This window comes from Tachysurus vachellii, chromosome 7 (assembly GCF_030014155.1).
Source record: "Tachysurus vachellii isolate PV-2020 chromosome 7, HZAU_Pvac_v1, whole genome shotgun sequence".
Taxonomy (NCBI): domain Eukaryota; kingdom Metazoa; phylum Chordata; class Actinopteri; order Siluriformes; family Bagridae; genus Tachysurus; species Tachysurus vachellii.
This window is the reverse complement of record NC_083466.1, coordinates 4,070,633-4,131,580: the sequence shown is the minus strand read 5'-3', so window position 1 is coordinate 4,131,580 and position 60,948 is coordinate 4,070,633. Positions and strand designations below refer to the sequence as shown.

Genomic DNA, 60,948 nt, shown 5'->3' with positions numbered 1-60,948 from the left:
TGCCACCCTACATCTTCCCCTCAGCCCACATTGTTCTGAAACCCCACACCAACCATTCATCCCACCTTATCCTGCCACCCTTCACTTACCCCTCACCCCTCCTTGTTCTTCCACCCTACATGTTCCCCTCAGCCCATTGTTCTGCCACCCCACACCAACCATTCATCCAACCTTGTTCTGCCACCCCACACCAACCATTCATCCAACCTTGTTCTGCCACCCCACACCAACCATTCATCCCATCTTTACCTGCCGCCCGCACTTAACCCCTCATTCTAATTTTTACTGCCATCTTATCATAACCCCTCGTCCCACCTCATCTTGTGTTCCCACATCTACACCCCCCTCCCTCAGTGATGCTTCACACCTGTCTCTGCTTCAGATCTTCTGTCTCTGCCATTCCTGATACATCCCAGGATATTAGTCAGGGTTTGAAACCCTTTCTTAACATCACAGACCAGAGAAGACACGTGTTTGTGTCCATATATGGACATGTGGGTACTGTACATCTCTGGATGTTAACTGTCTTGCTGTTTATAAAGAACCTGGACTATCTCCTGTGTAAGGAGCTCAAGCAGTTCAAAGGTCAAAAACAAATAATCATTACATTCAATTTCTTTCCTAATAACCTGTGTTCACTTACTCTTGTGTACTCCATCACTTTAAAACCAACGTACACAACTATTATGTGCATGTGCTTATTATTTGCTTTCTTTTTCTCCTCGCCTGGAATTGTGATGACGGAGAACAGCCATCCATCACCGCTATCTATCTGATGGTATATCAGTAATGTGTTAAGTGTCACATTCTCTTTGCAACTGGTGGAAATAAGTATAACGTCGCTTATTTACTCACTCATTTTCTACCGCTTATCCGAACTACCTCGGGTCACGGGGAGCCTGTGCCCATCTCAGGCGTCATCGGGCATCAAGGCAGGATACACCCTGGATGGAGTGCCAACCCATCGCAGGGCACACACACACACACACTCTCATTCACTCATGCAATCACACACTAGGGACAATTTTCCAGAGATGCCAATCAACCTACCATGCATGTCTTTGGACCGGGGGAGGAAACCGGAGTACCCGGAGGAAACCCCCGAGGCACGGGGAGAACATGCAAACTCCACACACACAAGGCGGAGGCGGGAATCGAACCCCCAGTCGCTTATTTAGTTTTGTTATATACACTATACAGCATATGGGCTGAAATATATTTGGGCACTTCCTTGAGTGCAGTACCAAGCAATTACCTACGTGTGGGGAAACAAAAAGTGTTGACTTGCTAGATTTTAGGGTTTAGCAGCCCGGTGAACTGCATTAAAGTGTGTGTCAAAACAGATCTGGTACTCTGTGCTAAATATCCTTTAGAATTCAGTGTTAGATTGCTACTTAGATACATGTTTTCATTCAGCTCAAGGACTCTAGCAGAAAAAGGTAAGGGCCCAAGCACGGTGCAAAACTCAGCTCAAGCAGCCTTTATTAACCATTGTCTTTATTAAACAATATTTTATAGCACTTTCCATCTGGAGAATTTCCTTTGACTCATTTATGCAATTACCTGTAATCTGCATCTGATAATTACCTTTAGAGCACTGTAAAGGAAAAAAAACCTTCATCATCCACAGCTTGAGATGTTTGCTCAGGCAGAGTCTAACAGCGTGGGTGAGTCGGCTCATCAAATGGAACGATGTAATTCACAGATAAAGATTAAATGGACGTGTTACTGGAACCCTTTTAATTATATTTAACTTAACTTTTAATTGAATTTAAAATCAACTTAAGTTGATAAATGTACTTCGACAAAGCCACACACTCAAACAGCAGTTTCGATTTCTTAACCGATATTTAATATTCGTTTGTGATTTACGGATTAAATACAAGACAACGCATTTCATGGTTAAATGACGATGACTTTGCTTTTAAGTTTTGTTTCAGGAATGAATACCACTTACACAAACACTTCATATTTTGATAAATTAACAAATTACAGTAAATAAAAATAATTAAGGTAATTTGTCAAATCACAGCATCACAATGTAAGTACATTGATGTGTGGATTTCTGAAATAATCTTTCTGCTATTCCCACAATGTAAACTAGACTTTTCTTTCCTTAACACACAACATAGATCATGCGACAACATTAAACATGGTGCAGAAATGGTATGAATGTAAATCCCTCTTCTAGTATCCTCCATATCCACCTCTGTTGAACCCACGACCTCCCCTGTAACCACCTCCATTCCCTCCGAATCCACCACCTCGATACCCTCCTGACCCCCGGTATCCGCCTCCACCCCTGTAACCTCCGGATCCCCTGTACCCTCCTCCGGTCCCCCTGTACCCTCCACCACCACCACCTCCGTATCCTCCACCACCACCCCCGTATCCTCCACCACCTCGATATCCTCCCCGACCATGGAACCCCCCAGTGCCGCCATCCATCCTGGACATCTTCGGAGGTCGTGGACCATCTCCAAACCTGGTATAACAGATAGATAGGTAGGGAATGGGTAGGATAAGTGGTGTAGAAAATAACAGGTACATTATCTCACAAATGTGCCACCTATGGGAACCTCACCGAGGGTTGCTGGTCATGAGGTTGAGTCCAGCAGACGAGGGTCTGGAGAGGAACCGAATGACATTCAATAGCCGTTCGTTGGTGGGATCAATACTTCTGATGTACTCTGGGTTTTTGGTCACCTCCACCACTAAAGCCTCCATGGCAGCTCTTAGTCCGGCAATGCCGCCAGCTAGTTCATGCTCAATACGCAGGTTGATCCTGCAAACGGTAAAAACGGTTCAAGGAAAGGCAGCAGAGAGACGTTTGTATCCCTTGAGAGAAATGATTTATTCGTTGTCTAAACTTACCAGTCATCAAGTACGACCACCTCCCCGTTAGATGTGATTTTCTTGGCGGCAAACAAAATGAGCTGGAGAGGGCTAACCATGGTCATCCCTTTGGCTGAAATGGCTCGGGTCCGAATCTACGATAAGGACCAGCAACAGCTGACGTTAACAACGGCAAGCAAATTAGAAGTCATTGTTCATTCTACAGCCAAAGAAAAACAACTGCGCTGACCTTTTCCCCAAAGACAAAGAAAGGTGACGGATAACTGGGGTCTTGACTGGAGAAGGGGCAGTTAACAGAAGACTTGTGAATGAGTGCATTTCGACCTTCGGTGGTCAAGATTTTCCTCTTTTCTTTGTGGTAACAGACGTTGGGGTAAGAGCCGTAGGTCAGCAATGAGATCACCACGTCCAGGTTGTTGTCTGGCCCCACATTGTTGAACACCTGATTCATTAAGCATTCTGCATAAAAGAAGAAACATTCACACACTTCTGAACTGAGGAGAATAAAGATGTCATAACCTGCTGTTAATACTAGGATGTACAGGTATCATGGTTTAGTGGAGAATGTTAACACACCTTCAGGAAAACCAGAGTTGATCAGGATCTCCTTTAGCTGCACTTTGGCCTCCCAGGTCATCCTTAAAGTGGACATATGCAAACGCTTGTGCTCACAGAACCTGACTTCTGCCTCTTCTCCACTGATCCTAAAGACAAGATGAACACGCCGTTACTTTAAGACCCATTTAAGTAATCGAGTTCCTAAAAATACACGACTAGGTCCTACCTGACTTCATCCCAGGCTTGAAAGACAGAAAGTAGGGCCACGTGGTCAGAGAATCGTGTGCCTGCAAAGTTCCTGTGAACAAATCCTAAACGCTTTCCTTCGCTGATGAACGGCTCGGAAAAGCACGAGGCGGCGGAAATGGTGCACACGGCATCTCCTACACTGGAAAGGCAAAGGCAGAAATTGATACGTGGAAAAAAAAAAAAAAAAAGGAGATGACTTTTAGGAATAATTGTATGACAAGCAAGTTAGGAACTTTTAATATGCCTGGTTTTGTGAAAGAAAGAAAGAAGGAAACAAAGAAAGAAAGGAAGGAAGGGAATACAAAAAGAGCGAAAGGAAGGAAGGAAGGACACAAAGAAATTCAGGAAAACAAAGAAGGAAACAAAGAAAGAAAGGACACAAAGAAATTCAGGAAAACAGAAATAAAGAAGGAAACAAAGAAAGAAAGGAAGGAAGGGAATATAAAAAGAGCGAAAGGAAGGAAGGACACAAAGAAATTCAGGAAAACAGAAATAAGGAAGGAAACAAAGAAAGAAAGGAAGGAAGGGAATATAAAAAGAGCGAAAGGAAGGAAGGACACAAAGAAATTCAGGAAAACAAATAAAGAAGGAAACAAAGAAAGAAAGGAAGGAAGGGAATACAAAAAGAGCGAAAGGAAGGAAGGAAGGACACAAAGAAATTCAGGAAAACAAAGAAGGAAACAAAGAAAGAAAGGAAGGGAATATTAAAAGAGTGAAAGGAAGGAAGGACACAAAGAAATTCAGGAAAACAGAAATAAAGAAGGAAACAAAGAAAGAAAGGAAGGAAGGGAATATAAAAAGAGCGAAAGGAAGGAAGGACACAAAGAAATTCAGGAAAACAGAAATAAGGAAGGAAACAAAGAAAGAAAGGAAGGAAGGGAATATAAAAAGAGCGAAAGGAAGGAAGGACACAAAGAAATTCAGGAAAACAAATAAAGAAGGAAACAAAGAAAGAAAGGAAGGAAGGGAATACAAAAAGAGCGAAAGGAAGGAAGGAAGGACACAAAGAAATTCAGGAAAACAAAGAAGGAAACAAAGAAAGAAAGGAAGGGAATATTAAAAGAGTGAAAGGAAGGAAGGAAGGACACAAAAAAATTCAGGAAAACAGAAATAAAGAAGGAAACAAAGAAGGAAAGGAAGGAAGGGAATATAAAAAGAGCGAAAGGAAGGAAGGACAAAGAAATTCAGGAAAACAGAAATAAAGAAGGAAAAAGAAAGAAAGGAAGGGAATATAAAAAGAGTGAAAGGAAGGAAGGACACAAAGAAATTCAGGAAAACAGAAATAAAGAAGGAAACAAAGAAAGGAAGGAAGGGAATACAAAAAGAGCGAAAGGAAGGAAGGAAGGAAGGACACAAAGAAATTCAGGAAAACAGAAATAAAGAAGGAAACAAAGAAAGAAAGGAAGGGAATAAAAATTGTGGAAGGAAGGAAGGAAGGAAGGAAGAAAGAATAAAAAAAGAAAGTTAGTTAGTTACTTTAGGATGCAGCCCATTATCATCATCTTTCCCAGACGAGGCTCAATAGGCAGCCGGGCCAGGATGCGTCCCAGCGGGGTCAGTTCGTCGTTAGTGTCGAGCGCGTCTAGCTCTGAAAAATTAATCCCCATGTAGTTAAAAAAGTTTTACTTTTTAAAACAAACAAACAAACAAACAAGTAAATCATTTATTTTTGCAAGGCCACGCATGGTGAGATGATCGCTGTACCTCGGAGAGTGTGTTCAGCTTCAATAACAGCGTCCAGTGGAGGAGGCTCGATGGCTTTTGCCAGAAAATGGCCAATAGCACCGAGCCTGAGCAGTTTAATGCTTAGTGCCACCTCATGCAGCGGTGTGCGGAAGATCTCTGGGGTCATGTGGGTCTCCAATCTATACAGCGGTAATCACATTAGACAACAGAAATTAGACAATGGAGTGCTTGTTTTAAAACACAAACGTTTAAAAATAAAATAGAAAATAAAAAAAAAAGAAAAAACGGCGTGCTCACTTCTCAAAGCGTGCTTTGCTGCACAAGTGGAAGCAGAAGCCTGGCCTGACGCGTCCAGCTCTGCCTTTTCTCTGCTCCAGGTTGGTCTTGGATGCCCACACGGTGGCGTAGTTGGTCATATTGTTATGGGCAGTGAATAGCTTCACCTTCTGCCTGTGAGGGTTTGAATCACAGTAATTAATAATTCGTTACATCCCTACTTTTAAAAGCTCATGTCTGATATTTAGACAGATAACGTACTTGCAGGAGTCGATGACATAGACCACGTCGTTGATGGTGATGCTGGTCTCGGCAATGTTTGTTGATAGAATAACCTGCAAACACAAAGACAAGTTACAAGTCTGAATGTACCAGTCAGGGAAATGAGGGGGGAAGAAAAAAAATCAAACATTGTAATATAACCCTTTTCTGTTGCTGGCAAACTTAAAGGTGGGGTCTCTGATGTTTGAAAGCCAATATTGACATCTGAAATCACTAAAACAAACACGCCCCTAACCCAAATGGGTCCCACCCCTGTATTGATAGCTCCGCCCACACATACATACGCAACCCAGGCAACTAATGGTAAGAAATGTGTCTTTATCATAGCTGAAGTGAAGAACAATACGATTGCAGATAAACAAACAAGCAAAAATGACACACAAGTATAATCATGTAAAGGACAAAGACATATATTAGTTCTGTGTAACAAAACAAAACCAACGTTACTCACCTATCGAGAAGGAAAAAAGCGCCTCGGCGTCTTAAGTAAAGTTGGTCACATATTCACAGATTGGAGTTTCCCGAGTCAATAACTCCTGAGCTAAACACTGTTACTACACAAAACACGGTTGTAGCTGCGTCTCTACATTACTACGATAGAAAAGAGGTGTTATTTGTGTAGTAACAGTGTTTAGCTCAGGAGTTATTGACTCAGGAAACTCCAATCTGTGAATATGTGACCAACTTCCTGCTCCTTCAGTTCTCTCCAGCGCTGGAAAGCTGATCCTATATTAACACGTCCTACTTCTTACCTTATCGTAAGTCTTTCTTCTCTTTCTTTCTTTGTTTTTATCCTCCGTGTCAATGTTAAAACCGCTTTCTGCTAATGTCACACATGCGCACTGAACACTCTCTCCACCCATATTGACAAGACACGCCCCTTTCTGCTCATTGGCTACACGTTTGTTTTGATTTTTGTTTAGTTTGTCGTCCCGACTCGGTTTTCTGAAGCATTTCTCAAACAACGGAAACTCTTCCTTTAATACTTTATGAATTTTGCATATATAATTCTTTTCCTTCTTGTCGTTTATTACTTAAATGGTGTCAAATCAAAAAGTATCAGTAGAGCAAACACACCCACCTTGGTCACGCCTTCAGGTACGGGGTCAAACACCAGCCGTTGCTCTTCTCTGGGGATCTGAGAATGAAGAGGCAGGATCCTGTACTGATGGCTACCTAATACACACAACGAGCACGGATGAATTCACTCCGTCGGCAGCTTAAGCGTCTTCCACGGTATATGAATACGATACACGGTTTTGGCTGCGTTACCGTAGTGCCGAAGTTTAACTGACCGAAATGCACGTTCATCTCCAAGTGTTTCTGCATGGAATAGATGAGATTCCAGCCAGGCAGGAAGATCAGCACGGCTCCGGCCACCTGCAACGTTTCGATGTACTTCAACAGGGCCTCGATCAGTTCAAACGGCGTTTCCTTCTCGTTCATTTGGGCCATGGAGCGTTTGGTCTCGGGACCGTACTCGGGGCCGCACAACAGGTTACAGTTTACCTGCGGAAGACAAGGACATCTTGTACTAAGAAGAGCTTTTCGCTCTACGCTCTCATTTGTCCGAGACGACAAACCACAAAGCCCTGTGACGCTGAGAAGCATTTTAACACATTCTTTACGTGTACAGTACCTCCTCCTCGCCACCTTCCTCATCTTTGTCTTTTCTCTTCTTATCTGACGGAGGCGGAACAAACTGCGTCATCTGAATGCAATCTTCCAGGAAATACTCTGTAAGCATAAGTGGGAACATAATAATTGTTTTTTTTAATGACAAAACCGACTTTATTTGTTTTTTTTAGGCTTTTTTTATTACATACGCTGCACGGGGTACGTGCGTCCGAACACTTCTATGATCGGAGAGTTGAAGAAGTAATCTCTGAACATGGTCGTGTCAATGGTGGCGGACATGAGGACCACGCGGACGTCGGGGAAAGCGAGGATCACGTCTCTTAACACCACCATCAGGAAATCGGTCTAGAGGTGACATGTAAATGTGAAATCCGAAAACTTCTGATCACACAAACTAGGAAGTTAAAAATCAGATTGCATTATTTATTTAAAAAAAAAACAAAAAAAAAAAAACAACTTACATTAATGTCTCGCTCGTGGATTTCGTCCACGATCACATGGCTGATTCCTCGAATTCCAGCTTCCAGCTTCCTCAGGAGAACCCCTTACATAAAGAAACCAAAAGAGGCCATGTACACTAACGTCAACACTACTTCTTGATCGAGTTGATGCTTTATTGTAGCATTTTATCTATTGTTGTTATGGCTACAGGCCACATCAAATAAACTCACCGACGGTGCAGAACAAGATGCTGGCATGCGGTCTGGGCAGGATGGACTCGAAGCGTACGCTGTAGCCGCAGCTCTTCCCCACGTCCTCACCTCTCTCGTACGCCACGCGCTCGGCCACCGACACCGCGCTGATCCGCCGAGGCTACACACGAGCATGTTTGGGTTTGTGTGAACAGCTTTGTGTGTCGTTTCATTTTCCCCTAACAACATACATCAAACTCTGCAAACACGGTCCGGTTTAGTGCCTCACCTGAGTGACGACGACGTTGCACTCTGAGGCTCGTCCTCCTTTGACGTACTGATCCAGTATGTACTGCGGCACCTGGGTGGTCTTTCCGCAGCCCGTGGCCCCGCGGATGATCACCACCGGATTGCTGTTGATGGTGTTCATGATCTCCTCCTCAAACTTTTTAACAGGAAGCTGCTCTCGCTCATGCAGTCTCTGCCACAGAACAAAATAAATAAATAAACAAATAAATAAATAAATCAGCTGCTGAGCACAAAGCCAATTTCTAACTGATAATAACTACACTAAACAAAGGGATGTTTTTTTTTTTTGTTTTTTTTTTGGGGGGGTGGTCAGTGTAGACCCTCGCCACACCTCCTGCAAGTTGGTGTCGTGTTCTAGCTGGTAGTTGAGTTCGCCTTCCAGGTCTGCACTGATCTGCTCCGGCGTACACTGTCAACAAAAAGTGAACAAGAAAATGTGGTCATTATATTTTGAATACGGAGGGAAAAAAAAAAAAAAAAAAAAAAAAAGATCGCTCACTGCTAAAAAATAAATAAATAAATAAATAAATAAAAACTTCAGCCAACAAAACAGCAAACTTACAAAAGCCAGAGGTCCCTCGTCGATGTTGCTACTGGTCCAAGGGTTCCAGTTGACCTGAGGAGGAGACCACTGCACCACACCTCCTGTATTCTGCTTCTGTGATGGCTCAAAGTGGGCCAACTTGCCCTGAATCAGAGACGTCGGACCGCTGGGATCCTGGAGCAAAAAACGACGGACGTTTTAATACAACTTGACACGCCACTTGATAGCCAATTTATTAGGAAAACCTGTACATGTGTATATCGTCGCTGTCAGGCGGAAACCTCGTATGTCCAAATTTGGTCAATTTCATATTTTTTCACATATCGATGCTATTGGTCAGTCCCCACGTGGGTCTGTTATTTTTACAAGTTATTAACCAATCTAAAGTCTTGAAAATAGCTTGAGCGCAAATCTCATAACTCCATTGGACACTTCAACTGTCCACCTCTTCCTCACTCCGCGGGAGAGCTTCGCGGCATATTTCTCCTCAAGAAGAGTCGCAACGAATCAACACGTCTTCTGAGGTAAATGTCTTCAAAACACTGGGCTCAAAGAAAAAAAAATCTTGACCCCCGCTAGTTCTGGTGCTCGTCTGAGGACAGGAATTTAGCGCAAGACGATCCACTGCAACGCGGACTAAACCCTGTGCACTGCAGATAAGGTACGGCGTTTTTTTAATTTCCTGAAAAATAACGGTTTTGGAGATACGAGGATTCCGTCTGACAGCGACGATACGTTTTTCCATCTTGAGCCATGTATGTGATTAAATGTCAGGAGAAACTGTAATGAGCACTTACAACTGGAGGAATCTGGATGCCAAGCTCTTGGATGACACTCTGTAGCTGATGCTTCAGCTCGTCGCTCACGTTCACGTTATAAACCTCCAACTAGAAAAGAAACCGCAAATGTTACCGACCTAAATCTAAACGCCACGCCGGCTGACACGAGGTACCGGACTCACCGTCTCTCCGTCTTTCTTCTTGGTCAGTCCTGTAAAAGCCTCGATGACACCCAGGTGATACAACTGACGGACCAAGGAGAGCGCGCACGACTGGGCCGCCAGCTTTTTATTGGAGCCGTGCTCCCGAGCAAAGATATCTGTACAATGTAGAGGGAATTATAAAAGAGAGGGAAAAGTAATAATAATAATAATAATAATAATAATAATAATAACGCATTCACGTTATTGTAGAAAACCCAAAGCAGAAATGACTGCCAGAACCTCTCATGACATGAAATAAAAAAGATTCTTACTTCGACGTAGCTCTTTCACAAAGATAGTCATTTCAGCAATGAAGCTCCTAAAAGCATGAGATGACCTGAATTAAAAAGCAGTTACACTCCACGGTGAAACATTTCATTACATACGAGGACACGCGTTGAAACAGTTCCGTTAAAAGAACTGACCTCTGCCTATCAACTGTACAAATCCACATGTCTTGAGTAGGTATGTTTTTCTGCCAGACTCCCAACCATCAACCAGAACACGTCCATCTCAGCCCCAGGAGCCACCGTTCCTGATGAAGGAGCGACACCAAAAATCACAACCAGCCAGTACCATCCCCAACACTCCAGCATCCATTCATCCAATCAAACTCCATGTGGCACCTTAGTGCAGCCTAAGTGATGTCACATGGATTAGCACAGATATAAAAGGTTGTGATTTTTGGTATCTTTTTTTTTTTTTTTTTTTTTTTAAAAACCTTCCAAGGCTCGTTTCCTTCGGCTTTATGAAGGTATTTTTTTTTTGGCGAGATCCCTTTGGGGTTCAATGTACACCAAGGAGTTCTCTCATTCCATGACAAGTCCAACAGAAAAACATACACTCAAACGGATCAATGCTATACAAGCCAAAAGTGTGAAAGCAAAATATTGTTCTTCCAAATTTTATTTATTTTTTTATGGGGACAGTCTCTGTCAGTGCGCTATCGTGATACCTACAGTATATTGATTCAACCGACATCAGTGCGTACAAACACGTGGGTTAGATGTATGTGCCCTGCCTTTTGTTGCTACCTGGAAGTGAAATGGACTGAAACGTTTTATATAATTATAATAATAAAAAGCACGACTCTACACAAAATATCTACATGCTTCTGACCCCTAAGCATGTCTGGATGGCAACCCAATATTGCTCATCAGCAGTGCTACAGTGAAGCACGGTGGTGGTCGCACAATGTTGTTAGGGGATCAGGGAATGAGACGTTGATCAGCTGAAACCAAATACAGGGCTGTTCCAGTCTGTAAGAGACTGCAGTGGAGTTGCCAAAGCTACACCGGAGTGATCAAGAGTGCCATGAAAGTCGTAGCTCTGTGGTTAGGATGTTGGACTTCTGCTAAGAAGGACATGTTTTCATTTCCCACCACCGTAAAGCCGCTATCACTCGGCCGTAACCCTCCGCTTTGTTTTAAAATGGACAAAAAAAACTGTAATTAAGTACATTTCAATTCCAGCTTGTAACAACACCAAATATGGAAACTTTCAAAGGGACGGGCAGTTACTTCCACCCTTTAATTCCACAGAGAAACAACTCTCTCGACAACCCGTACAAAGTTACTGCTGCTTACAAACCTCTCTGATGTAGTGGAACTAAAATTGAGTTTCCTATACAAAGTATTTCTTTCATTTGTGGCACCCAAACCTGTTGTGGTCTGGCCCCACTTGGTTGTATTTGTAGTCTGTTTGGATTTTCTCTTTCTGAAAGAACTGGTTTAGACGAGCCTTGGCGTTGTCCAGAGTCCAGTTTCCGTGCAGACCGGCATTTAAATCTACTTCTTCAGACTCCAGGGTCTGATGAGGGGAAGGGAAGCATTAAGGTGGTTAAGAACAACTCTAGCACATTTGTATGTTATTACTCATCTGTAAAGTGCAGATTTTTTTTAATACATACAGCTTTTGCATCCTGTTCCTCTTTCCTCGAGTAGTAGTCCTGAAGGTTAGCGCCTCGTTCCCACTGTGGATTATTCAAGCCCGTGTAGCCGAGTCCAGTTACTCCAGGAACAGGAAGAGAGCTTGGCTCAGTGTCTGAGAACCACAAGACGATTTAGAGTCTCTTTTACAACACTGGAGCATGTAACACTAAAATCGCAAGTTTAATTTTATCCTACCCATCTCTTGTTTGACAAGTAAATGTGGAGGCAAAGGACCACTGCCTGGCAGCATCCCAAACCCACTTCCTTCACCACCACCACCACCACTATCGGGTACACATGGAGCATTGGCCTTAAAGCAGAAGGACACAGAGCTTGTGTGTGATGTGTTAGCATTCATATGGTTGTCTTCTTTGGGTACATGGCACATGATATCTGTGCTCAGACTATTCTAAATATTTACAGTGATGATACTTACACCTAAAGCAGGTACTTCAGAAGCACTCATCTGTCCCACGCGAACCAGATAATTTACAAAGTCTCTTGCTGCATTGGCCTGGGCATCTTTCTTATTGGTGGAGTTTCCCATTCCGATGTAACTGAAACCATCAACTCTCACCTAAGGAAAGGCATCTTCTGAATGAATACCCAGAATACACACATTCATTCATTCATTTTCTACCGCTTATCCGAACTACCTCGGGTCACGGGGAGCCTGTGCCTATCTCAGGCGTCATCGGGCATCAAGGCAGGATACACCCTGGACGGAGTGCCAACCCACCACAGGGCACACACACACACACACACACTGTCATTCACTCACGCAATCACACACTAGGGACAATTTTCCAGAGATGCCAATCAACCTACCATGCATGTCTTTGGACCGGGGGAGGAAACCAGAGTACCCGGAGGAAACCTGCAAACTCCACACACACAAGGTGGAGGCGGGAATCGAACCCCGACCCTGGAGGTGTGAGGTGAACGTGCTAACCACTAAGCCACCGTGCCCCCCCCAGAATACACACATTTACTACGTAATTTACTACGTAATTCTTCACACTTAACTTACCTCGCACATAAATTTCTGCCTGTTCTTGTTTCCAGCTGCACGAATGTCATAGTTAGGGGTCAATTTCTTTTTTCCGCACCAGGCGTACAGAAAATTTTTTATGTCCCCCATGGTCAAAGGTTCACCTGTGGAAAAAAAAAGAGACAAAGGTTAACGATTATATTTATTATCTCATTCAGCCTAGCTGCAAAAAAATTAAAGATAGCTAACAATCTAACTGCCTAGACACACAGATATAAACCAAGTCATGACGTCACTGATTTATTTGCATATATCAGATTATTTATTTGCATATAATTAAATCGGTTCCATATCAAAATAAGGAATTCAACGTTTTCAAGACACTTAATCCCGAGTTTTATTAGCGATAACAACTTAGCTCACGGTCATGGCATCATGAAGTATTTTTTTGCGTATTAAAATAAATAAAGAAATAAATAAATAGATGAATAAATAAAAATAAGGGCGGGACAAACAATGGTGAAAGGTGATTGGCAGTTGGGAAAACTGGCGATCACTGATTGGTCGGCGGACAATAGCGTTATGCTAATCAAAAATATAAAATGATAACGTCTCTTTTGATAGTTTTCAATTAAAACAAATTTGAGAATTGCATTTTTTTATTATTATTTTTTTTACCGTCCTACTAGCAAGCTTTCCTAGCAAACAAATATCTAGCTAACATGTAGCGGAAGCTATATATCTTAAAAAAAATACTTGTGAATGTTTCAAAATCAATCATTATAAAAAATTATGATATTTGTGATTGTTTATATTTATTATGTAATATTTATTACTCACAATGCAGACGCAAACGCAAAAAAAAAAAACTCAGTATGAAGCAGGTAAATAAATGTATTAGCTGCTCTGCTACATGGCGCAGAACAACGCCGTCTTCTTCTTCGGATTAAAAAAAAATATCACTACCGCCACCTAACGGTATGGAGGTATATGACAAAAAAAGTACCAGGTCGCCTCATACAAACTAGTGATGGGAAGTTCGGTTCTTTTCCGCGAACCGATTCTTTCGGACAGTTCGATTTAATGAACCAGTTCAAAAATCCGGTTCACCGGTTCTTTTACGTCCTGACGTCATTCACAATGACGTAATGACGCAAATTCCATCATCCCGCTGCAGATATTCATTCATTCATTCATCTTCTACCGCTTATCCGAACTACCTCGGGTCACGGGGAGCCTGTGCCTATCTCAGGCGTCATCGGGCATCAAGGCAGGATACACCCTGGACGGAGTGCCAACCCATCGCAGGGCACACACACACACTCATTCACTCACACAATCACACACTAGGGACAATTTTCCAGAGATGCCAATCAACCTACCATGCATGTCTTTGGACCGGGGGAGGAAACCGGAGTACCCGGAGGAAACCCCCGAGGCACGAGGAGAACATGCAAACTCCACACACACAAGGTGGAGGCGGGAATCGAACCCCGACCCTGGAGGTGTGAGGCGAACGTGCTAACCACTAAGCCACCGTGCCCCCGCTGCAGATATTAATACCATCAATTTAACACATTCGAAAAGTTCTTTGTAATCATAACTTTAGTTGAATACGTTTCTTACATTTAAGTTTTACAACTAAAACACCGAGTACAGGCATTGATGTGCAAACCTGGATGTTTTACGTGTCTTAAAGATATAAAGTTAATAAACTAATCATCAATTTACAAAAAGCGGCATATAAAAATACAGACTAACCTGCACAACAGTCAATAGTAAAATTAACTGACACATATTGAGTGAACAGTTGTATGATTTTTTTTTTATAAAAATGTTTAATAGCCTATGACTAGTTACTATACATTTCCCAATATGTATAATTTGCTCTGAAGGTTCACGCATGCGCAGTATCAACAGCTAATCGGTTCTCAGTATGTCGGACGCGTCCGAAAGAAACAGTTCTCAGTTCAGTGTACTGATGATTCGCTGTATCGGTTCAGTGATTCAAGCATGCGCAGTATTCAACAGCTCATCGGTTCTCGGACGCGTCCAAAAGAACCGGTGCTCAGTTCAGTGTACTGATGATTCGCTGTATCAGTTCATCGGTTCTCGGACGCGTCCGAAACAAGCAGTTCTCAGTTCTGTACTGATGATTCGCTGTATCGGTTCAGTAATTCACGCATGCGCAGTATCAACAGCTCGAGCTCACAGTTCTCTCAGCACAACATGTCTCAGTTCAGTGTACAGGAGTTACATATACTGTACTCCGGGATATTAGTTTATTTAGAGTCGTACCGACTGTCAGGCATGACCGAAAGTGAGTAACTTTAGTAACTTGTGGATCAGCGCTGACTCAAGACGCGAACTGTTTAGAACGAATCAGTCCGATTTGGTGAACTGGTTCATCCAGTTCACTAAAAAGAACTGGTTCAAAAGAACGATTCGTTCACGAACTGGCCATCACTAATACAAACCTGTATGTTTGTTGCCACCAAGTTAGAAGCACATACTGGAGGTGTGAAAATGTTTTAGCACTACGGTTTCCCTTCAATGAAACTAAGACGCTTGACAATGCTTCTGTACGTGGCCTAATGGTTAGAGAGTTTGACCCCTAACCCTAAGGTTGTGGGTTCGAGTCTCGGGCCGGCAATACTACGACTGAGGTGCCCTTAGGCAAGGCACCAAACCCCCCCAACTGCTCCTCTTGCGCCGCAGCATAAATGGCTGCCCACTGCTCCGGGTGTGTGTGTGTGTGTTCACTGCTGTGTGTGCACTTTGAATGGGTTAAATGCAGAGAACGAATTCTGAGTATGGGTCACCGTACTTAGCTGTATGTCACTTTCACTTTCATAGATGAAGTTGATGAAGATGGAAAAACTAATCCTCATCTGATATCAGTGACCAGCTTACGCTGCCTTTGGTTCTATTGGAAATCCTTCTTAGGAAAGCGTATATCATTATATTACAGTAGTTATGGTTAGGTTTGAACAAATGTCTGGCCAAAGCCAGGATCTTTGGTGCCTGATCCTTCCTTTCTTGGAAGACCCAAGAGTCTGATATTTTATCTTTAGAAGCCTCTGGAGCCTCCTGTTTGTTTTTATTTTCACAAAAAAGACCTCGTGTGATCGATTTTCTTTTCTTTACTTCTCTGAGGGTTTTCTAGATTTGTGGATCTTGAAGAATCTGATATTATCTCTGCCTGTTACAGGAGCTCGAATCTTCTCTCTTTGACACATTTAAAAAATCTATATATTTTAGTACCTAATGAAAGTACCTAATGAAAAAGAATGAATTGTGATACGACCAACATAATTACTGCCATCTTGTGAACAACACACATTTTTTGTTTTTTTTCTTGACAGATTTATAGGCTGAATATTCTGAAGTCCTAAAGTCAGACCTTAGATGAGTCATTGCTTATTTAAACTGATTTTCTTTTTTCTATTGTGACAATCTGAACAACACTTAAAGTGCCGATATGAGTACTTGATGAGTACTTGGTCTTTTCCTATACAAGACAATGTATATCATCATAAACTTAAATTAGCAGAGATGGGGGACTCGAGTCATATGACTTGACTCGTCAGACTTAAGTCGCAAATTTGAGACTTGAGACTTGCTTGACAAATATTAAAAAAGACTCGACTTGACTTTGACTTGACATTCATGACTTGAGACTTACTTGTGACTTGCACGTGTGTGACTTACACCCACCTCTGCAAATTAGTGAATTAAAAGCATGATCATGTTCACACATTATGACCTCATGACCCTTATTAATGTTGCCTGACTGTATCTAACATGTAGTAACAGAGGTGGGTGCTCCTTAAAAATGAGAAGTGTGTTATTACTGACGAGAGCAAAATTATCACTGCTAAAAAACCTCTTTCACTGGACAAACACTGAAGGCGTTCCAGAGCTCATTGGAGAAACCAGGAAAAACCTGGGCAAACATTAACCATCATTAGCTCTTCACAAGTCCAAGTCTGGGCTCGATGGGAAAGCAAACCGTTCAAAGCCACTTAGGCTTTCATTCATTCATCTTCTACCGCTTATCTGAACTACCTCGGGTCATGGGGAGCCTGTTCCTATCTCAGGCGTCATCGGGCATCAAGGCAGGATACACCCTGGACGGAGTGACAACCCATCACAGGGCACACACACACTCTCATTCACTCACGCAATCACACACTAGGGACAATTTTCCAGAGATGCCAATCAACCTACCATGCATGTCTTTGGACCGGGGGAGGAAACCGGAGTACCCGGAGGAAACCCCCGAGGCACGGGGAGAACATGCAAACTCCACACACACAAGCCGGAGGCGGGAATCGAACCCCCAACCCTGGAGGTGTGAGGCAAACGTGCTAACCACTAAGCCACCGTGCCCCCTTAGGCTTTCATATGTTCTCGAAATTCATTAAAGGTCTAGAAACTGTTTCATAAATTCCCTTAAGAAACTTAATTGGCCTTCAGAAATTCAGAATAATAATTTCAAAAGGTAAATTTCAAAATGTTCCTTTTTATAACACTGCAAACGTATATATCAAGAGAAAACACCACATTTGTTTCACATCTTTCACAAACAGTCTTTGACCTGCACAAGTGCACTTGAGCTGAAATAACAGATTTCAACTATAACAGATATCAAATAACGGGAAAACCACTAATATAACTTCGGTTATGATTTACAGGTGTCTCGCTGATACATCAAGTCGTATTTAGAGACCTGACCACTATATATTCCATGGTTGTGGGGACTGAAATGTTGCCCCAGGTAACAAGTGGAACTGGAACATGTTTGGAGTTACATGGTCTGACCTAAAGACATAAAAATAACAGCAAATTCTTTATATTGGACTTCATACTGTAGAATGCTTATGAATGTGGTTTAATTATATACAGTATAACATACCTCAGTGGTGTAGTAACAGAGGTGGGTGTTCCTTAAAATGAGAAGAGTGAGTTATTACTCCCGAGGGCAATAGTATTACTGCTAATACTGTGCATTCACACCTCTGCGCTGAATTCCTCACATATTCCATTTGATGCATGGCAACTGAGTAAAACTTGATTATTTTAGGCACAGGTTAAAGAAACCTGTTCTTAGAGCAGTTATGTAGACGTGACCTTAGGACTTACTAAATCCGTGTTCGTTCAGCGAACTCAGCGGAGATACAGGGGAGGAAGTATCCAGCGGAGACTTTCGCATAAAAACATATAAAAGAAAAAAAAAAATGATAAACAAGGAAGCGATATGTGGAGATAAACACGATTACTCTGTAAAAAAAAGAAGGATTAAAAACACACTGCCAGTCTGGGTCTGAGGTGTCGAAACCTCTCCATGGTATCGCTGGAACCTGGGACACTATCGAAAGTGAACAAATATACACTTTTTTCAATTCCAGATAAAAATATCAATATAACAATATAAAAACGAATAAAATAGTTTATATTAATGTTATCTACCTGACAGTCCTGGAGCGCGGAGTGACTTTGCAAAAGGAAATGGGAAAGAAAGCCGTAATAGAGTGGTACAGTATGTCTCCTTCACCCAAACATATTTATTTAAAACAAGGCACGTGTTTTTTTTTTTTTTACCTCAGTAAAGAATTCAATCTCATCTCACTCTCAGATTTTAATCTCACAGCGTGATTTTTTTTTTTTTTTTTTTTTTTTTTAATTCAACAACCTTAATGGCCCTTTTACATTAACATTAACATTACAACTGGAGCATTACATCATATTTGTTCCCTAAAGTACATTATAGGCTTTTGCAGGTTCAAGGTGTGTATAGAAATGGTTGATAAAATCCCAGAGTTTTTAAATTTAACAGCTTAACATTATGCCTAATACAACATTACGATTGCTAGAAGGTCGAAGTAGCTGAAAGAACCCGTAAAGGAACTTCACCGGTCTGTTACCTGATTCAATTCCAGCCAGGTATTAAAAATAAAAAAACAAATAATTAAATAAATAAATAAACCCTGTTAGGTCATTCAGTCACTAAATACCTGGCGATGTGACAGCCACAGGTAATGTCATCCTTGGAATGTTTCTGTGAGAAAAACAGGATTATTATTTAAAGCTTCATTATTGCTATATAACTATATGCTATACATGAATAGCAATTTGAAGTGAACAAACAAGGATAATACCCGTTTGTCTTAAACGTCCCAGGCGATACCTGTGCATGAGGAGAGAGACATCTAGTATTTTCTAGTGTTAACCAAATCCAGTATACACACAAATCAAGTCTGTTTGTCTCACCCTTCTCTGGGAAAGAGGCTTCTTAAGTTCAGCATTCTCCTTCCTGAGCTCGGACACCTGTCTAAGCAGAAAGACAAGCACGGAAAACTTGTAAAGGAACGCCTTACTGGTGCAAAATTTGAGCCTAGAGCGTACTGTTGCTTCATAATAAACTTGAATGTTTACTCCAGTTTACACACCTTTGGCACTGTTCACTGACTTCCTTTAGTCTTCTTTCCATCTCTACAAATTGGTGTTTGTGGAAGACCATGACTCTCTCTTTCTGTTTCCTCTGGAACGTTGCAATCTGAAAAAGAAAAAAAAAGAAAAAAACCTTTTAGAATGAAACCATACTGTATAAGGTGCAGGCAGCTTCAGGTAATGTTCATGTCAACCATCAGAATGGGGAATAAAATGTGATCATGATTTTGAGAAGTGCTTGCTGATCTCCTGGGATTTTCATGAACCGACCAAGTAAATGGACAGACTGGTTTTTAGCTGACAAAAAGTCTACCGTAACTCAGAGAACCGCTCTTTGCGATTGTGGTAAGCTGAAAATCAACTCAGAACGATCATTGTGTCAATCCTTGAGGTGGTGCAGCTAGAACAGCAGTAGACCACATCAAGCTCCACTTCTTTCATCCAAGAATAGAAAGCTGGACTCATGTAGCATGAAGTGATAACTCATGGATGATTTCTATTGAGACACATAGATGGTAGGGTCAGAATTTAGCAGTAAATGTATAAATCCATGGACCCAATTATAAATCCAGGGATCCAGTGGAAAACCACTTTAGCATTAAATATATTCTGACAGGATATTCTGAGTGCCCTGCGATGGGTTGGCACTCCGTCCAGGGTGTATCCTGCCTTGATGCCCGATGACGCCTGAGATAGGCACAGGCTCCCCGTGACCCGAGGTAGTTCAGATAAGCAGTAGAAGATGAATGAATGAAAGCCTAAGTGGCTTTGAACGGTTTGCTTTCCCATCGAGCCCAGACTTGTCACAGGCTCCCCGTGACCCGAGGTAGTTCGGATAAGCGGTAGAAAATGAGAGAGAGAGAGAGAGAGAGAGAGAGAGAGAGAGAGGATATTCTGACTCAGATATGCTCTTCAGTAGGCAGTTCCAGAAATCTCTGATGTTTCAAGTCTCTTTTTGTGGCTGACGTTTGTTTGGTCTCAGTAACAAGCCTGCAGTAGTGGATTGTGGTTCGGTTGTAGAAGTTGAAAGCGCTGCTCTACAGTGTTGCAAAGACTAAAAGATGTAATTCTGTAAAAAGAGAATAATAATCCTTAGACAACCAGGAAAATTCTAGCTCCTGGTTCAAGAGAGGAGATCCTGTCCAACGGCTGAGCCTTCCCTGGTTCTGTCAAGGGTATGGAACAATGGACCTGCTATTTAAGTTTGTACAGCTTTGTGGGGGTTTACTTGAGTATGATAATCCAGTGGAAATGATTTTAATGAGTTTCGAGAAGGCCTATGATTGTGTGATTGAGTGTTGCATGAATAAAGGGTATACTACATGCAATATAGTCTTTGTAGAAGTGCGAGATCTGTTTACGGTGTTTAAGGTCTTGTTTGTTGTTTTCATCGACAGGTCACAACCATGGCTGGAGAGGTGTCTACATTTACATTTACAGCATTTAGCAGACGCCCTTATCCAGAGCGACTTACATTTTACACATTTTATCAGCATTTAGCTTGGTGGACGTAGGAATCGAACTCACAACCTTCCAATTGGTAGCCCAACACCTTAACCACTAGGCTACCACATTCCTCGCACAACGATCTGTCTAGTATGAGTGGAGAGAGATAGGTAATGAGGTATCCTCCACAGGGTGACTGGCCTGGTCTCTGGTCCACTGTTCCTCTGAGCTGAATAGAACCAAACTGAGGTGGTTTTAGCATCCTACAAGAATGCCCCCCTGGTCAGTTCAATCTAGACCCACTGTAAGGAAACCACATAACAGACCCTCGACCCAATGGAGAAATTATATGTAACACTTGCTTGGAAAGTGGAACTGGAATCTGTGGCTTGGGACAAAGAAGTCTCGACTTCTCGGTCTGTCTCCCCCACAACCCCAATCGGTAAAAGTGGAAGGAAAATGAACAGACAAATCTTTTCTACATATAACAAATAATGGCATCTCATTCATTCATTTCATACAGCAGTAGCAACAACAAAACCCTGTCAGAGGAGGTTTATTACAGATGTTACAATATAGACCTTTGCAATATGCTCCAGTCGGGTATGAAGGATGTTTATTGGGTCTTTGAAGAACATCTGCTCCTGAGGTTTCATCTGCAGCAAGCTCAACAAAGATGATGGAGTAAACACATAAAGAGAAACAACATGTAACAAGCAAAAAGTCATTACTCAAATTGTCCTTATAGGGCCCAAAATCATTCAAACACTAAAACTAATTCTCTGAATGAATCATAATGAAATTTTCTAAGGGAAGGAGTGACTTTAAAGAACTTTAAAATTACAGACCTGCAAGCAAAAAAGTCCAATCCCAATGAATGGCAGCACCAGATACATTGAATATAAAAAAGTCAACACACCCCTGTTAAAATTACAAGATAAATAGCATAATATATTTTCCAACATTAATGTGATATAGCATCCAACTATAATGTGACACAGCAAGCATAAGTGTGCACACACATTTATCACATTTAAACTCATAACGTGTCATTCTTGACAAACGTCTTTGTTTCATTCAGTTGTTGAAGCCATGGTCAGTTATACTGGTCACTTCCTGCATCTGTCATATTCATCATGTCTGGGCTATGGGGACGAGTGACTAGACAAAAGCTAAAAAACATCCAATCCTCCGTAATGGTTGCCAAACATGTGGCAAAATGTCCTATGATCGTATGAAACCAAGGTAGAATTTTTGTGTATTATCCTGAAAGATATATTTGGTGAAAAAAAAATAAAAATAAAAAAGCTAATCACCTAAAGAAGACGTGAAGCATGGTGGTGGCAACATCATGCCAGGGAATGCTTGTCTTCAGCTGGGACTGGGGTCGTAGTCAAGATAAAGGGAATTGTGTAAAGTTCACAGTTTCATTCCAGTATGATTATGACCACACATGGTACAAATCAAAGTCAAGTCAATCCTATCAAAAAACTCTTGAATGGCTTTGAAAAGCAACTGTGAACAGGAAATGGCCATCGAAAGATGTGCTACGTCTCGAACTACGATGGTTGCTATACCATAATAAAGGTGGGAGTCAGGTCTGATAAACACATAACCCTGCCGTTTTAACAGGGGTGTGTAGAGTTTTTCTATTCTCTGTACAAATCCAATACCGCCATAGTTTTAATAACCAGATCTGATCTCTGCAAAGTTGCTAAGTGAAACATCAAAACCATTATCCATTTTCTAAATCAAAATCAGTCCAATCCATCTCTTCAGGATAGTTTCCAATGAAATACTGATATTCAGTATTAAATCTGTGCATCAGATAATCATTCATTCATCATTCATTCATTTTCTACCGCTTATCCGAACTACCTCGGGTCACGGGAAGCCTGTGCCTATCTCAGGCGTCATGGAGCATCAAGGCAGGATACACCCTGGACGGAGTGCCAACCCATCACAGGGCACACACACACACTCTCATTCACTCACGCAATCACACACTAGGGACAATTTTCCAGAGATGCCAATCAACCTACCATGCATGTCTTTGGACCGGGGGAGGAAACCGGAGTACCCGGAGGAAACCCCCGAGGCACGGGGAGAACATGCAAACTCCACACACACAAGGTGGAGGCGGGAATCGAACCCCCAACCCTGGAGGTGTGAGGCGAACGTGCTAACTACTAAGCCACTGTGCCCCCTATCAGAAAATCAATGGACTAAAAATAAATGAAATAATGAAATAGTAATTGCTTCTATCCCAACAAGAGATGTTTGTGTATGTCTTTGTGTTTGTGTATGTATATATAATAACATAAATCTTATGTATAAGATGATGTAATTTATGGCTATTGTATTTTGGCGTCTACGCTTACAGTCGCCTATCACACAAACCTGGTCAGATATAGGCAGGTAGCTGCAGCTAGATTGACACACACAGCAGCGATCTGAGAAAGACGAGAAAAACAATCTATTAGATGCCAAAAAAAAAGCTAATTTACAGCTTCACAGATTAGAAATAAACAGTTTATTGCGGTTTATTTTTTTTTTTTTAGAAAACTGAGAGGCTACTGATCTGTTTACAGCTGCTATAGTGCAAGTGATAACAAGAATTGACTTGTTATTCTACAAGATTAAACGTAACTATAGACTCTTGAAATTAAGCGTCACAATGTTGTGTCACGCTTTAATACATTTTAAAGGCAATTGTTGCACAATTTGTGTCATAAGCGGAATAAAACAATGACGTTGCTTTACAAGGCTTTATGTTTATGTCTCACTTGGTTTTATGCAGCTCTCACAAAGTACGTGACCACAGCTGGACACTAAAAAGTTATTCCCTCGCCTCAAAAAACAACTGTTGCAGTGAAACCAATCCATCCTACCTGTGGAAAGAGATATTAAAGATTTATACTTGCTCTCAAAGCCTACTTTAGAAGGAAATAAAGCAAAAGATAAAGCATAAAGAAGGAAAGCAGGTTGCTAGTTAACTAGCTACCCATTTAGACAAAAATATGCTAGCTGGGAAAAAAAAAAACAATTAGCATAACTATTTAGTTAAAGATTTTGTATTGACTACTTTGACAACACAAGTTTAGATACTTTGTAAGTGTATTCGTAAAACGAAGCTCTTTATCTAATTAGCTTGACACGAATTTCTAGACCAAAAAAAAAAAAAAAAAACGTGTGCTAATATTACAGGGTTTACGGTAGTATGTTATACATCACGGCATTAACTGCAGCTGTAAAATTTGGAAATGGATTCAAACACTTTAAACGTGAAGCATTATAAATCCGTGTTAAAACCTTAAGCAAAGATTTAGTCCAAGATACAGATGTATACAGGAAATTTGTACACAGGAATCTTTTTTTAAAACGGTTTAAAACAGTATAACGCCGTTCAATGTACTACTGTAAAACAGGTAATATTCACGCACTGTAGAAATTAGGGCTGATAGCTTGAACTCTAATATTTACCGTACAGCTGACTAAAAACAGAAATGAGACAATCCCTGATGTGAATATCAGAAGGAAACCTGACAACCTAAATCTAAATATATAAGATTTAATAGTTTCGTGTATTTGCAGTCTGATAAGTTAGACCTGTTGAGCTAAACCTGTACACTGTAGAAATGAAGGTCTCGAGCGAATCGTTCTTACGAACCGATTCTTTTATTTTAGTGAACCGATCTACTAATTACTTTAAGTATAGGATCGTGTGAGAGCTTAAAATATATAATAAGAAACGACCAATTTAGGGACGTGTTGAAATAAGTGGAGGAGATAAAATTACATCACATGCAACAAAAATTAATTTTAAAAAAATTATATATCTTTTTTTTTGCCAGAGGCTGCTTCAGATTACAAGAAAAACAATATATGAAATTATATATATATATATATATATATATATATATATATATATATATATATATATATATATATATATATATATATATATATATATATATATATATACACACACACACACATATACACACACAAAATGTATACAAAAGTGCAAAAAAAATGCATTAAATGTGCAAAATATGAATGCACATTTTAATTATTGTGAAATTTGAATAGTGCATATAATGACAGTGATACGGTCAGCTCTGTTTCGTACTAAATGGGTAGGAGTCAAAGAGTTTGATGTCCACTAGTAGGAAAGACCTGGTCAGATATGGTGGTCTCGGTCTATACGGCTCTATGTGCTCCGGAAGGACTGCAGTATCACAAAGGAATACTTAAGAAAACTTAAAGCTACTGTGGACTTTGACATTTACAGTATAGAGGGAGCCTCAAGGATAACGGTCAGGAAGAGTAAATTGACCAACACATGAACAGGAACAGACTGGACTTTAAACTGGTTTTTCAGTGTCATGGCAACCGGTGTTTGCCGTATTTCTTTCTCTTGACGTTGACCAGAGACACTGATGAGGGATGAATTCAGTTGCAAGGCAAAGCGACTCAAAACAAAGGAGTTAAAGAGACTCAAACAACTTAGCACAATAGCTAATTATTTTTATTTGTCCAAGTTTCCAGGCAATGGAAATATATGGCTGAATAGCCTGCTTTGAAGTTCACATTATGTAACCATGAGAGCCCTGGAAAAACAAACATTTCAAAAGGTTTAAAATGGAATGGTCTGTGGTTTTATAAAACAACCCATCAGCACACACCCATCGGACACAGACCTGCAGTAACAAGTCTGTTAATACAAATATGAAGAACATTCAACAGCTGACAAGAACTCAACCGGTTTGTAAGCATCAAGGCTTTATTGAAATAATTCATCTCCTTCTGTAAAAAGCAGTGGTCCTACAACAGAACTTTGAGCTTGTCCTTTGGGTCCTAAGATCGAAAACCAAAAGATAACACGTTAAAAATAAATAAATAATAAATATACAAACCACACTGACAGACGAAGATTAAACGTATTGCAAACCTGGGTGTGAAGTCTTATAAACACAGTCATAATCACAGCAATTGCAGAGATCACTTTGGAAAGGATCATCTAAAAGCTCCCACCTGCCAAAGAAATTCTGAAGCTGGAGCAATTATTGTTGTTGAAGGTCAGGATTAAATCGTGGACCTTCAAATTAAGGCAGTCGTACTTACTTTCCAGTAGCTTTGTTGTAATTGCAAGCCTTGTTTTCTTCACTGAAGTCTTCTGGGTCCCATACTGCTAGTTTGCAATGGATGTACACCTGGGTAGAAACAAAAACTGAATTAGAAGCAGAACAATAACCAAACGACCGCAGTTTTATGATTCACATCAACTGCAGGGATTCTGGTTTAAAAACATTTTGGTTTTGACAAAGACAACAAGACCAGTCTAACCCAAGCATCTTCAGTGATTGTGTTCTCCTTGAGCTTTTACTGGGTATGCTAAGGATGAGGAAGAACTAGAACTTGAAAGGGCTGGTGTGGATGTGAGGTTTTATTCCATCCCATCCAAGCAGAAGCCACCAGAAGCCATCAGAGGCTATTGAAAAGTCAGGATCAGATGATTAAACGAGTGGAATCAAGCGTGAAACCTAGTACCAACACCAACCCTTTGTGAAGAAGACTTGACAATCCTAGACAATAGCCATTATGTTGAGGATCCAGAAGAAAGGCACACAAGAGGACATTTAAAAAAAAAAAAAAAAAAAAAAAAAAAAAAAAAAAAAAAAAAAAAAAAAACCCTTTCAGACTAATCCACCTTGTCCGAATTCATACATAAACCTGAATTCCTGATTAAATTCTTTCCAAAAACAACTCCAAATGTGGATCCATTTACTTCTTGTTCTGCACCAAATTTGAATGCTTGAAGCCGAAGCACAAGTGACGACGACTGGTTTCTTGGCAAGAACCTAGAGGCCCCAAACTTCCCATCCACAATACAACTGTGGGAGGGAAAGGATAGAAAAACAGAGGAAAAAAAAGGGATCAAATACAAGGATACAAAAAAGGTGCAATATTTTAAAACATTTCCACCACCTACCCTTTGTTAGTAATTACAGGATATGCCCATGATTGTGGTTCAAGTGCTAAGGTGTTTGACGCAACACACTCTTCCATATACAAGATTAGGGTTTGATGAGCTTGCTGTTCTACTGAAGCCCAGATGTTAATAAAGGATCCAAGAGGAAAGGAGTTGGATACAGCCGGGCCACTTAAATCGTCTGTTTTGGAGAATTTAAAAGAAAAGGCATGTTTATTACAGAAAGACTCGAGTTTGCTGCTGCAGCCACTTGACATACTCACCATTCAAAATTCCCAAGTGAAAAGTCAACTCCCCCTGACCTTCTAAAACACCAAAAGCAGGCTTCACAACTGGAAAAGGCCTGAAAGTTACAAACAACACTAAGCATTTAAAAGATGTGTTAGCAGAAATTTGGGGAGTTTGATGGTTGAATGATTTTTTTTACCCATCCTCACAAAGCTCCACCTCCAGAATCTTAGGGTGTTTTCACACCTAGTTCGTTTGAGCCCTACACACGCTCTCGGAGCAGTTCAGTGTGTACATGTGAACAAACCATGTGATCTCAGACCCCTTAAAAGGACCCAGAAGCGAACCGTACTGGTGGTCTGAGTACGGTTCGTTTGTGGTTCGATTTGTGTGTGACATGAGAAAGCAATGAGGTCCCGGTCCGCTTTGCGTTTCGTTTCGCCAAATGTCCCTGGAGGCTTGCCATACCTGCAGCCATGTTCCTTCACTGTGACTGCTGAAAACACAAAACTTTTTGCCATGGCAGGTCGCGGAGTCGTGTGGTCTTATGAAGAAAGCTGCGCACTTATTGATATTTGATTGTAAATGTACAATATACTTAAAAATGTACCACAGCCATGTGATGACAACTTGTAGAGAGGCCATTTTGAATACCCAAAATCCATTGCTGCACAGAATTCTGGGTTCTGAGTTCTTATGAAGTTGAGGTGTGAACACGAAAGGGTCTGAGATCACTTCAATACTAAAGAGGACCAAAAAGAGAACTGGGTTCTCTTTTGAGTCCACTATATTGTGAACACCAAACGGACTGAGGTCACATTCGGCTAGTTCCTTTTCTGGTTCACTTTAAGTGAACTGGGTTTGGTTCTTTTAAAATGAACTATATGTGAAAACACCCTTAGTGTCTACAAAACAACTGACTGGATATTCAAACACACAAAACAGTACTCAAGACCAGAAGCGTTAAAATTCTTTTCGGCAAAAATCAACAGTAAGCCTACCTTTTAGAAACACATCTAATAGGGTAGACAAGCTGTCCAGTATTCGACTTTATTAACGGCCTAAAGGTCAGTTCATTTTCGTAGATCAGCTCATCGGGTGTTTTCTAGTGAGGCAGGAGGAAGGTTTACTTTACACTAAATAGTTTATATAAATAAATAAATAAATAAACCCAACTTGTATACCTTTTCTCTGAAACGACAGTCAGAGAAACGATAGCAGAAAACTGCTTCCCCTCCTCCATCAGCTGTAGGTGAAAACTTTGACGGAAAGCAATCACCCAGTAAAAGTTTGAAGGGTGTATCAGCTAGGCTTTCAGTAACCTTCCATCTGACTGTGAGGGAGTCTTCTCCACATTTTATATCAATATCTGTAATTCAGACAATACAGTGTCAAACAACAAGCATAAGAAAATATTCAGTTAAACAATACACATACTGTAATACTTTCCATAATCTTGTGCTTTAATACATGCACATCATCTAGTTCTTGCTAATATTATGAACAGCAGCTATGCCAATTCCTCTCCGCTGCTTCTCTATTTCTACCGATCCCGAGGCATCCAGAAATTGTACCAGCTCCGATTGTCTTCCGTGAAATTAAGATTTTAGACCTTCACTGAGATGAGGCCAACCGTGTGAGGATCCCTAGGCATCCAGGGATGTACCAACTCCAGTTGGACTCCGCTTCATGAAGTATTCGGACATTCTAAGAGGAGATGCCGACTACTAATATGGTCTTTGAGGACAGAATGTCAGACTGTATATTTTCACACCCTCCAGTGTCACCCAAATGAGGATGGGTTCCCCCTTGAGTCTCATTCCTCTCAAGGTTTCTTCCTTTACCATCCAAGGGAGTTTTTCCTCACCGCAGTCACCTTAGTCACCTCAGACTTGCTCATTGGGGATAAATATAAATTCATTTAAATATCTAATATCCAATATCTTGAATTTTTGTATTATATTCATCTTTATATTCACCTTTTGTTTTATGTTTATGTTCTGTAAAGCTGCTTTGAGACAATGTCCATTGTTAAAAGCGCTATACAAATAAATATGAATGAAAAATAAAGCTTAAAATAAAAAATTGTCTCGTTGTCAAAAATGTATCTGTTCAGTTTTGAGTATAACTAGTTTCTTACCTTCTTGGGACAAGAACACATTTGCAGTTGCTAAAACAAAATAAACCAGCCAAATGAAGTACATGATTGATTGGGAAACCTGTTCTAATTAGCAGTGTCCTTCTTAACACATGCCAAACCTGGCCTCACTGAAACCAGCCATATTTATTAGGCTTCTCCAATCAGCTTTCTGAAACAATTAACCTTTTTAAAAGGGCAGGGCTTCAACTCTTTGAGAAGACCACCAGGTAGCACAGATGTTCTGTTCTCAATTAAGCATGTCTCTGGTACTACCTTATATTTTTACCACTTTCTACACAATTGATTAATTTTTTTAAGGTACTCCAAGGAATACACCTTTTTTAAAAAGTCTTTAAAATTAGCTGGTGAAAAAAATAAAATAAAAATTCGAACGGTTTCCATTACAAATACCATTACAAACCGTTACCACACACCACACACCACACACACTCTTCAACCTCCTGCCATCTGGAAAAAGGTACCGAAGCATTCGGGCCCTCACGACCAGACCGTGTAACAGTTTCTTTCCACAAGCCATCAGAATCCTTAATAACTGAACAGAACTGTACTGAGCACAACACACACACGCACATCAACTGTATGGACTGCACAGACCTACACTAATACACACACTTCCAATATACATCCATCAATCTGTTTACATGCTGTTTTTACACACTGTTTTTGCTCTTTGCACATGCTGTCTCACATTTCAATCGTTTGCTGTTTTGCACAATACTTTACAATATCTCATGTAATTGCTGCTATAATACTGTGTTCATCCCAGTGTTTCTGCACACGCAATATTGTTTGAACATACAGTATTTACACTGGCCGGCGCTGTTTCTGTGCACTGTCTTTTGTCCTGCACTGTCTTATTTGTCTTGTCCTGCACTGTTTTTACCAGGTTGCACAGATGCACTTTCTGTCTAGGACTAACTTACCCTAGCTATGTCTTTGTTTTATGTTTTTATGTAGCACCATGATCCTGTAGAAACGTCGTCTCATTTCACTGTGTACTGCAACAGCTATATATGGTTGAAATGACAATAAAAGCTTCTTGACTTGACTTGACTTACCAGGTGTTACCCAATAAATCCATTACTTAGTGTAAATCATTATCATCAGACCAGAGAAGCAATTGTAGAAACCTACTGGAATTGTAATGGCTTTTATTGGTATCCAGTAGATATTAGCATGTGATCTACAAGTTGTTCTATTCCTTAATGGTACCTCATAACAGAAGGCAACATATTACCAGTAGGGTAAATACAGTTAGCATTAAAGCAGTAGAATTCCCCATTATAACCATTAAACCCTTTTGTATTATTGTTGTTGTTGTTGTTTTTAGCATGCAGCAAAGCTGTTTAAATGTAAATAAACACATTTTTTAACATGAACTGGTTAATAATGACACTGGAAAAATCAACAAGAAAACCCTGCAGTCTTGCAGTTCATGTTCAATTTCAATAATATGACAGTTAGCTATGGGCTAAATGTAAATGAATAAATTTGTATTTATTATTCACTATAAACATGAGACCTTTTCTAGAAGTGTGCTACAAAGTCATTAGGTATTAATACACCGTTATTTGGTGTTACGAATTGCCTTCCTTTATTAAAAAGAAAAGTAAACGTTATTGTTTTGTTAGCCTGCAGTAGATTACAATCTGCACTTCATCCATTTGACCACCAGATGTCTCCAGTGTGCACTGCGCTCTGGTAAAAGCTTTGGAGTAATGAAATCTTTTCAAAACCAGTAGAAGGAAAGCTTAATTTTGTCCTATTCAATGTATTTGATAATTAATGCATAAAGGACATTTACTAGTGCTGTGCAGTTTGGTGCCGTAACATGTGAGAACATATAGTTGTGCCGCCTCATCACTCCAGGATTCTCGGTTTGATCCTGAGCTCTGGTTCGTGTTGAGAATGTTCTGCATTTTCCCTTCCAAAAAAATAAAAATACCACTAGGTGTGAAAGAGAGTGTGAATTTGTATGTGTTGAGCCCTGTGATGGGCTTTTGTCTCATCCAGAGTGCCAGTATCCATAACAAGCCTGTGATGGCTATAGCCTTGAATTCCTGGTCTTGATTGACAGGAGTGGAACCTGGTATATTCCATGCACAAATTCATCCTTTTCTGCTCACAACAGCTGTAAAAAGTAGTACTTTCATCACATCTTTAATGAAATCCATATTATAATTCATTAACATTTGCTGGGTAATAATAATAATACTAATAATAATACTAAAATACCCAAAAATAAAATAAAAACCAAGACAGGAAAGTTTTTTCTTTATTTTTAAAATGAAATGAATGAATTCAATGTACATGGACCAATAACCTGAACATGTAGATCTGGATTCAGGATCTGGATTCAGTCAAGATGTTTACACACCCAGAGACCCATCCCTTAGCTAGCTGTTACCGGTATAGGTCGGAGTTTAATTGTATGTATATACGTGTTACGAAGAAACTAATTACAGTGTTTAAAAAAAATAAAAAAATAAAATAAAATAATCACTAGAGTTTTCATAGATTCCAATGCGAATGAACCGTTGGTAGTGACTGTGTTGGTGAAAATAATTTACATTTTTAAGCGATTACATTTTCATCTTAGGGTAGAAGAGAATCGGGAGGTTTATTAGCCAAAATGATCACCCAAGAACAACCGTAAAACGTTAAACTAAACACTGGCTCGGATTTCCATCTAGCCATTCGTTTTCATATGAACAGCTTTTATTATTATTATTATTGTTATTATATTATTTTTAATCTTTAAAAAAGGAACAAAAAAACCCCACAAACATTTGTTTACTAAATGTACATTGATTTTATCCACTGGTTATTGGTGGATTTTGAGACGGAGCCTGAATAAAATCTGCGACTGCACTTGCCAGGGAATAAGAACATACAACAGATATCCATCAGAGATACAGTGGCGTTCTTGGTACGTCAATAACAATGACATTCCCTTTAAGATCTGATAGCGTATCAGACCCAGGGCAAATGCCACAGTCAGTTCGAAGCAGGGCTTGGAAAGGAGTCGATCTGTATTGTTTCCTGACAGACCGTGCCCTGGATGGAGTAAGACACCCGTACTCGCATCTTTAGGTTCGCCTAAAAGCAGAGACAAAAAAAACGGTGACAGAAAACATCAAACAGGCTTACGGTTGGTACGGCAACGGAATCGGACTGGATAACAACTGACCTTGCTGGTACTGTTGAGTAAAACAGTCTGAGTGATTGTACCACAGTTTTGTGCTGGAATCACTTCTCCACTTGGAGCTTTCATTTGAAGCTGTACACTCTAATATGTATATAAAAAAAAAAAAAAAAAATTTAAATAAAACCCCACACATTAGGACAGAGCCCATAACATACTGAAGTATGTTGCAAAGCTATTACCATAAACAAATAAGTTTTCTAGCATCTGCAATTGTATATTATTTTCTCATAGTTCATCACGCACACACTGTCGCAAATCAAACGAAACTAGGTTTAAAAGTCTAATAAATAAATAAATAAAAATCCACAACCTTAGGTACCGCTGCTTGGAGGGTAAAGTTGGTGACGTCACTCAGCGTGGAGTTAAAAGCCGTGAAAGTGACCGTGATGCCGTTTTCTGTCTGTTTGTCACACTGAAGTTTGAGGCTCACTCCTCCTTTATCATACATAGTGACACTAGGAGCTAAGATGCACGTTAAAAAAAAAAAAAAAAATATTAAACATTAATATAAATTTAAATTATAATATAATCCTTAAAAGAAGTTCTTTATTTTTACGATATAATTTCAAAATCTTTAAAAAAAAAAAAAAAAAAAAAAAAGATTCCCTATTGGCCTGAAGTACAAGCTGGGGTTTTATATATATATATATATATATATATATATATATATATATATATATATATATATATATATATAAAAAATAATAAAATATTCATACTACCAGAAGTGGCCTGTAGACCTTCTAGCAAATCTAGCAGGTTCCCGCTTGAACTCGAACTCGAACTAGTGGAGTTGTGCGTCGTGTTGACGTTGACGTTGCTTTCCTGGAGAGGTGCATCAGTGTCACCCAGCAAGTCCAAAAGGTCACACACCTAAAACCCAGAGCCCATTTCAGACCTGTGGTCTACCAAAAGGTTGCTCCAAATCAGCCAGTTAAAAGATGATACCTGATTCGCCGGTTCTGGGGGCAACACCGACACCGCAGCGAGTGGCTTCTGGTCTTTAGTGGACTCTTTGATTGCGTCTCTGTTGGCCGAACCGGTCAAGTTCTTATCGGCTACAGGCATCCTTTCCAACACAGCAGCCCTGTAGAGATGATAGACAAATAACACGCGTTATGTACCGTTACGCTACACGATGTGTCTTACAACACCGTACTGGCAGACATGCAATGCATGCTGTGGTCAATGAATGTTGATCATACAGTATAAGACCTTATGTGGTCATATTTTTTGAAGAGGGCGTTGTATTCCACTGCTCTCTGCTGAAGCTCCAGATCAATGCAGCTGCCGTAGATACTAACTATACTCCTGATCCGGCTTTTGTCGTGGGAGAGAGAGACAGAGACAGAGAGAGAGAGAGAGAGAGAGAGAGAGAGAACGCCTTAGTACGTTATAACAAGTATAATTAACACTGCTTTCCTTACTCAGCTCTCTGATCTTCTTAATTAATTATGAATCTGTCTAAAACAGCAGTAAGCTGAGACTTACTCCACGTTGGCTGTTATGCGGGTGCTCAGCTTCATGATGGCAGTTAGGGCAAATCCCCTGGTTGCGGAAGAGGACATGTGCGACTGCAAGACCGTTTCCAAGGCGTCGAGGACATCATCCTCCGTTACCTTGTGCCAAAGAATAAAACGTTGACACCAAAGATGCAAATAATAATAAGACCTCTGACAAAGACGCGTAATTGCTTTACCTGCATAGGTTCTATGTCATCGCAGTCTCCTTTCAGCAGCAAGTCACCGTACTCCCCTATACACCAGCAGGCTACTTGAACCAGAGATTGCTGACAGATAACAAGTGCAGAATGTCACACACACACACACACACACACAAAACAGTATGCGTAGTTTTTGGACACTGCTAGATTTTATTTAAAAAGGTAGGGCTGGGCGATACGGTTGAAAACTGTATCACGATATCACTGTTTCATATCGGTCGATATCGATAATTATTGATATTTTTTATGACCCATTTAAAATAAGGACCAGGAGAAAAATAAACCTTAACCTTCCTCTGATCGTAATCCCTTCAGTTATTACGACAGAAATGTCAACAAGCAGGAAAACTCACATAATTATAATGTAAACATAAGTCTAAAGTCACAATGAACACTTAACTATTATCTCTTAACATTTAAGGTGCAAAATAAAAGAAAATGTAATACATGCTTAATAAAGTGTAATAAAGTAGTGCAAAGTGTTAAATATAAACATAGAGAAACCTGAGAATTTAGTCTTGGATATTTAGTTGGTGTGACTACGGTCAGACTTATAATATCCAATAAACTGCCGTACTGGCGAGCTGACGTTTCCTCTTTTATTTACAGTTTCCTCGCTCGCTGCGGCTCATTTTCTGCTCATCAGTCGGCGGTTACTGAAGAGGAATCCAGCAGACCAGAATGAGACGACGATATGGCACAACCAAACATGATACCGTTACATTATTGGCTGTTAGGGTCTCACTCCCTACGTTGCTAGGTTACCAGCGAGCGAGCGGCTTTTTTTTTTTAATGCACAAAAACTCGCTTCGCAACCTCTGTTTTCTTCCATAAAAAATATCGGACGTCTTATCGAACACATTTTTTATTGATATCGATCACGTATCTATCGCGATACATATCGTTATCGTTGTATCGCCCAGCCCTAGTTAAAAGGTAAAGTTCATTTCATTTCAGTCATAAATCATGAATTACATAAGATGGGAAGAACAGGGCGAGGCTTCTGTATAAAGCGTAAGTTTCGTATAAGAGTTCAGAAACACCTACACGGTGGTCACTGGTGCACAGATTTGTGTCTCTGTGATTGACAGCGGAGAGAAGTCACACTTACCTGTGAAATATCAGTGATTAGTGCTCTGTATAGTTTATGAACTGTGTAGCAGTGAAGCTTGGATGCTGTAGCGATGAGCTGAACTAGGTTAGGCACGGTCTCATCTCTCACATCACTCCCTGCCTGAGGGAACAAACAGAACACGTGACGAGACGTTATATATGGTGTGCGTCGGATCGCTTCGTGGTCTGTTGTTATTTGGAGAAGAAAGAGAGAAAGAGAGAGAGAGAGAGAGAGAGAGAGAGAGAGAGAGAGAGAGAGAGAGAGAGAAAAAAGGTTAACGGAACAGGATTGTAAGGAGATTTACCGTGATGAGGACATGCAGGATGGTGTCGATGTGCCAGCGTTGAGATGGTGCATACCTGACAGGGACACAGAGAGATACCTAGTGTTGTCCAGTGTTTGTGTTCTGTCTGAGAGCGTGTGTGTGTGTGTGTGTGTGTGAGGGAGGACAGTACCGGTCAGCTGTGTTGAATATACCGGACGCCGTGTTTGCACGTAGCTCTGGCGGACAGGTGGACAGAAAAGCCAGGAGCTCTTTCATCATGGAGCGGATGTTCGCCGCGGTTACTAAAGCCAGTGAAAGCACTAAAGCACGACTGGGAACGAGGAGACAAACCATTACTTCAAACCAATACTGGGACAGAGGAATATCTAAACTATGCCACTGTGGATACTACCGTTTAACTGAAGCATCCTGGTCCTTCAGGCAGTCCACAATAGTACCTCTGTGTCGTTGTACTGCATTGTGGTCGGTCTGGACGATCTTCTGGAGCGACGTCATGGATATATAGCTGTGGGATCGTGTGATTAGTAAACAGAGAGGGATTAAAAACTTAATTATTTAGTACCTGTCAACCTTCTGCGGACTAGGAATGATAAAAAGGTGATAAAAGCAGACAATCCTGTTAGACCCGTTAGATTGTTCGTGCAGAATTGCTAGGATTAGCCCACAGTGAAGTGTAATCAGATCTTTGTGTGAAGATAAGAGCTGTTTCAGTTTTAATATCCACACGTGATCGGTGCATGGGGGAAAAAAGTGAAAGCAGCCTAAAAACTGAGAAGACACTCACCGGATATTCCTGTCGTTATTTAAAAGAAACCGTCCGAGAATATTCACAGCCAGAACCTGTGAAGAAAACACAGAAGCATGCGTCGATGCCGTGTTTTTTTTTTTCCCCAATTAATTTAACCTAGTTTCTCCTCAGGCTATAAGGCTTGTTCTTTTCTTTGGGTTGTTATTGGCTGACAGTCACAAATATTACGCCGGGTAAGCACTGTTATTGGGGTTGTATCCGGTTAGCAGTACCAGTGCATCCCATACTTAAGACGTCACGACGTACCCGGAGACCGCTTTCTGATTTGATGTCCATGACAGTGAGCACTGTTTCGTACAGCACGGCGCTGCCTGCGGTTTTACTGCTGTCGGTGTTGGTGGCCACCTGAGTACGTATCAAGAACAAATAGCAACCCTTACAGATGTGTAGAAACGTCGTCAAGAACGTCTGCTGATTATTTTTTTGACCGGTATTAGCATACCTGTGCTAGGAGGTCGTTCATAAGGTCGCTGGCTGCGTCGTTATTGCGCCCTAAAATCCTGAGCAATCTGAGAATACGAATCTATAAAAAACATAAACAAACAAAAAAAAAAAAAAAACACCGCAGATGGTTTTACAGCTGATATTGTATTTGTTATTTAAAGTAAGTGATGTATGTATACACAGTGTGTATATATATATATATATATATATATATATATATATATATATATATATATATATATATATATATATATATATATATATATATTATATTTATATATATACCTGCAAGAAAGGGTCACTGATGCCAGCTATGTTGTGTTCAGGAGAATAACCGGATGTTATAAGATCCTTCATTATTTGAATCAGCTGTGGAACAGACTGAAAAGAAACAGAAAAAAAGTGACCACTAAATAAACATCATGTCATTATTTAGAAGAAGAAGAAGAAGAAGAAGAAGAAGAAGAAAAGGAAGAAGCCTCCCTGATTTACGGACCTTGCGGAACTGCTCCAGAGTGTCAGGGTTGCGATCACACAGCTCCGTGATCAGGACTATGGCACCGTGTAGAACTCCTGGCAGTCAGAACAGAATTATTATTTAAAAATACATTTAAGCTGAGAACGTGCTAAATGCAGGAGACGCGAGGACTGAAAAGAAGGACTGACCGTGGTTCCTCTCCGAGAGCAGAGAGCCTGCAACAGGTGTGAACATCTCTCCGATGTCGGGAACTTTCCGCACGATGTGGACCGCACACAGAGCTGCCTGGAGTATCGAAAAAAAATCATCATCATCATCATCACATAATCATGAATCTGTAGTAATTGCATGGGATGGAAGGTATAAACTCGATCTCTTGTCAAGCTAGCCAATCGTGGCCTTCTCAGATATGTAGAAGAGAGCAGACTGGACTTTCCTGCTTCTGTATGAAATGTAGCGTGAGCAGCAGTTTGGAAAGATTTGATTGGCTGGCGTCATGCGTCATGCAGGGAAAAAGATTTGGAAGGAAACGGTTGAAATATTCTTGTATTTATGATTTTATGAATCCCAGCTGAGCAGCCAGTGTATCTGTATACAGATGCCATACCTTCTTCCTGATGTAGGAGCTGGAGGCCCTGAGGAGACGCTCGATTTCCGGGGCCAGGTCTCGACACATCTCGGCAGAACCCATACAGGCCAGAGTGCACAGAGCCAGAGACTGCACGTGCTGACTGCCGTGCGAAAGGTCGCTGCGAAAGAACAGACGGGAAAACAATTGCCTGTAGTAGGGCTGGGCGATAAAACGATAACGATATGTATCGTGATAGACACGTGATCGATATCAATAAAAAATTTGTTCGATAAAACGTTTGACATTTTTTTTTCTTCGTTTGGAAGAAAACAGAGGTTGCGAAGCGAGTTTGTGTGCATTTAAAAAAAAAAGGCGCTCGCTCTCTGGTAACCTAGCAACGTAGGGCATGACACCCTAAACAGCCAATCATGTAACAGCATCTTTTTGGTTGTGCCATATCGTCGTCTTGTGCTGGTGCTGGATTCCTCTTCAGTAACCGGCGACTGATGAGCAGAAAATTTTCTTTCATTTTGCACCTTAAATGTTAAGAGATAATAGTTAAGTGTTCATTGTGACTTTAGACTCAATAATAAAAAATAAGTTTACATTATAATTATGTGAGTTTTCCTGCTTGTTGACATTTCTGTCTTAATAACTGAGGGGATTACGATCAGAGGAAGGTTAAGTTTAAAATAAAAATGTGGAAATGTAATATATTTTTCTCCTGGTCCTTATTTTAAATGGGTCACCAAAAATATCAGTAATTAATTATCGATATCGACCGATATGAAACACCGATATCGTGATACGGTTTTCAGCCGTATCGCCCAGCCCTAACCTGTAGTTACATCATTTACAGTGATCTCTGGGGATATGGCATGGTTTAAAACCATGGCCATGTCTGAATCTTAATATTAAATCTATATTGATGTGCGAGTACTGTATATGACCTGCTCTTCTAGAGGATCGATACATTTTCTTGATTAACACTGTAATAAAATGTTTGTCTAATAACCTGTCATGGGTATTATGAGTATTTCTACTGCTTACATCAAGCTCTCAAGGCGTTGGTGCTGGACTTAATACCTCTTTTCTTACGCAAACTGTTACCGCGCAATAGGCTTTAAGAATCAGGTGAGAATCATGTGGAACCGAGACACGTCTTTGTTTTAGTCATGTCTGAGTTCTGGATAGCAAATACTGACTACTGAGTGAATCCAGCCCTTATAGTCACTAAGATACTGACAGTTACACTGTGAAAACCGAGGAAAAGTTTGACTTCATTCATTACTTGGTTGTAATCATTTACATTTACAGCATTTAGCAGACACTCTTATCCTTACTTACATTTTTTTTTTTTATTTCAGTTTATACACCTGAGAAATTGAGGGTTAAGGGCCTTGCTCAGGGGCCCTGCTGTGGCAACTTGTTGGATATGGGATTCGAACCAATGACCTTCCGATCAGTGGTCGAACACCTTAACCACATGAGCTACATTTGGTTTATCTGTTCGCCAAATCGGGGGGGGGGGGGGGGGGGGTTTTTTGGCATCTCTGGAAAATTGTCTGTAGTGTGTGATTGCGTGAGTGAATGAGAGTGTGTGTGTGCCCTGTGATGGGTTGGCACTCCGTCCAGGGTGTATCCTGCCTTGATGCCCGATGACGCCTGAGATAGGCACAGGCTCCCCGTGACCCAAGGTAGTTCGGATAAGCGGTAGAAAATGAGTGAGTGAGTGAGTGAGTGAGTGAGAGACTGCAGGACTAACTTCCACTGCTGATTTTTTTTCCTTCACCTTGCAGCTCGCTGCTCTTATAAAGCCACAGCTAGTATCTAGCTTGATTTCATTTGCATTAGTGAGTTCCTACATGATGCCGGTTAGAGGAGAAGAGATAAAGCTTACTTCTTGATGGAGTTGGTGATAAGCAGGCTGGCATCTTGCTTCTCATCCAGGAGCATCATGGCGCCCAGGTATCCGATCCGTTTCTCGCTGTACCGAGAGCTGGCTATCATGTGTACACACTCCATCTGAGGAAAAAAACAAAACAAAACACATTGGTATTGTGTGTCGTCTAGAAGGCATGCAGAAGAGATTACTACGAATGCATTACTGTTCGTACATTACCTGGCCAAAATGTGCAGGATAGCCCAACATGTGCACGTATAAGAGTTTGGCTAGATTGTGAAAACGGCCTTCGGTGTCAGTTTGACGAAACTGTGCTCGGATGGCAGCGCACTCTCTCTGGATAACCGCCCGCTCCTCCGCTTGAGTCCGGGCGCTTCGGATTGCCCGGATCATTTCCTGCAAGCGCACTGATGGAGCCATTGTCTGCACGGGTGAATAATAATGAACGTATACAACCATGTGTGGACAGGACAAAGTAAATTAAATACCCGGTACAGTTTATACACGAGCTCACACAAATGGTAACGTATGCGGCACTAAAACCAACGCTGAAGGCATCAGTACAACTTAAGTTAACTTAAGTCCTTAAGATGACACGCTGGAGCTTTTCTTAAATGATTCCTATTTTAGACAGACGTTAGAGACGGATTTCCCAAAACGGTGAGAAAAAGTTCTTTAAAATATTCTCTCTCTTGATCTACAACGAGATGAACGGATGTTTAGTGTGTGTGTCTATAAAACAACCGACAAGGCACACACACCCGACCGTACATGTGACATAAAGGTAAACGTGATTCATCAGACCAGACCACCTTCGTCCATAGCTCCGTTGGTTTTGGTTTTGTTCACATGTCCGTCGTAGGTGCTTTCATTGGTGGACACGGGGCAGCATGGGCACTTTGACCAGTCTGCAGATACACGACAACACTGACACCTTTCTATCACATTGTGCTTCACTCCATACCAGGAACTATTAAGTCCAAGAAATCCTGCCATTTTGGAGATGCTTAGCCATTGTGGAAGTCACTTAGATGCTTACATTTTACCTTCAAGAACTGACTGCTCACCTTCTACCTAACAAATCCCACTCCTTAACTTTATATATATCTCAACTGTAATGTCCATATTGCCTTAAACCTTTATGGAAAATTCCAGAAGGTTTATTTTTGTGTATAAGGGAAGTAGACTGTAGGCACTTCCGTGTCGCAGGTAAAGACGGTTGTACACCTGTATTAAAATACTGGTTAAAATGTAACCAGACTGTTATTCTTTTTAAACTATTTAACCCACCAAACACATGCGCGTGCGTTTATTCCCCTTACTCCCCCCCCACACCAAACACATGCGCGTGCGTTTATTCCCCTTACTTTTCCCCCCCACACCAAACATGCGCGTGCGTTTATTCCACTTACTTTTTCCCCCACACCAAACACATACTCAAGGTTTCATAAGAAGACTAAAAGATACCTGGATGATTCAGATATAACCACGAATATAAATAAATATAAATTGTTTCCCACTTTGCGTTTCACAGCTAACCATTGGGACGCATAAGCCATCTGCTAGCACCTTACCTGCTACAGCCTTATCTCGACTGGGGGGAGAGATTTCCTCCAGCACAACAGTCTCCTCACCACAGCGTGCACAAGGTCATTAATACAGTATCATGAGCAGGATCGTTCAAACCGAACCGGATCAACTGCTATGCCTCAGTATGTCTGTACAAGTCACAGCGTCAGGAGCGCCTACGTTTTTGTTTTTTTTTCTCCTCCCACCCGTATTCCGATAAGTCTCGCCCCTTGCGCCCGGTCTGCTCCAATCATATTTGAAGATACACCTGCGACCAATCCGCACGAGACAGAACAGACCAATCCTAGCGCAGGAGGCGGGGTTTGTTGGAATACGGGTAGAAAACAATCCTCCGGTAACCTGCACCGTTCCGTCGTTTTTAAATGGTTTTGTTAAACGGAAGCATTAGAGATTAGTGAATTAAAACGAATTAACCCTTAGGGAACGGGATCCCACTGCGTGGACACGACCTAATAAGAATCAGTAGCAATATTTTCTCAGAATAAACTCTAGAGTTTATGTTTCCGTGTTGCTGAAACATTAGGGACCGTCGTTAAAGTGCAACAAATAAAAAAAAGTGTGAAAAACAAAACCACGTATTAAACTAGCTGGATTTCTCAGATGGAAACGAATCCACGACATTGGTTCGATTGTAAGATGAATCATTTATTAGAGAAAAAATAATAATTAAAACACAGTTGTGGAAAGGAGAAAAAGACAAAATTATATGAGTAGACATCAGGGTTCAAGTGTTGTTGTGTTTGATAAGGATCACTGAGCACAATTTAACCAAATACAAATTCATTCATTCATCTTCTACCGCTTATCTGAACTACCTCGGGTCACGGGGAGCCTGTGCTTATCTCAGGCGTCATTGGGCATCAAGGCAGGATACACCCTGGACGGAGTGCCAACCCATCGCAGGGCACACACACAATCATTCACTCACGCAATCACACACTAGGGACAATTTTTCCAGAGATGCCAATCAACCTACCATGCATGTCTTTGGACCGGGGGAGGAAACCGGAGTACCCGGAGGAAACCCCCGAGGCACGGGGAGAACAGGCAAACTCCACACACACAAGGCGGAGGCGGGAATCGAACCCCGACTATGGAGGTGTGAGGCTAACCACTAAGCCACCGTGCCCACCCAAATACAAATTATTTATTCAATTTCCATTTATTAATTTGTGTGTGTGTGTTTCACTAGACTAGGCCTAGACCAATGGTTCTCAAATTTTTTCGGCGTGCGGCCCCCCTTGTATACAGTGCATCCCTACTTGCCCCCCCCCCCCCCCCCAAAAAGAAAATTTATGACATAAAACATTCCAAAACTTAATATTTGAATTAAACAAAACATATTAAATTATACAATGTAGTGCTGTTGGTTAGTAGACTTATTTTTCTGAGATTTAATTACACAGAATTTATGATAAATTCATTATTTTATAAAATGTCATAAAACCAACAGAACCACTGGCCTAGACTACTTGTTCTAAGCAGGTGTTGTCAGTGAACCAGGGCCCCCAGTTTGAGAACCACTGGCACTAGACTACTTGTTCTGAGCAGGTGTTGTCAGTGAACAGGCTGTAAAACTGTTGGCTAAGTTACAGACACTCATGAAAAACTGATGCTGATTATCTGGGAAACATCTCTAACACCAGTCAAAATGTCATTGTTTGTGTCAAACAAGTTGTGAATATGTTGTAACATTACAACAAGAGATCATGACTTACTCTGTGCTCAAAGTGATGCTCGCAGCTCCAGTGGTTTTCTCTGTGGGTGAACGAGGATGATGCTGAACAATTCCAGTATATGTTTTTTTTCATTGGTTGTTGCGTTACAATAGTGCTATTTTCTGATTGTGTAGCCTCTTTTTTTGATTAGCTGATAAGTGGCAGGCTCGACTAAGAACTCCAGGGGAGACTCGCTTGATTCCTGCCCGGTTCCATAGAGACAGCGGTGCGGACAGATACATTTTGGGCGCTGCGGCTTATTAAATATATGATAAATTGTCAGGTTTTTCTGAGTGAGAAATACGGTGTGGTGGGAGAGCATGAGAAAAGACCCAAATGAGTGACTGTCATGCTCAATGCGTGACACTTGATAGCCCTGGTAGACATAATGTGTATACCAGGGATGTAATGCAAAACCTGCATCTGTATATGTTAAGTGGAAGTGGGCACGGTCTGACTCAACCCCACTGAACACCTCTGGGATGAACCAGAAATCCGACTGCACCCCAGGCGTCCTTTGCCCCAACATCATTGCCTGACTTCACTAATGCTCTTTCTGGCTATTATTCTGATGGTTCTTCTCAAAAAGTCTTTCTCATATCCTCTCAGGGAGTTTTTTTTCTTGTCACCTTTGTCTCTGCTCATTAGGGATAAATATTATGATGGAGATGGGTAACATAATAAACCTTTGTCAGATGGGAGGATGAACTAATATAAAAATATTATATATTTATATTCGCAATATAATATTTATTACAATACAGCAGTCATTTTTTAATATATATTATATTAATAATATAATATGTATATATTTATAGTAACAATGTAATATTGAAAATATTGCATTGACTGGTTGCAAAAATAGTTATCATGCATGCTTGATATATTTTTGGAAAATTGCAGCAGTTTCCTGGTAAAAAAAAAAAAAAAAAAAGACTTAAATTTATAATATTATAAAATATTTAGCTTTTCTTTTCTTTAGTCCATTCATTGCTAAAGTAGGCCTGAATGCAATAGCAAACATAAAGAACGCATAATTGTGTGTAGAGACGATAGACTCAGTAGCGTTTGGAGTGCGTTACCTAGTGGAATCAACTGAAATGCAAGGTATGTGCTTTCATTTGCGAAATGCGTTATTAATAAGTCTTGCTAGTTTAAAATAAAGCAGCTTGTATGTATAGAATACATTTACAGCATTTAGCAGACTCCCTTATCCATAGTGACTTACAACTTATTTCATTTTATACAACTGAGCAATGGTCAGTGCTCAGGGGCCCAGCAGTGGCAGCTTGGTGGTCCTGGGATTCAAACTCATGATCTTTAGATCCATAGTCCAACGACTTAACCACTAGGCTACTACATTACCACAGATGAAATATTTTTGCAAAAAATAACAACAATAATACCACAACTCTAACAAACCAATATTATTAACTTATACTCTATAAACACTATATATCAAGTCTTATTCATACAGACATCTACACGCACACACACGTTTTTTTGGGATGCCTACTGATTATACATAATTACATCACTTCCTTTTTTTTCTGTTAATCAGATTTATTCCATGTCCGTATTTTATATTTTACAACAAATAGTGGAAGAACAAAATGGAAATGGATGTCAATGTAAAGTACGTCCTTTCTGCAACGGTTTATAGTAGAGTGGAATTGTGCAACCAAGAGCTCCTGAGGAACTAACAAGTCAGGGTAATATTTATGTATTATCATTTAGACAATTTCAGAAACAAAACAAAAAAGAAATAAAATCAATCCATATATAAATATAGCAGGTGAATATGTGTTTTATATCTGACTGATTAAAAGCCCAACGCCCTGCTGTGCCACACTCAGATCCGGAACTGAATCAGAACATAGCTGTTATAGTGATGCCTGTGATGTCAGAGTTCTATTTTGCATTCTATTCTGACAACGAACCTGTGTTTCTACTGTCATTACTACTTACAGTACGTTCTCAGAAACCTCTGTATTCAGGTGAGAGAGGTTTCTTATATGGAAAACTTAACACATGGTGCAGATTAGAAATACATATCGAAGACGAGTTCATGGCTGTGCGCATCACACGGTTTTAATATTTTATTAGACAGATTTACAGCTGATAGCGGACGGTAGTAGTCAAGGTAGTTAAGTCGCATCCTGATGTCAGATCCTGTACAAACTAGATAAATTATTATATTTATACTTCATACTTATAGCATTTAGTGTCAGTGGCATCCTGTAATTGTGTATTATTAATAATAAAAAAATAAAGAAATAAAGAAATAATAATAAAGTTATACGTGTTCCATCTTTCTCAGTTCAGAGAATCTAAAAATACATTTAGAAAAAAAAACCCAAGCCATGAAAGCTAGCTTTAACCATATAAACCGCTGCTGTTCTGTAGATTTGCAAATTGAGAAAACAAGGATAATGTGCACACCTTTTGAGATGAGAACGCTTCATGCTGAAGAAGGAGCTGATCATCATCCATGCAGAACAGGTAGATCACACTGAGTATCCTGAGCTCCACACTATGGTCCCTTTTAGCTATTAGATACAGACTTTTTTCACAGACATTTGTTCTTCTGTTGTTTATTCTTTCTTTGAATCCAGGGCAGTTTGATGATGATGATGATGATGATGATGATGATAATGATGATAAATACATACCTGATGGGCAGAATTTACAGTTTCTTGGCCCTCTGATGAGGTGAGACACTCCTTCTCTTCTCACAGCATGTTCCAGCACTAATTTTCTTGAAAATATCATCTGGTGGGTAAATTATCTTTATTATTTATGTATAAGCGTGTGTGCAGTAATCCGTATATACCAGCTGTTCCAATATCTGTTACAGTAATAAGATAGAGAAGGAAGAGCTGATCAGATTTATCCAGGAGAAATATCAGGGCTGTATTCTACACCTGGATGAACTTGAGCAACAGTATTCATATTTCTTCTGGCGGATTATGGAAAGCTTTCGTAATCAAAATGGAGTAAGTATTTACACTGTGCAATAAATAAATAAACAAATAAATAAATTTTCATTTTCCTGCTAGCTGACTTGGCAAAGTTAGCTAACTGGCTAAATTAGCTTGCGCGTCCCTGGCTTGTTGACAATTTTACTTTGAGGAAATCTTTTAAAAGTTACATTTTTCCAGTTTGTTTTGTTTTGTTTTAAGAGCTGTATTCGGAAAATATAAAGCATTAAATCATTAAACATTAACTGTGCTTCGGTAGCTATGAGGTAAATTATGATAAGGTAACGTTAACTAGCTAAATTAGCTAGCTAGTAATTCGTTTGTTGCTAATTAGCTAAGTGCTAATTTCATGGCTATCTAGCTGGCTTGTGCGGTATTCTCGTATTTAAAACTATAACTTTATAACGTCTCTTTTTCTTTTTTTAAATAATGAATAATAAAATGACTGTGCTTCGGTAGCTATGAGGTAAATTATGATAAGGTAATGTTAACTAGCTAAATTAGCTAGCTAGTAATTCGTTTGTTGCTAATTAGCTAAGTGCTAATTTCACGGCTATCTAGCTAGCTTGTGCGGTATTCTGGTATTTAAAACTTGAACTTTATTAAGTTTCTTTTTCTTTTTTTAAATAATGAGTAATAAAATGACTGCTTCAGTAGTTATGAGGTAAATTATGATAAGGTAATGTTAACTAGCTAAATTAGCTAGTAATTCGATTGTTGCTAATTAGCTAAGTGCTAATTTCACGGCTATCTAGCTAGCTTGTGCGGTATTCTGGTATTTAAAACTTGAACTTTATTAAGTTTCTTTTTTTTTTTTAAATAATGAATAATAAAATGACTTTGGACAAAGATTTTTTTTGAATTAGAAAAAGTGCCCTGGATGAATAAATATCCGTAAAGTAGACGTTATCTTTTGCAGAGACTAACGATGGACAAAATCGCCCGGATCCTCTTCAACGGCTACAGATTTCTGAGGAGAAAGGGTTTAAAAGTGAGTGTATCAACATCTGTCTATTGCATGTAATTTTTTATTTATTTATTTTTGTCACCATCACATGGACTAATGTGACATTTTCTGCTTCAGATCAGACGTGTTGCGATACAGCAGGACTGGTGTCTTCCTCTGGCCGGTCTTTTATGCTCCAATACTCCAGAAGATGAAAAGAGAGACGCTGTCATTGAAATGGGAAACGAGTTCGGTACAGATTCGGTCAAATTTTCTGGAATTAACATGCACTTTATTAGATTTTTATTAACAAGAGTTTTCCATCCACATATTTTTATGTGAATTTTGGGATATTGCATAAAATAAGCTGGATAGAAAAAACAGATACAAAGAAATGTGCAGCGTAGCTCGTAATGGTCGGCGGTTTAAACAATTAACAATTGTTCAGGTGTTCCTAATAAAGTGGACTAAAATACATGTGTGTTGTTTTTTTTTTGTCAGCCTCCAGGGGGTGGATCTATGCAGCACATATCTGCTATGTGGTAGCACATGTGTGGCTGGATTCACGTCAAAAATTTCAACTGATTGGATGTGACAGGTATTCTGTGTGTGTGTGTGTGTGTATGTGTGTATAGATGTACATTCATGTGTGTGCGCTTATTTTTTTTAAAACTTTTCTCCAGTGAGCCTGTCAGCAATACAGCCTTGAGGGAGGCGATTGAGAGAACTGAGGTCTACGAGTACATGCTGTTTCTGAGCTCAGGATACGGCCAACCGGACTTCCAGGTTGGAAATTTCTGTTCCGCGCTCCTCTCTTTTCCGTGTTGAATTGAACAAGCAACCATAACGAGAATTAATATTTCTCTATCTGTTGTAGGTGTGCAAGTTCCTTCACGCCTGCAAGCTACACCAGGCTGGACATACTTCTCAGGCGCTTGATTACTGCGACATCATCGCAAAAGTGGCCATCAAGTTCCCTCAATGCATCCACCCTAATACCATGGAATGTTTTAGACAGGTAAACAAGACAATTTATATTTGAGAATTGGTCGCCGGGTATCAACTGGCAAGTTTTCAACAAAGCTTTTATTTCCCTTTCTGTCTTGCAGTTCTCTAATGAGCTGCTTACAGAAGAGAAGAGACAAAAAATACCAGAGAGGCATATGAACCTTTATAAAATGCTCCAAGAAGAAAATCCTCCATCTAGCTCTTCTGATGATGATGAGGAGTTCTTCTCATGTGAATCTGAGTTGCAGGATTCAGATGAGCATGTTTCTTCAGACTACGGTACCTTATAATCTGAAGAAACTATTTTAAATATTTTTGCAGCATGTAAAATCACCTCCAGGTACAGGTTTATTGATGCTGAGATGTAATCGCCTCAAACAAACATGTTGACCAAAAAGGGAACTGAATGATTGTGTGTGTGTGTGTGTGTAATAGGTGACCTTGAGTCACGGTACACTATAGAAGAGATTCTGGGGCAAGGATGCTTTGGCATTGTCTACAGTGGAGTCCGTAATGAAGACGGAAAAGAGGTCAGAATTATGTAAAATATTAGACCCCTAAATTGTTATGATCTTGACTGATTTTACTAATCGGAGTGTTTGGAGAACTGACTAATTGTGGTTTGTCCATATGAACAGGTTGCCATTAAATGTATCAACAAAAGAAGGCAATGCAAATACATCACCATTGTAAGTAAGCGTCTGAGATTCTTCAAAGAAGTGCAAACGACAATAACGTTATGAAGCATGTTTTTTTTTAGACCACTTGTCAGTGTGAATCCAAAACCTTTACAGTTGTACCAGCTCTGCTTCCCACGGTTTAGACCTATTCACACCAAATCCGTACTGACTATTGCTGTGTGTTTGTAATTTTAGCCTGGAGAGACACGTAGCCTGCCTCTGGAGGTGGCGTTAATGGAGATGGTGTCAAGGCCTCCTCAATGTAATAACATAGTGGCGCTGCTGGAATGGTTTGAGACGCCTACTTTCTTCATCTTGGTGATGGAGCGACCCAACAACTGCATGGACCTCTTACAATTATGTAAACGTTTTCAAAGTCCGCTGTCTGAATCGATGGCACAACTGATTATGCTTCAGGTGGTTCGAGCTGCTAGACATTGCTGTGATCGAGGAGTTCTTCACCGCGATATCAAGACCGGGAACCTTCTGTTCTCTCCAGATACGTTTGAGGTGAAGTTGATTGACTTTGGCTGCGGTGACCTGCTGACGGACAAGCCCTACACGAGCTATGCAGGTCAGTTCAGATTAGACACGGGACGTAGTCAAATAAAGCAAGCAGTGTAGGGTTCTGTTCTAACACTCTCACACTTTTTTTCACATAGGCACTCCAAATTACTTCCCTCCTGAGTGGATAAGCTCCTGTAAATATTTTGGTATTCCTGCTACCGTCTGGGGTCTGGGTATACTCCTGTATTTCTTGGTTGTTGGACAGATGCCCTTTGTTGATTTTAATGAGATTGTTACAGCACAAGTACCCTTCATTTCTAGTTTGTCTGATGGTAAGAAAATTGCAAAAGCAGAATTATTGAAGGTTCATTTGAGCCATTTCTTTATCAACCCCTGTCTCATTACTGCTCACACAGAATGCAACAATCTGATAGCATGGTGCCTGAATAAAGACCCTGAAATGCGTCCAAGTTTTGATGAAATCCTGAGCCACAATTGGCTTGGTGATCGAATTGAAGACCCCTTGGCTCCAGGTGAGCCAGTTATAATGGAATATTCTAAGACACACTAGAGTAAAATAGATTATACTGGATCAGTCAATTTTTATATTCAACTATATTTTTCCTTAATTTCTTTAGCAGACCCCACCTAGTGATTAGGAACCGATATGTGATGATCACGTCAATGGCGCAACCGACACCCACACCAACTCCTATTACTGAACTACCCCGAATCAGCATGCATCTCTCAGGTAGAAGCTTCTTACAGCACTGGCATTATTCAACTGGAGCTCAACCTAATTCACACTGCCACAAAGCATCAGCACAAGGCATCATGCTGTGGCAGATGTTTGCTGTTGTGTGTTTGAGGACTTTGACTGAAAGGAAGAACAGATGATGATGATGCTGGGGTTTTTCCTGCCAGCTGGCTTGATGGAACAATGCTGGACCGTTTCTTTACAGAAGCTGAAGCGGAACTGTACTGTTGTCCCTGTTAATACTGTTTGACTTTACAGCGATCAGATGTGGATGAGAAGTAGAACCACCCAGAAGATGATGGGCTCCGTTTTGAATCTGGTTCCTCTTTAAGTTTCTTCCTGTAGTCTCAGGGAGTTTTTCCTTGCAATGGTCTCCGCTGGCCGGCTCAGTGGGTATATAAATCAAACAAACAAAAAAAACCCATTAAAAATGTGTGTGAAATACATCGACAGGTCTTTTTTCCCCGAACGTTTTCCATACACCTACGTCAACAAGGAATTTCCACAGAACTTTGCTCACCCATTGTTTTTCAGCACTTTCTAACAGTGGAATGGATGTTGGTTGGCATTCACTAAATTCCAGGGGTTTCGTTACCACGACGTAAAGTGGGCGTGTTTCCGGAGGTCTTTGAAAAACGCCCTTTTTCAAAAAAAAAAAGAGCATATCTACGAAGGACAAAACAGTCATACAGGTAGATTTATTATAGAAAACAAAATAAACAACCAAAAACTACAGTTATGGTTAGGGTTAGATTATCAAATAGGCCACGCCTACCCGATGACGCAATATCTGTTACGCTGTTCTGAAATCCCTGGAAATAAGTGCATCCTGATGTTGGTTCTAGATTGGCTAGAGTAAGTATTTCAGTCACACTTTTTCTTCATTCTGGTGTTTGATGTCAACATTAACTAAAGCTCTTGACCTGTGTTCTCATGTATCTTACACGAACAAGATAGTTAAGTGATGGAATAGGAACAAACTATTTAAGATATGGTCACAACCCGGTAAGACATGGAAATTCTCTCTCACTCACTCATTTTCTACCGCTTATCCGAACTACCTCGGGTCACGGGGAGCCTGTGCCTATCTCAGGCGTCATCGGGCATCAAGGCAGGATACACCCTGGACGGAGTGCCAACCCATCGCAGGGCACACACACACTCTCTCATTCACTCACGCAAGCACACACTACGGACAATTTTCCAGAGATGCCAATCAACCTACCATGCATGTCTTTGGACCGGGGGAGGAAACCGGAGAACCCGGAGGAAACCCCCGAGGCACAGGGAGAACATGCAAACTCCACACACACACAAGGCGGACGCGGGAATGACATGGAAATTATATAAGTAAATTATGGTTATGTAGGGCAACAAGTTAAAAGTCCTGGGAACAAGATACATAAAATACAGTTACCGTTTAGGAATAAGAACCAAATATTTAAGTCATGGCCATAACTTATGCTGCATTTAACTTAGATTACGTCTCTTTGAAGCACACAATTGCCCAGAAAGTCTACCATGAAACTCATTTATAGATAAATCGATTGCTTACGCATAATGTGATTTGGCACAGGTTTTTATAGGATCCGGTCACTGGACCACAAAGGACAGATTAATGAATGACTGTAAACTCTAAAAGCTGTTAGTAAAGTTGTACTATAGCAGCATAATAACACTGTCTCTCTCAACAAGCAAATATCTGATTGATAGAGGTCCACAAACATTTGGCCAGACAGTGTATATTTCTACTGTCCTTACAGAAAACTGGCAAAAAAAAAAAAAACATCAAAGAAGATATAAACTTGGCCTTTATTGAAAACACTTTTTCCAAGAAAATTTGAAGAATCTCCGCAATTCCAAGTGAAAAGTAACCCGTGTGAACATACTGGCTGCCTGACTGAGCAGCCAATGTGTCTCAGCAGATTTTTCTTAAAATAAGCAGCTTCAAGAGAAAAGAAAACCCTTCAGATTTTTTTATTTATTTGTCATATGACATCAGAGTCAGTGTCATCAGAAAATAACAAAACAGTATGAAAAACGGAGTTATGACAATAAAAAAAAAAATTCAGTTTAATTATATTAGCTTCGGGACTGTTTGGATGACCTACGATCTTGGCAGTTCAGTGCACAGAACTAAGGTTAGAAATTGTTCGGTGGATGTAGTGATTGTAAGCCCAGATACCCAAATGTTACCAAATCTGTAACAGAATACAAAAGAATGTCTTGCTCAAAACTGACCAAAGCTAATCAACAAGTGCTGCACAGTATGTTTTTACTTGAGACCAAAATAACATAGTATGTGTCTCCCTCTACAAGCCAATAGTGTAAGACCGTCCCGCGGGGTTGTGAATGGCCGAGCAGACGGGCTCAGTGACGGCCCACTCGTACCACACCTTCTTTCCGTTGTTACACCTCCAGAACTTCACGCTCACATCATCACCACCAGATAGGGGAATGGGTTGCTATGGAAGGGGAAGGACAGAGCGATCAGCTTTATCCGATCTACATCGGTAACTAATTAAAAACGAGTCAGAAGTGCTTACTTTGAGAGGAAAGAGGATTGGAAACCAGGAGAACATTCCTGGCGAATGGGTCTCTGGTCTAATACCTAAAATAGAAAAGTAGGTTTTAGATCCGTTGCCATTGGTACGTCACTTGTGCAAATAAAGGCAAGGCGCCCAAGTGATTTAATACACACACACAAAAAAAAATACTCACTAAGCATTACGTCTTTGTACAGCGTGGTCTCGAAATATCCAGCAAAACCATGAAGCACAGAGTTACAGGTCACACTGAAACGCAGACACTGGTATCTGTTGTTGTTCATATCTGAGAGAGAGAGAGAGAGAGAGAGAGAGAGAGAGAGAAAGCAGCTGTTAGAGGACAAAGCATATACAGTTGTCTGTAAATGATGAGCCTTTCATAAGATATGAGCCTTCTTACCTGTGGTCGGGTGTACGAAGGTAAAGCAGGGTTTGGGCTCAGCAAGCTGGTGGAAGTTGTGGAGCCTCACTACGTACGGGGTCTCAAAATGGCATTCGGGGTCCTTGTCCCGTTCCCGACAGCTTCGCACTTCGTTATACAGCTTCGACGAGGACAGGGGTGCCAAAAACGAGGTGTAGGAGCAGGGAATGCTTACTCCATCTTCTACAAAACAAACAAAAAAATAAAACGTAAGGCGCTTTGAATACAGATACACAAAAGTCAGGAGCACCACTGAAGTAAGAAATATGACTGGGAAAGAAAGTAACAACATTCATTTGTAATGGACAGACTCACAGTCAGGGTTCCCACTCTTTTTCAGTGATCATTTTCCAGGACATTTCAAATTTAGCGCAAAAAAAAAAAAAAAAAAAAAAAAAAAGACAAGGATCACAGATTCCCAGCCTAAAGTAATGTTCTTCTCTCCAGAAGTCTTAAAAACAACGTAGACTTTATGACTATTACTTAACTATACTTTTAAAGACAATTTGTCATGTGAATGAAATTTCAAAAATAAAAAGAGACCGCACATATTAATACCCTTTCCTTTCTCAGGCCAATGCTGTCATGCATGCTTTAGTTTGCTGTGCATTCCCCTTGCACATGATATTCAGATTAACAAGGTTAATATAACCTGCTTACCCGTCACCATTTGCTGAAAACATTCGAGCACTTAAACCATTCCTAGCACCTGAAACCGCCAACACAAGACAGCGTCATCCGTCACAGCGAGATTAAACAGCGTAACAAAAAATCAGTCGAAACTCAGCGTCCCTGAACAGAGCGCTTTCTGTTACTAACGTTAATCGTTTCGACCAGTTGTTAACTGTTCTTTAAATGATCAAGAACATTTAAAAATAATAATTTTCCAGGACAACAAGATTTTTTCCAGGACAGTTTATGTTATGTTTTCTCTCATTTTCCATGTGTTTTCCAGGACTGGAACATTGGTCATTAATTTTCCAGGATTTCCAGGTTTTCCAGGACGCGTGGGAACCCTGACAGTGTACTGTTGATTTTCAAAGTCAAAGCTGAACTTGAACTGTAACTAAAGATTACGACATACCTTTTAGAAAGTGTTGTGCTCCATCAAGGCACTCGGGTGAAAGCTCATTGTCACCAAAAGACCCTAAAAGCTCGCTGACAATCATGTCAGCTTTCTCCGGAGCGGTCCACTCCCGCATGTCACATGATATAACGGTCACCTGATCTCCCCATTCTTCGAACTTCCAGTTCTCCAGCCTGCAGAGAAACCAACAAAATGGTTACGGCTTTCTTTGTACTTTCTACTCTGCGTCCTTACGGTCCACTGTGAATTTAATAGAAACGTCAGTGTGTGACTATTAATGAGACAAATGTGCGAGTACATACGTGACGACAGCGTTAGGGTTCTTTTCGACAGCATACACACGCAGCTTTCGGTCTGCCTGCTTGGCGGCACGAAGTGAGGCGTTCACCAGGGGGCCGCGGCCTGCACCCAGAACCATCAGCACCCTAGGGAGAAAAAAAAAACCACTTTAGTTCACACCCATTTGTGACCCAGCAACTTTTCATATGCCATCACGTGTATGAAATATACACTTTTGCATCAAATCTGAATTTTGTGTATAGTTATTCTAGAAATATCTAGAGAGGGGGAAAAAAAATAATACTAATAATAAACAAGAATTTAATACTCACTGTACATTGGTTTCTTTTTGCTCTTCTGGAACTCTGTCTAGCAGACATTTATACACCGCCTGAGGAAGTGGACAAATGAACCACACTAATGCAACGAGGTTGGCAAACAAAGCACAAATGAAAAAGCTGATCTACTGTGTTCTTTGCTCACCTGCTGGTATTGCGAATACTTAATGGGATCTTTTTCAAAAACCTCATACGTCTGGGACTCCAAGTTATCCATAAGAGGCTAAAAAGAACACGTTTGTATGATCAGCGGGACACTCGGCCTGCTCTGAAATCCTGTTTGTACGTTTGTGTGTGTGCGCACACCTGTAATGGCGACTGCAGGTAATCCTCGTATCCCTTGGCAAAAAGCTCATAAGCGTTGGGTGCTGGCCGGTTCTGGCTGAGGTATTCTAGGTACTGCAGATAGGTGCGGAATTCCTTGTCGCTGTGACGACTTGACCCGGTAAATATAAATTGAGACTCGAGCTGGAATGGACAAGAACAAAGTATAAAAGTCTAGTTTATGTGGAGAAAAAATAAATAAATAAAAAGAATTTTCAAAAGAACAAACACGAAACATTGCTCACCTTGAAGAGGCGGAATATAATCCGCTGATGAGCTTTCGAAAGCACCGGAAATCCTTTCTTATTGGTCAGAAATATGCTGGTGGGAAGAATGGCAGCTTTGATCGGCTCCCCGAGCCACTTGTCAATCACGGCGTCCGAGGGAACGTCCGCATCGATCTCGATGGCTGTGGACGGAAGCAAAGGATAGAATGATGACGCGATATTAACAAACCTTAAAACCTCAAAAACCTTCAAATGTGTCCCTCACCGAGGCAAATCCTTTTGTTGTAGTCACAAAGAGTTCTGAACGAATGCCACCTAAGAGAATCAAACGATATAATGGTATATAACAAAAGAAATATAAAAAGGTAACAAACCCAATACGACACTACTACCATATAATGTTTTCTCACCAGCCCCAGGTTTTCTCTTCACTGTCAGCACTATCTGACGTTTGTTTACTTGGCTCGTTTGCAATGAGGTCTTCTCGGGTGTCCTCGGGTGCTAACAGGGGAACTCGGATCCAAAACTGAAACGCCGGGAAAAGCTACGTTGTGGATCCAAGGAGCACGAATGGGTATCGAATTATAACTGGATTTTTATGAAGTGCATGCTCACCATGGAAGAATGGTGTCCGGTATGCAAGTGGTTTAGCAGGACTCGGGCCAAGTTGGCACACTGTGCACCCTTCAGAGGAATCATGAAGGCGGGTAACCCTAGGTAGGCACAGAAATTCAACTCCTGTACCAGGGCCTGCAAGGACAGAGAGATCACTATGAAAACACTGGGAGGATATTCAAGTCACGCTAATAATTATTTATTTATTTATTTTTACGCGGTTTGGCAGATGCCCTTATACAGAGTGACGTACAAAAGTGCTTCCAAGCCTCTATTAACGAATACATTAACACTAGTTCACTATTTACTGTAATTCTTTGTCCCACAACTGTTGTATTTACAGTTTTTAACTGATGTCAACTGCAGAATATGATGGTCTTTGAATCTAAATCTCTTAGATTATTTTGTTGTTTAAAAACCAGGTGATATGAGTTCTAACTTACTGCTTCGGAGTTCCTGCGCTCTGTGGTCAGCTCGGAGTCGGCATCTATCCATGGTGAGAGCTTCCCCACGATAAGTGTGTTCCAGTCTGGTTTTACACATAAACAGCTTAATAATAATAATAATAATAACAACAACCAATATGTTAAGGAGTCATAACCAGTTTTTCTCTATACATTCCATATAAACAAGAGACTTCTTACCGCGTCCACACAGCAGCAGATCAGAGCGGGTTTGTGCTCCAGGTCTGGACTTGGCAGGGTCCAGTTCATACTCTCTCCGGAAACGAGGATGGAAGAGGGGCATGCACAGGAAGTCAAAGCTGTAGAGAACAAGCTGTTATTTTATTAGGAGAAACAAAGCTTTCAAGAATTTTACATACATAAAAGTAGCACCCTAATTACTGAAATCCCTTGGAAAGACAAACTGATAGGTATGTTATTGACTGCCCTGCACTTGATGCAGCTCTCAGGCTCACATTACTTCTGCTGATTATACGAGTTCAGAGAACGAGTTTAGCGAGTCTTAAGAACAGTGGGTAAAGCCTGAGTTGTGGGTACATGTCCCGACAACCAATCATTGACCACCATTGTACCCAACGACTAATCACAGATCAGTGGGTGCTCTCAATGTCTAATCACTATGGGTTCTCACCAAACCGATTATTCCTTCTTTGCAATGACTAATCACAGATTAGTCCCACTGTTTGGTTTTATGGGGACTGGTCCTCAATCACAGATACACACTGTTTCTGAGGACCAATCCCCATAAAACCAATCACAGATACACACTGTTTCTGAGGACCAATCCCCATAAAACCAATCACAGATACACACTGTTTCTGAGGACCAATCCCCATAAAACCAATCACAGATACACACTGTTTCTGAGGACCAATCCCCATAAAACCAATCACAGATACACACTGTTTCTGAGGACCAGTCCCCATAAAACCAATCACAGATACACACTGTTTCTGAGGACCAGTCCCCATAAAACCAATCACAGATACACACTGTTTCTGAGGACCAATCCCCATAAAACCAATCACAGATACACACTGTTTCTGAGGACCAGTCCCCATAAAACCAATCACAGATACACACTGTTTCTGAGGACCAATCCCCATAAAACCAATCACAGATACACACTGTTTCTGAGGACCAATCCCCATAAAACCAATCACAGATACACACTGTTTCTGAGGACCAATCCCCATAAAACCAATCACAGATACACACTGTTTCTGAGGACCAATCCCCATAAAACCAATCACAGATACACACTGTTTCTGAGGACCAATCCCCATAAAACCAATCACAGATACACACTGTTTCTGAGGACCAATCCCCATAAAACCAATCACAGATACACACTGTTTCTGAGGACCAGTCCCCATAAAACCAATCACAGATACACACTGTTTCTGAGGACCAGTCCCCATAAAAACAATCACAGATACACACTGTTTCTGAGGACCAATCCCCATAAAACCAATCACAGATACACACTGTTTCTGAGGACCAATCCCCATAAAAACAATCACAGATACACACTGTTTCTGAGGACCAATCCCCATAAAACCAATCACAGATACACACTGTTTCTGAGGACCAATCCACATAAAACCAATCACAGATACACACTGTTTCTGAGGACCAATCCCCATAAAACCAATCACAGATACACACTGTTTCTGAGGACCAATCCCCATAAAAACAATCACAGATACACACTGTTTCTGAGGACCAATCCCCATAAAAACAATCACTGCTCCTAATGACCAATCACAGATCCCAACTGTTCCCAATAATTACCTACAATACAACCACTCACAGATCCGCAATTTTTTTTTTAAATGACCAAACACCATGGTTCTCACCAACCAATCACTGATCATCATTGTTCCCAACGACCAATCAGATTCCCACTGCTCCCATTGACCATATCACCATAACGACCAATCCCAGCTTCCCACTAATCTCAACAAAATCGCTGGGATATATGAAAATAACTTTTCCAAGATATGACCATTTTTTTTAAATGATATTTTAAATATATCAAAGATACAATGAATATGCAAATTAATCAATCACGTCATCCTGACAACGTCCAGCGAAAAATGGCGTCATCTGGCGACTGATAAAGCAACGAATTTGCCCTTTTTTAAAATTATTATTATAATAATAAATATTTTAATTTCTTAGTAAAGCTAAATATCATCAAATTTGCCGGAACAGACACTTTAAATAACGACTTCCCCCTGAATAACCTTTGACCCCAACGCGCCATGAGCAACCCTCGTGGAGGTTGCAAAATATTTAATATCCATTTCGTTGACTTATTCTAAAATATTATATATATATATAATATATAAAATTCACTTTAGAGACTCAAATACAACACCATCCATGACTGTTCTTCAACATGACAAACGCGCATCAGCCTCGTTGATCATTATATAGCTATTAGCAATAGCATTAGCTATAGCTTACAAGACCGGTTTGTTAGCAGCAACAAAATAAATAAGAACATTAATTAAACAGCTCTTTAAGACACACAAACAACACCTAAACCCACACCGCAGGACTATATAGTGGGCGTAAATACTTCTGTACGCGAGTGTTTTGTTTATTTTGTGAAGCCGCTTAGCATTTAGACGTCACGTGCAGCCGAACTTCACCGTAAATCCGCCCTAAACCGCTGTTTCTTACATCAGTAAATAGCACCGATCTTTTTCCTAACTTACCCCAGTTTTGCGACTGCGGCCAGTGTATCCGCTACCTCGGGAACACAACTTAAATCTCTCCCGCAGGATACCCTGCTCCCTGTGCTGGCGGACGCCATGGTTTACAGCAGAGATGGGAGGGAAAGTAACTTCCACTGCTATAGAGAAAAGGTCGCCATGTTGGCTCAAACGCAGTGAAAATGATCCGTAACAACCGATTGTATTTAGATCCAAAATGGCGACTACTGAGAGCGTGGTTTCTTTCCGCGAAATCCCGCGAGATTTAAACGACAAAATGAGACTGTGGACCAGACAAGTCAGACATAAGAATTAAATGTAGTATTTACCATTGTTTAAATGCTACTTACGTCATTAATCCGTTGTATTTATTGTTTCATCAAGTCATACATTCAGTCATTCGTTCATTGTTTGCTTGCTTTTGAAGAAGCCATTGTCACATATATTTTACAGTATTTATTATATATTATATATTTTCTTTTCTTTGTTAAGAAGTTAAGAACCGATTCTGAAGCTGATTCGAGATTCAAAGCTGTATTACCATATGTGCTATTTGTATTAGGGCTTTGGCACTGAACACTAAACCCGGATAGTGGTATCCCTCAGGGAGGTAGTTGAGGACATATTCAAAGATAAATAACCTGATGTCATTTCAGGGAGATTTTCCCTGCCATCACCACCTTTGCTACCTGACAGATATATTAGACACCATCTCCATTAACGCCACCTCCAAAGGCAGGCTACGTGTCTCTCCAGGCTAAAATTACAAACACGCAGCAATGGTCAGTACGGATTTGGAGTGAATAGGTCTAAACCGTGGGAAGCAGAGCTGGTACAACTGTAAAGGTTTTGGATTCACACTGACAAGTGGTCTAGATATCTGCTTCATAATGTTATTGTTATTTACACTTCTTTGAAAAATCTCACAAAGCATCCTTGCCCCAGAATCTCTTCTATAGTGTACTGTGATTCAAGGTCACCTATTACACACACACAATCATTCAGTTCCCTTTTTGGTCAACATGTTTGTTGGAGATGTGGAGATGTTGGAGATGTTTGTTGGTGCAAATATAGAAATATCTCTCTCTCTCTCTCTCTCTCTCTCTCTCTCTCTCTCTCTCTCTCTCTCTCTCTCTCTCTATGTATATATATATATATCTTGATTAGTCTAAATATAGATTTATATCTATATAACTTGAATCTACATTCAAGAAAGTTTATAGAACACCAAAACACTATAGAGCAAAATGTGACATTGAATGGTAGTGTAATAAACTGTACAATGCATTTTATTCTTGTATGTTAATGCACACTGAATATTTTCGGTTTATCAGAGCAAGTGACTGATAAAGTAGTTTTACAGTAAAAGTCATCTATTTTATTTTCACTATTAAGAGTCGCTTTTCTGTGGAGCAGCAGATGCTACCAAGCACAATATCAAATGTCACAGTGTAGGCATAATGTGTGTGTGTTGTGTGTGTGTGTGTGTGTGTGTGTGTGTGTAGAGGAATAAAAGAGAAAGAGAGAGCCATATAGAGTGGGATAATGAGTGTGTAATAGGTGTCTGGGTGAGGAGGTTCTCTTAGGTATATAAATACAAGAAGATTTGTTTTCTGCTCATTTTATTTGTATTGATTTTACCACTGCTTGGATTGTTGAGGAGAGTTTTATTTTGTTGAGCCACAACAAAAGTCTGATGGATATCTAAAACACTCATTTTTTACGATGAAAGGATAACTCAATTTCCAAAGGACCTAAGAGGAAACCAACTTTGGTTGTTGTTTAGTTGTTCCTAAAAGGACCAAGGAAGGAGGGGAGAAGAGGCTTTCGGTCAATGATACACAGGTGCATCCTGCATGGAAATTGTTCGTCTCTTTCTCAGACAGAGGAGTGAAGAAGCAATAAATGGTGGAGCAAATGTGGTGGAGCAAATTCATACATGAGATCCTTCCACCAAATAACCTATCCCTTAACAGTTCCATGGT

At 40.5% G+C, this 60,948-nt stretch overlaps 6 protein-coding genes across 7 annotated transcripts; 1 reads left to right on the top strand and 5 right to left on the bottom strand.

The window, feature by feature from the left end:
- Positions 1-1,829: 1,829 nt before the first annotated feature.
- On the bottom strand, positions 1,830-13,870 carry dhx9 (DEAH (Asp-Glu-Ala-His) box helicase 9). 2 transcript variants are annotated; one of them, XM_060873916.1, is made up of 28 exons: positions 13,775-13,870; positions 12,974-13,098; positions 12,380-12,520; positions 12,139-12,253; positions 11,922-12,055; positions 11,673-11,821; positions 10,285-10,331; positions 9,992-10,128; positions 9,828-9,917; positions 9,049-9,204; positions 8,818-8,895; positions 8,467-8,658; positions 8,217-8,358; positions 8,007-8,089; positions 7,734-7,890; positions 7,547-7,644; positions 7,203-7,416; positions 6,989-7,083; positions 5,887-5,960; positions 5,647-5,799; positions 5,368-5,528; positions 5,140-5,251; positions 3,641-3,802; positions 3,433-3,560; positions 3,086-3,315; positions 2,875-2,990; positions 2,585-2,785; positions 1,830-2,485 (listed from the first exon to the last, which is right to left on the bottom strand). In XM_060873916.1, exons 2-28 carry the CDS (start codon positions 13,082-13,084, stop codon positions 2,188-2,190), a joined length of 3,774 nt encoding a protein of 1,257 aa, XP_060729899.1. In that variant the 5' UTR covers positions 13,085-13,098; positions 13,775-13,870; the 3' UTR covers positions 1,830-2,187. The 2 variants fall into 2 exon arrangements, with proteins under 2 accessions (XP_060729899.1, XP_060729901.1); XM_060873918.1 differs by lacking the exons at positions 11,922-12,055; positions 12,139-12,253; positions 12,380-12,520; positions 12,974-13,098; positions 13,775-13,870 and adding an exon at positions 10,438-10,547 and having other exon boundaries at positions 11,673-11,812.
- A 3,591-nt stretch (positions 13,871-17,461) lies between these two features.
- LOC132847868 (RING finger protein 212B-like) lies at positions 17,462-23,719 on the bottom strand. Its single transcript, XM_060873387.1, has 12 exons — positions 23,620-23,719; positions 23,234-23,286; positions 21,415-21,489; positions 19,387-19,493; positions 19,208-19,268; positions 19,096-19,124; positions 18,952-18,995; positions 18,407-18,431; positions 18,248-18,305; positions 18,080-18,140; positions 17,853-17,883; positions 17,462-17,758 (listed from the first exon to the last, which is right to left on the bottom strand). The coding sequence occupies exons 1-12, from the start codon at positions 23,717-23,719 to the stop codon at positions 17,674-17,676; spliced, it is 729 nt and encodes a 242-aa protein (XP_060729370.1). The 3' UTR covers positions 17,462-17,673.
- A 1,880-nt stretch (positions 23,720-25,599) lies between these two features.
- Positions 25,600-29,334, bottom strand: zp3f.2 (zona pellucida glycoprotein 3f, tandem duplicate 2). The gene is made up of 9 exons (XM_060873386.1): positions 29,197-29,334; positions 28,241-28,425; positions 28,058-28,161; positions 27,092-27,171; positions 26,829-27,009; positions 26,625-26,730; positions 25,961-26,049; positions 25,788-25,870; positions 25,600-25,693 (listed from the first exon to the last, which is right to left on the bottom strand). Exons 1-9 carry the CDS (start codon positions 29,258-29,260, stop codon positions 25,620-25,622), a joined length of 966 nt encoding a protein of 321 aa, XP_060729369.1. The 5' UTR covers positions 29,261-29,334; the 3' UTR covers positions 25,600-25,619.
- Positions 29,335-31,474: 2,140 nt separating this feature from the next.
- ap1g2 (adaptor related protein complex 1 subunit gamma 2) lies at positions 31,475-41,536 on the bottom strand. The gene is made up of 22 exons (XM_060873913.1): positions 41,327-41,536; positions 39,972-40,175; positions 39,750-39,874; positions 37,886-38,027; positions 37,467-37,563; positions 37,297-37,373; positions 37,086-37,181; positions 36,799-36,879; positions 36,603-36,701; positions 36,333-36,388; positions 35,940-36,053; positions 35,718-35,858; positions 35,567-35,621; positions 35,260-35,382; positions 34,125-34,214; positions 33,917-34,044; positions 33,641-33,745; positions 33,374-33,512; positions 33,148-33,298; positions 32,736-32,887; positions 32,408-32,506; positions 31,475-32,316 (listed from the first exon to the last, which is right to left on the bottom strand). The coding sequence occupies exons 2-22, from the start codon at positions 40,170-40,172 to the stop codon at positions 32,215-32,217; spliced, it is 2,373 nt and encodes a 790-aa protein (XP_060729896.1). The 5' UTR covers positions 40,173-40,175; positions 41,327-41,536; the 3' UTR covers positions 31,475-32,214.
- Positions 41,537-46,969: 5,433 nt separating this feature from the next.
- LOC132848091 (serine/threonine-protein kinase pim-1-like) lies at positions 46,970-49,834 on the top strand. Its single transcript, XM_060873594.1, has 12 exons — positions 46,970-47,032; positions 47,126-47,240; positions 47,489-47,585; positions 47,671-47,773; positions 47,865-47,948; positions 48,031-48,274; positions 48,431-48,525; positions 48,634-48,684; positions 48,871-49,249; positions 49,338-49,514; positions 49,599-49,715; positions 49,821-49,834. The coding sequence occupies exons 1-12, from the start codon at positions 46,970-46,972 to the stop codon at positions 49,832-49,834; spliced, it is 1,539 nt and encodes a 512-aa protein (XP_060729577.1).
- Positions 49,835-51,732: 1,898 nt separating this feature from the next.
- Positions 51,733-59,134, bottom strand: prmt5 (protein arginine methyltransferase 5). The gene is made up of 16 exons (XM_060873912.1): positions 58,967-59,134; positions 56,421-56,539; positions 56,220-56,305; positions 55,777-55,911; positions 55,572-55,687; positions 55,427-55,476; positions 55,180-55,343; positions 54,917-55,078; positions 54,756-54,833; positions 54,605-54,663; positions 54,296-54,418; positions 53,991-54,166; positions 52,886-53,089; positions 52,661-52,771; positions 52,486-52,550; positions 51,733-52,404 (listed from the first exon to the last, which is right to left on the bottom strand). The coding sequence occupies exons 1-16, from the start codon at positions 59,062-59,064 to the stop codon at positions 52,252-52,254; spliced, it is 1,899 nt and encodes a 632-aa protein (XP_060729895.1). The 5' UTR covers positions 59,065-59,134; the 3' UTR covers positions 51,733-52,251.
- Positions 59,135-60,948: the final 1,814 nt, after the last annotated feature.

Bases quoted from the DNA above. Each gene is read 5' to 3' on its own strand.
- zp3f.2 (XM_060873386.1), bottom strand. From the start codon at position 29,260: ATGTACTTCATTTGGCTGGTTTATTTTGTTTTAGCAACTGCAAATGTG. The intron at 28,426-29,196 runs GTAAGAAACTAG...TCTGAATTACAG, and splicing joins TGTGTTCTTGTCCCAAGAAG to ATATTGATATAAAATGTGGA. The intron at 28,162-28,240 runs GTATACAAGTTG...CTGCCTCACTAG, and splicing joins ACTGTCGTTTCAGAGAAAAG to AAAACACCCGATGAGCTGAT.
- prmt5 (XM_060873912.1), bottom strand. From the start codon at position 59,064: ATGGCGTCCGCCAGCACAGGGAGCAGGGTATCCTGCGGGAGAGATTTA. The intron at 56,540-58,966 runs GTAAGTTAGGAA...TGTTCTCTACAG, and splicing joins GCCGCAGTCGCAAAACTGGG to CTTTGACTTCCTGTGCATGC. The intron at 54,419-54,604 runs GTGAGTATTAAA...TTTTCTCCCTAG, and splicing joins CAAAAAGAAACCAATGTACA to GGTGCTGATGGTTCTGGGTG.
- LOC132848091 (XM_060873594.1), top strand. From the start codon at position 46,970: ATGGACAAAATCGCCCGGATCCTCTTCAACGGCTACAGATTTCTGAGG. The intron at 48,526-48,633 runs GTCAGAATTATG...CCATATGAACAG, and splicing joins GTAATGAAGACGGAAAAGAG to GTTGCCATTAAATGTATCAA. The intron at 49,515-49,598 runs GTAAGAAAATTG...CTGCTCACACAG, and splicing joins CATTTCTAGTTTGTCTGATG to AATGCAACAATCTGATAGCA.
- LOC132847868 (XM_060873387.1), bottom strand. From the start codon at position 23,719: ATGGATTGGTTTCACTGCAACAGTTGTTTTTTGAGGCGAGGGAATAAC. The intron at 19,269-19,386 runs GTGTGTAAACTG...CTTTCTGCTTAG, and splicing joins GTCAGTGAACAGTGCCAAAG to ACAGGTGTCCGAGCTCAGGA. The intron at 19,125-19,207 runs GTGAGACAAACA...CCTCATGCACAG, and splicing joins AGCCTCTTTCCCAGAGAAGG to GTATCGCCTGGGACGTTTAA.
- dhx9 (XM_060873916.1), bottom strand. From the start codon at position 13,084: ATGGGGGACATAAAAAATTTTCTGTACGCCTGGTGCGGAAAAAAGAAA. The intron at 7,645-7,733 runs GTATGTAATAAA...TTATGCTTACAG, and splicing joins ACGCACGTACCCCGTGCAGC to AGTATTTCCTGGAAGATTGC. The intron at 5,800-5,886 runs GTACGTTATCTG...AAACCCTCACAG, and splicing joins TATGTCATCGACTCCTGCAA to GCAGAAGGTGAAGCTATTCA.
- ap1g2 (XM_060873913.1), bottom strand. From the start codon at position 40,172: ATGGCTCCATCAGTGCGCTTGCAGGAAATGATCCGGGCAATCCGAAGC. The intron at 35,859-35,939 runs GTAGTATCCACA...CCTCGTTCCCAG, and splicing joins CAGGATGCTTCAGTTAAACG to TCGTGCTTTAGTGCTTTCAC. The intron at 33,299-33,373 runs GTATCATCTTTT...TCTGGGTTTTAG, and splicing joins CCCCAGAACCGGCGAATCAG to GTGTGTGACCTTTTGGACTT.